Genomic DNA, 72,089 nt, shown 5'->3' on the forward strand with positions numbered 1-72,089 from the left:
GTTGGTAGGTTTGATCATCACGAATGTGTTACGGAAATGCTTCAGGAATTCGAGTGGGAGTCTCTCGAGGAAAGGAGACGTTCTTTTCGTGAATCGCTACTGAGGAAATTTAGCGAAGCAGCATTTGAGGCTGACTGCAGTACAATTTTACTGCCGATAACTTTTATTTCGCTTAAACACCACAAAGCTAAGAGATATTAGGGCTCGTACAGAGGGATGTAGGCAATCATTTTTCCCTTGTTCTGTTTGGGAGTGGAATAGGAAGAGAAGATGCTAGTTGTGGTACGAGGTACCCTCCGACACGCACCGTATGGTGGATTGCGGAGTATGTATGTAGATGTAGATGTAGGCAGGGAACCTGGCAACGGAGAAGACAGCTTAAGGAGTATGGAAGTAAACTTGTCTACCGCTTTGTCTAGCATTACTGTGTTCCAACTTATTACACTAACGTTCGTACAAGTTTATACGTACTATGCTGTCTATTTACATATACATTCTTTATTTCCTACAAGAAAACAACGACGACGATCCTGATTTCTAGGAAGTCATGATGAAGGTTTTGTTTACTTTACTTGGTCATAAGATGGCTCTATTGTATCTTATTTACGTTGTGACATGCCAGAACCTGAGTTGTTGGAGAACATGGCAATGGCCGTTCGTGAGAGGATGTGGATACAAGACGACGGTGCACCGCTTCACTTCAGTGTGGATGTCCGCAACCATCTCACTGCTATATTTCCTGGTCGCTGGATTGAAAGGGGAGGTCCTATGCCATGGTCTGTGAGATCACCTGACCTGAATACGCCTGATTATTTCCCATAGGGTTATCTAAAGTCACTTGCGTATGAGACCCGAGTGGATAAGGCGATGAAGTTAGTTTTCAGAATTATAGCTGCCTGTGATGTGATTCGAAACATACCAGGTATATACAACAAGGTGCGTCAAAATCTTGTTCGCAGATGTCATCCTTGCACTCAGTTTGATGACCGTCAGTTTCAGCACATTTTGTAAGCTACCGTACAAATGGTACGTTTATTGTGTCAATGGTGGTATTTGCTGTTAACTGTAACTAGCGTCACAGTAATGTAACTGAATTCCTATTATCTCCTTAAGATGGATTCTCCGACCACAGGTTCCCTACATCAAATTATTCACTGGTGAATCCTTTATGTTCTGTTAAATTTTAGCACACTCTTACTGACACATCCTGTGTAGAATTATTGTTATTATCGTCTTGGAGATGTGGTCCGTCTACGAGATTAAGAAAAAGCTTTTTGTTTTATCCCTTAAGCCTTGTGCTTCCATTTAGCAACGAAGCAACCTCAAGGGCCTGTAACATGTGTTTCTTGTATACGTATATTAAATATATTGTATAATGTTTTCAGATATATTACTAAATTGCGATTCTTTCTTTATTCCCTTACTGGTAAGTAAGAAGCAAATTTCTGAAGTGCCAGTTTTGTAAGGTGATGATTGCTGATGGATACTCTGTTCAAGGGAGAGAATTCGAGTAGAGACAAAGAACAACAGTTGTGAGACGATTGAGTAAGTTGTTATTTAATCCGGTTACGTTCTACATCTCAGTTCATTATTGTTTCAGAGACCTAGTGGTTAGCATTGCTGAATCTAGATTCTGAAATCCTGGCTTCGATTCCCAGGCAAGCCCGAAATTTTCTTTGCTCAAGGACAGAGAGTTTGTATTGTCCTCATCATCATGAGATAATCGTCCACGCACAAGTGGCCGAAGTGTCGAGAAATAAGGCTTGCACTAGGTGACCGATCGTTTCATTTCATTTTATTTAGTAGTTAACTTTCTTGTTCATTGAAAGGCTCTTTGTATGTGAAAGTTTCCTGTAATTCATGTGGATAATATAGTTTTGGGTAACCAATTACTGTTTTTGAAGTGTGGTATCACGTATCGACACAACCCGTTGGGCTTCGCGACGTTAGCTGCGGCATTACAAGTTTCCGGTATCTGGCGGATTCAATGGTGCATGCCCGCTGAGCCAAACATCCAGCGTCTCGGTGCCGCCAGCGCCTTCCGCTGCCCTAATTTAGGACGGTTGGCGGCAGCCACACGGCCCACTTGCGCTTGGAGTCCTTCGCTACGACACCATCATTCGTACTTAGTGCAGAGAGCCTCCTCTTTGTTGACAGTTATAGCTCGTCTCAGTTCTTTATTGTACACTGCTGCCCATTAAAATTTCTACACCAAGAAGAAATGCAGATGATAAACGGGTATTCATTGGACAAATATACTATACTAGAACTGACATGTGATTACATTTTCACACAATTTGGATGCATACGTACCCAGAACAACCACCTCTGGCCGTAATAACCGCCTTCATACGCCTGGGCATTGAGTCAAACAGAGCTCGGATGGCGTGTACAGGTACAGCTGCCCACGCAGTTTCAACACGATACCACAGTTCATCAAGAGTAGTGACTGGCGTATTGTGACGAGCCAGTTGCTCGGCCGCCTTGGCCAGACGTTTTCAATTGGTGAGAGATCTGGGGAATGTGCTGGCCAGGGCAGCAGTCGAACATTTTCTGTATCCAGAAAGGCCCGTACAGGACCTGCAACATATGGTCGTGCATTATCCTGCTGCAATGTAGGCTTTTCAGGGATCAAATGAAGGGTGGAGCCACGGGTCGTAACACATCTCAAATGTAACGTCCACTGTTCAAAGTGCCGTCAGTGCGAACAAGAGGTGACCGAGACGTGTAGCCAATGGCACCCCATACCATCACGCCGGGTGATACGCCAGTATGACGATGAGTAATACACGCATCCAATGTGCGTTCACCACGATGTCGCCCAACACGGATGCGACCATCATGATGCTGTAAACAGAACCTGTATTCATCCGAAAACATGAAGTTTTGCCATTCGTGCACCCAGGTTCGTCATTGAGTACACCATCGCAGGCGCTGCTGTCTGTGATGCAGCGTCAAGGGTAACCGTAGCCATGGTCTCCGAGCTGATACTTCATGCTGCTGCAGATGGTTATTGTCTTGCAAACGTCCCCATCTGTAAACTCAGGGATCGAGACGTGGCTGCACGTTCCGTTACAGCCTTGCGGATAAGATGGCTCTCATCTCGACTGATAGTGATACAAGGCCGTTGCGATCCAGCACGGCGTTCCGTACTACCCTCCTGAACCCACCGATTCCATAGTCTGCAAACAGTCATTGTATCTCGACCAACAAGAGCAGTAATGTCGTGATACGATAAACCGCAATCGTTATAGGCTACAATCCGACCTTTATCAAAGTCGGAATCGTAATGGTACGCATTTCTCCTCCTTACACGAGGCGTCACAACAACGTTTCACCAGGCAACGCCGGTGAACTGCTGTTTGTGTATGAGAAATCGGCGGGAAACTTTCCTCATGTCAGTACGTTGTAGGTGTCGCCACCGGCGCCAGCCTTGTGTGAATGCTGTGAAAAGCTAATAACTAGCATATCACAGCATCTTTTTTCTGTCGGTTAAATTTCGCATCTGTAGCACGTCATCTTCGTGGTGTAGCAATTTTAATGGCCAGTAGTGTATTATTTGCACCTAGTTCTTGTACACTTGGAGAAATACAAGTAAAGTAAATCTATTACTGTGCTAACTTGTTCACTAATCATTTCTGACCATGTCCAGCATTCCTAGGACGACAGTTGCTACACAACTCTGTAGCCTACCTCTTCTGACCATAGTGTAGCAAGTCATACATAACACTAAGTGCACTGTGCTTTAGAGCCCCTGTGTACTCCACGTACAGGCCTTATCTATGAACATATCTTTGAACTTCTATTGAACATGATCTTTCATTTCCATCGCCTTTTCGAAATATTATTTATTTATTTATTTATTTATGCATTTATTTTACCTGGCAAGATTAGGGCCTTCAGGCCCTCTCTTACACCTAACCAGGCATACTCAGGTTGAACGAGTTACAGTTTCTACTTAACATTAAGGACATATAGCCTATTATGCTGTATTGATGTTAAAGAAAAAAATAGATATTATAACAGTAGTATAATGATAATTATAAGAATAAAAAATAATTATAACAATCAATAATAATAATAATAATAATAGTAACAATAATAATAATAATAATAATAATAATAATAATAATGACTATGTATATGAAAGTAAACATACTTTTCTTTTCTGAATGTCAGTCCCATTGTTAGTTGGGAATTTTCTCGTTATGTTCTTGCAGCTTGTGAGTTATTCTCATCGAGCAGAGACATAAGACGATAGAATGGGGTGAAAGAGATATATAAGAGGTAGATAGGTTAGAGGAAGAGAAATAGAACGGTAAAATTTAGTTCAACGAAAACTGTGTCCTGCCAACTTTTAATGTCTCTGCTGGATTTTCACTTTTTTTATTCTCATTTCACATTTCTTGATTATTCATGTGTCCCTAGACTTTGTGATATTCGCTATTTTTGACTTCATTAAAACTTCAAATAGTTATACTTTCAGCCAGAAGGTAAATACTTGTCTATAAAGAATGATTAAAGAACAATAAGGCGTCGCATAGCGACAGTGGAATTTTCTAAATAATGTAATTCGTCGTCTTTCGGCGGCAATGTAAACAAAAAAATACTGATATATATGCGATCCTTCACTATTTTGTTCGCTGGAGAACAAATGAAGCCTTGAGCGCTAGAGACTTATACTGTTTTTCCTAAGTAAGGCGGACGCAGATTTAAGGCGGTCTGATCTAATTTTTAACTAAATAAATAAAAACGCGTTCCGTCGAAATTTGGGTGAAGTGTAAGAAGAACAGTTATAACTTATCGTGACGACGCACGAGCGACTCAAAGAGGACAATGGCTATATAAAAGAGCACTCAATGGACATGAAACGGACATAAAATCTACCATCATTGTAGTACTAAGCTTAATGTACGATATATGTTTTAGTTATAATAAATATTTGTTCTGGGAAAACTGAATCATTTAGCAGTGCTCATTCCTATCATCCCCTCAGTATTATTTTCATTTTAATTACGCATTTTGCTAAGATTACAGAGACCAAGATCAGCAGTCCAATGTGCGTGTTACAATGATAAAAAGAAAACTGTTTTATCGTCTTCTTGCATCAGTTTTAATATTGAATTTCCCTTTTGTGTGATGTTACAGTTGTTTTTGCGCCCTTAAGAACTTTCTGGTCCGTTAGGAAATTGTTTTGTCATAACAATAACTTCACAATCGGGTATGATCGTACCTACGATCATGAAGTAATTAGAAAGACGATAATACAATTTCATAATCAATCGCACGCTAGCTGTGACTGCTTCCAGCCACGCGAAACTGCAAGAAAACTATTCACATTTCATAATGCAATATTTTATGACAATGCTCAGTCCATGATTCTTACGCCAATAGTGATTTATAAAACAGGAAGTGAAATCTGAAATTCCAAATTTTCCATTGAATATCATCACTTTTATTTTGTAACATCACAACTTCTTAAACATCCTAATTGCAGCCGTTGAACCAGACATATTAGTTGCTCCCTGGGGCTCCATGTTTCACTAAATCACTGCTAGCGACATGTACTGCCGGTAAGAAATTCAGAAATGCATGCTGCCTAAGTTAATCTGCACGACGTAATTGTTGAGCGCGAGTTGTACCCGAGTTCATTTTACTTGTTATTAATTGGACGGCGAGTTATAAGAGAAGCGACGGGATTGCGTGGGTGCAGCCGGCGGACACGGAGCGTTATTATCATAGGGAGAGTGCAGGGTGGAGGGTACTGTAGCCAGGCGGCCGGCTCCTGGCACCGTGCCGTTTGTCAGCGTGTAATTAACTGCACTCAGCACACAGCGCGGCCCGCGACTGCTCGCTCTGTACGGACGTGCATGATTGCCAATTAAGCAGCTGCTGCCTGCCGGCGCGCCCGCGGGCCCAGGGGGGGGGAACCGGAGCAGGCTGCAGCGCCACTTGCTCCACGGCTACTTGCTCGTGACCCGCCGTGTAATTTCTGCTCTGCGTACCTAACGCCGCCTTGCCACACGGCACCTCTCATTATTTTACACTTCAATTTTTTATGCGTTCTTCATTTCCAGTTGCAATTTTCTACCGACTAAATACTAATAAATACCTCGTAGCCCCCATTCCGTTATTTTGAGAGGCTCGGCAAACTGCACGTGCGTAACGGGTTCAAACTGTGGAAACAGGCACGCAAGGCCCGAAACAAGCACTAAAGTCGTCTCTTGGCTTACACAGGGTGAGCCGAAATCCACCGACAAAATTGCGGAGGTTGTTGAGGAATCTCTTTCTGCGATTTTGGTACATGTTTGATCGAAAGTGTCCGGACGCCTTATGTAACCCGGAACTGGCCATTAAATGCACTAAATGCAGTGGAGAATCATTATCGGCAGAACGGGTGGGTCACGCGAGCTCAAAAGTGGGCTAGTTATTGGATAACCTACGAGCATAGTGGAGACTGACTGTAAAAAACTGCATAAAATCAGCGGAAGGAATCACTAGCAGTCCAGATAGTCCGAGTGGAGAGTAAAAAAGAGTTCGATATATTAGTGTAGTTCATTTATTTATTATTTTTATTTACACGTCCATTTTCGTAGGACGAAACCGAGGAGCAAATCTCCAAGGTCATGGAACGTGTCAGTACGTAAAATTGCAACATAAAATAAATAAGAAACATAATGAAATGTTTATGAACCCCAAAAAAAGTCAAGCCATAAGTTTAAGTAAACGCAATCAACAATACAAGAACAATCAGCATAAACTGTATAGGAACTCTGAAAGGGTCGTTAGACACCTTTCATTAGTCCAGTAGCAACATAAAAGTAATAAGAAACATAATGAAATGTTTATGAACCCCAAAAAAAGTCAAGCCATAAGTTTAAGTAAACGCAATCAACAGTACAAGAACAATCAGCATAAACTGTAAAGGAACTCTGAAAGGGTCGTTAGACACCTTTCATTAGTCCAGTAGCCCACTTTCACTACCATTACTCTTTGTTTTCCTTGTTTCTCTTTTTTCATAACGCTCATTGTGGTGTGATTGAATAAATGTGGTTATGTCACGTTGCTAGATGGTGCAGTAGTGTGCTGCAGAAAGTCTGCGATAGTCATACAGATTCAGCAGCAGTTATACATAACAGCCAACACTCGTAGTGGTCAAGTAAGCAAAGAGGTTTGCTCTACTTGTGAGAAATCCACCTGCGAAAGGTTGGTGGCGCATATGGCATCTTTGGGTTTTCCGGGCCACGCGGAGCGTGGAAGAGGCTCGAGATGAAAAAGGGAGGCAGTCTGCCGCCGGTACGGAAAACGTCCACAGCTGTGCTCCAGTTGAAGAAGGCTGGGGTAGACTGACCGCGTGGCGCGTTGTTACTTGGCGAGAGGAGAGCTGTTAGCTTTTGGTCTCGCTTTTCAACTCTGAAAGATTCCCTTCCCTTGTCGCAACAATGAATGCAAAACTTTGGGAGATTTGTCTTTTAGTAAATTTCTATAGCAGACTTGGATCCGCCGGAAGAGCGCCACACAAAGTTGTCGATAAGAAGTGAGCACTCACTTCCGTATGAATGTCTGTTTCCCTGTAACTGTGACTGTAGAAGCTTCTATGTTTCTAAATGTTAATAGCTTTGCCTAGTCGTAAATTTTCCTTGCTTTATGTATCTTTCGTCCGTGGGGAGCCAACCACGTGGTTGAACCTTAGAGTTTGTTGGGCTAGCGTCATCACTATCTGTCCGATCTCATGTTTGTTTTAAGGAATGTTGACTGTTCATGATTGTGTGATATGATATTGCTGCAATTTGGGCACAATACCTACAAATTGCGTCTCCACAAACCACGTGGGCATCCAGGTGTACTGCGAAACGTGTACCATCTCACGAGTTATTGCGATCAGTTATCAGGCAGCAGCAGTGGTATGAATGATTCACACCAATGATGTTAGGTGTAGATTATAACGGAGAATGTACCTATGGTTTTCTTTAATGTTTTAGAAATCAATGTTATCAGGAATTGTGTGCATGCCTCACATCCATATATTAGGAACAAATGATTTTATCCATTATTTTCTCTTGTACTCCGAGGTTACGTTTTTGCACGTAAGCCTCTCACCTCATAGCTTTCCCGTGAGCACATTCAACGCGTTTCCTTACCCACAGGTTCAGTGATTAGTTTCCCCTTTTATTTTAAAACAAATGCTTTAGGTTAAGTCTTACTTTCAGGTGTTTTGCTGGAAGCTGATATTATGTACAGTGTTGATATATTTTCTATTTTATTTTAAATGTTTGATTCTCGTGAACAGTTCACGGGCAATACTATTAATTACATCGCACCCACTATGAGCGATATCTCGACGTATGCATTTTTATGGGTTTTTGGACTGTGATCAAAGTAATTTATTTTCCGACTCCGCCAAACCTTTGATTAATTGTATGGTTAGAGTCGGTGGCGACCCTAATCTTAACGTAATGACCCGTAGAAACAGGTTAGTTACAACTCCTCGACAGAATAGAAGGTGTGACCTATGTGGTAGCTTATTGAAAATGCACACCTTTCTGCACAAGAGTTAAGGAAGTCTGTCCAAATGCAGACTGGATTTCTGCCGAGTATTAACTGAGTGAAAGCTCCTAATTCTTGGGAATAAGCCTATATTGTTAACAAGAAACGACAGTGAAGAATATATATACTGACAGGCCAATGTCAAAATACTCAGACTAGTGAATAGGGGTCGCCAAGAGGTTCAGGAACTTATACCACTTATTGCCTGAACTGCCCGTTTCTGAGCCAAAAATACAATACCATACGACATCCGCGAGTGAAAATAAGCAAAGCAGACTAATTCTCTTGTCGAACGACGACTTACTTCAGATACTGTTGGAATAGTAAAAATGGCAGCATTCAGTCTTTGAACAAGACCTTGAATGTGGACTTCCCGCAACAGTTTACAATCCATCTGAGCACCTCTTCATTGTCACTGATCGTATGCACATTCTGTGAAATTAAACTTTCGGGTTTTGTTGAAGTGTGTGTTAGAAACTGTAAAAACTGAGTGTTACTGTGATTTAGCGTTAGTTTATTTTCTACAAGCCATGCACCTATGTCATGAACTGCACTATTTGAAACCGAGCCAGTGTCGCACACAACATCCTTTACTACGAAGCTAGTGTCGTCAGCAGACAGAAATATTTTAGAATAACCCGTAATACTAGAGGGAATATCATTTATATAAATAAGGAACAGGAATGGCCCCAACACTGATCCCTGAGGTACCCTCCATTTGACCATACCCCACTCACACCCGACATACATTTCTCTAGTGAATGATAGCGATGCTTGATCAGCGCCAGTGAACAGTGAATTTGGAGCGACAAATTATATAATAGCCTGTGGCAGTCCAATGGAAGGGCCAGGGGTCGTCAAACTATCGCCAGCGGGCAGGATCCTGCCTGCGACGTGAATTGATCCGACCCGCCGACGGTACTTGAATGTGCTTGATAAAACTTGTAGAACGCGAGACACGGACATAGAATTTGAATTTAAGCATTATGTTTAGAATACTAGGAGATCTTCACACACGCAAAGACGTGCTGACTGCTACGTGCCTTAGATTTACTATGTTAAATGATTAGGACACATTTGGAAGATTTGCGAATCCGGGCAATCTGTTCATACACTGCATCACAAATTATGAAACACTTTGTGGAAAAGACTTAGTTATTTCGTGTGTATTGAAACCAGTCTATAACTGCTGGCAACTTCATTACGGGACATGCACTCAGTCACCGTCATTCCATTCTTTTCTTGAAGAATTTGATTTTGAATTCTATGACTTACCTTATCACACAGCAGTGAGGTGGCTCAATTGCAGTAAAATTCTGTTTAGTTTTTACGAGCCCCAAAACTACGAAACTGATGTTTTGCTCACTGAAAACGATGGATATGATCCATAGCTGTCAGATTCTATCTGAATGTCAACGTTGTTTGTCGATATCACACCCCACATGAATGATCTGAACTTGAAACTTCAGCGAAATTAAAACGTCGTTTATGATCACTACAGAATCATCAATGGAGCTCGAAGACAGCGGACATTATTTGTAGCACAACTGCAAGAAGAAAAATTTTCTCATTTCTCCAGTTTCAAAGAGTTTTGTGCTACAGTCATCGAATTACCTGTACCGAAAGAGAATATTCGTGACTTGACAAGACACGTTTTGGAGAGTTTTCATATCTTGACAGAAATGAGACGTTCTTCTGTTCCAGAAACTTGATGATGTGCCAGCTGATCTATAGTTGCAGCTAACTGATTTGCAAGCAAATGACTTGTTGTAAGAAAAGAACATAGAAGGAAAACTTGTATTATACTGCAGATTAACCGATGTCGAGCTTCAGAAACTGAAAAAATTTGCCACTCGTATGTCAATTACTGTTTATAATAATATATACATGTGAGCAAACATTTTCACAAATGTAGTGTGGTAAGACAGCACATCGAACGAGACTGACTTATGAACACTTAAAAGGAGTTCTCTTGATCGGATGCAGCAATACCAAACCTAACACTCATGATGTCTTGACACCTAAGCGTCAATTTCACAAATCTCACAGACGTTTTTTGCTGCTTCGTTTGTGAAATTCAGATAAGTCCACACTACGTATGTCGGACAGAACTTTTTCTTTTATAAAGTCACCTAATTGACGACTTTTTTCTTAGAAAATAAATGTGTTGCTCGGAGTTGTCTTTTATGCATTGAATACCACTCAACTGTGATTAACAAAGAATGCTGGACTTAGTATTTTGTTGATTTGCCGTTTTTGGTCTTTTCCCCAAAAGCTTTTGTTCTGACTAGCAAGTGTTGCATAGAATGATGAGTTGGCCCTCGTTCGTTGGTCACCTCTGGGTTCGGCGAATGCTTGGAGAATATCTGCCTTCGTGTGTACTGTGAACGCTGTACCACAGAGACAGTGGTGTTACGGTATGAGAGTGGTTTTTGCAGATGTGGTTAACGTATTAAGCTTGAGAAATGTGCAAGGATATGGACAGGTTTTATAGCATTCTGTACTTTGTAGGGTGGAAGAACCTTTCTTTTGATGAAAAATTGTATCGGCATGACAATGTACTCTGTCGTAAGCAGCATGTGTGAAAAAATGGGTTGTGGGAAGATAACATTCCTCAACTGGATTGACCTGCCCATAGCCAACACCTGGACGCAGCGGAATGCCTTGGGGATGCGTGAGAGCGTCCATTTCACTCCAGCGCTATCGTCCAACACCACTACCTTCTCTGGTTCAGACTCTCGACAAAGAATGGGCTGATATCTCTGCAAAGACATTCAGACACCTCGGCTCAGATCGTCCCCAGCAGAATTTCAGACATCATGACGGCGGGTGGGACAGACCTCATATTAATATCCTCTAACACGTGTCGAGAGGCTTTTGACCAGATACAATCTGGTGGCTAGTTACAAAACAATTGCACTTCATTTGATTGCTTTACCACATTTATGTTTTTATTGCAGTAAAAATATCGGCACATTAGTGCAAATATTTAGGCTTTGCGAATCTTCTTAGGAAACAATGCTGGCACATTCACTCAGGGTAACTGCTGTCAAATCAACAGTAACGCACACTTTCCTCGTCGCCTTCAAGGTTAGGACTCTTTACTGCTCTGTTCAGTCTCGGATTGTTGCTCCCAGCAGTGGTAGTTGTACGTTAACACTGATACACAGAAATACGAATAGGGTTACTTCTGAAGAGCTGGCATGTGTGCAGAACGCCAAAACTAATTTACACTAAGTCTACATTGTTCCTTCAGTGACAAAAAGCACGTGACAACCTCTGTATCTGCCTGCTGGTTGTTTCAGTACGTTAACGTGTCTCCACTGTGATGAAATTTCACAGAAGCAAAGGTATCAGGAGCAAAACATCGAATGAATCATAATTGTATTTGACGCTGTAACATACAAATTCTAACCACGGTTCCTTTATACCAAAATGACAAGAAAATTTTCCTGAACAAACTCCGAAATTTACTCAGTTGAGCTTTGTTTCAGACTGTGAATGTAATAAAACAGAAACAACTGCAATACTTTATAGTAAACCAGAAATATTTTATAAGCTAATAAATCCAGTAAAATAAAGAATATAATTTTGTTCTGCGACCAAATTGAGTAATTAAGCGAATCGTCAAAGATACTTCCTGTGGCTGCTCACTGCAGACATCGTAGCGCCTATTGCATCGGCATTCCACTTCACGTCCAATCAACACTGGATGCTTGCATCAGAAGGCGTATATTCACCAGGAAAACCTAAGTCATCTGTGTTGTCAACACAAACATTTACCAGTGACCACAACGCAACATAACACCAGGTCTCCATCAACGGCCGCCAGAGACCGCTACCCGTCCGCGGAGCCTGCAGAACAGCTTCACCAGATCTCGCAGCTAGCCCAGGAACTACGTGACCTCAAACAGTTACGGTAGATAGAACCACCAAAGGGGCTCAATAGGGCGGTGCAGTGCCAGAGTATCGCAGCACGCCACCGGACCTCCACATCAGACAGCCAGGCAGAACAAGTACGCCGACTCCAATTAATCACCACCGCATGGCCAGCCTCCGCCCCAGACCACTCTGTTTATATTGCGAGGCACAACAACCTTAGCGATAGTCACCTGCAGGTCAGGCAGAACGAACTTCACGTTCCGTGCAATATCCAATCACCCTCCCGCTTTTCGCCGGCCACCGCAAACACACGTCAGCGACGTAATAGCAAATGACCACCGGAGCGCCACCCGCACCAGAACGGCGAACTATAATCGATTATAGCGCGCACCGTATCAGATGGGCTTAATACACTCCTAGAAATTGAAATAAGAACACCGTGAATTCATTGTCCCAGGAAGGGGAAACTTTATTGACACATTCCTGGGGTCACATACATCACATGATCACACTGACAGAACCACAGGCACATAGACACAGGCAACAGAGCATGCACAATGTCGGCACTAGTACAGTGTATATCCACCTTTCGCAGCAATGCAGGCTGCTATTCTCCCATGGAGACGATCGTAGAGATGCCGGATGTAGTCCTGTGGAACGGCTTGCCATGCCATTTCCACCTGGCGCCTCAGTTGGACCAGCGTTCTGCTGGACGTGCAGACCGCGTGAGACGACGCTTCATCCAGTCCCAAACATGCTCAATGGGGGACAGATCCGGAGATCTTGCTGGCCAGGGTAGTTGACTTACACCTTCTAGAGTACGTTGGGTGAAACGGAATACATGCGGACGTGAATTGTCCTGTTGGAACAGCAAGTTCCCTTGCCGGTCTAGGAAGGGAAGAACGATGGGTTCGATGAAGGTTTGGATGTACCGTCTACTATTCAGTGTCCCCTCGACGATCACCAGAGGTGTACGGCCAGTGTAGGAGATCGCTCCCCACACCATGATGCCGGGTGTTGGCCCTGTGTGCCTCGGTCGTATGCAGTCCTGATTGTGGCGCTCACCTGCACGGCGCCAAACACGCATACGACCATCATTGGCACCAAGGCAGAAGCGACTCTCATCGCTGAAGACGACACGTCTCCATTCGTCCCTCCATTCACGCCTGTCGCGACACCACTGGAGGCGGGCTGCACGATGTTGGGGCGTGAGTGGAAGACGGCCTAACGGTGTGCGGGACCGTAGACCAGCTTCATGGAGACGGTTTCGAATGGTCCTCGCCGATACCCCAGGAGCAACAGTGTCCCTAATTTGCTGGGAAGTAGCGGTGCGGTCCCCTACGGCACTATGTAGGATCCTACGGGCCTGGCGGGCATCCCGTGCGTCGCTGCGGTCCGGTCGCAGGCCGACGGGCACGTGCACCTTCCGCCGACCACTGGCGACGAAATCGATGTACTGTGGAGACCTCACGCCCCACGTGTTGAGCAATTCGGCGGTACGTCCACCCGGCCTCCCGCATGCCCACTATACGCCCTCGCTCAAAGTCCGTCAACTGCACATACGGTTCACGTCCACGCTGTCGCGGCATGCTACCAGTGTTAAAGACTGCGATGGAGCTCCGTATGCCACGGCAAACTGGCTGACACTGACGGCTGCGGTGCACAAATGCTGCGCAGCTAGCGCCATTCGACGGCCAACACCGCGGTTCCTGGTGTGTCCGCTGTGCCGTGCGTGTGATCATTGCTTGTACAGCCCTCTCGCACTGTCCGGAGCAAGTATGATGGATCTGACACACCGGTGTCAATGTGTTCTTTTTTCCATTTCCAGGAGTGTATAATCGACGAACATCTTGGCATTGTAGAATTGTTTGATTGTGATCTCTCCCCGTGAGGAGCCGAGTCTTTTGTGCTATTATTTGTTATTGTTATTGGTGAGGATTCGCAGCTGAGATCGAGTCTATCATTTTTTTGGAAATTGTATTATTGTTTCGTTTTGGTGAGTCCAATAAATTGTTTTCGGACTGGTGTTTCCCGCATTTCTATTCTGCTAGCGCAGATACTTCAGAACTAGTGCCTGTTGATGTGAAATTTCTTTGGTAACAGCACAAATTAATTATAAGGCACGTTCAGAAAGGAGAAATTCCACTCTGCCGCATTCAGACAATGGCTGGGATTCGTGCCCAGGTCTCGTGCGTCAGAGTCAGGCGCGTTAACTATCTAAGGCACCTTGGCACAGTGATTGGACACAACTTCACGGTCTGCCCAAGAACACCTGACCCACCCCGCCACCCCAAGCAAAATTCCCATTTGCCGCACAGAACCAAAATAGCGCTCTCTAGACCTCCTTCCTCTCTTCGTTCGTCGCATCACGCGAACCCCACAGGAGGTCGGACGAAGAGTGTTGCGCATTGAATGATCGTGTTAACCTTCAAGGCGCGTAGATGCCTATATGAGGGGTGTCCGAAAGAACAGATATCACTCATATAAACGCAATGATATGACTGTTTGGATGGGGAAGAGAGAGAGTTCATGTAGGAAAAAGTAACTGCAGTAAGAGTTTAGAGTGATTAGTATCTTGGACTACTTTTTTTAAAAAAAAGAACACATCGAAATGTTAATCTATCGCTCGAGAACCAACTACCACAACAAAATCTTATACAACAGGAATGCAGTGTTATCCTGTATCAAAGTTTTCAGCTGTTCATTAATGAAACTTTAAGAGTTTGTAAATTAGTTCCCCTTATGGTTCAGTACCTAACTCGAATGAAATATGATTGAAATAATAAAATACGTTCCATAATTGTCTCTCTCAATAACATACATATCTACAGCTGTGTCGTACGTGGTACTTTCGGAGTTTCTAGACAGTTACACATGCAGGCAGTGGCGAGGACTTTAATTTTATTTCATTTTGACCAAGACGATATCGATAATTACCTTACAATTTTAGTCAGAGTAAACGGTTTTCCACCCAATAACATCAGACAAACATATACTCACAAGCTGAAACGGGCCCTCTAGATAGAGAAAGTTCTACAAAAAAGAGCCCTCCGGTTAAATGCCATTGAAAAATGTGAATGATTTGTCCAAAAAACTCATTACAACAGTATTGGGGCTATCTTTTTGGCTTATAAACTGCATTAATACCTGGTATAAGCAACCATTTGTGATCTTAATAAAATAACAGTAATCGTTCCCACCGCTAAAAATGGTAATTATGTCTCAGGCCAATACGTTTTGGTTGTCTGCCTTCATTGTTCAGTAAATAAAGATCGTAAAATTTCAGACAAATTCTTACACTAAAAAACGTAGGAATTTAGATAACCTTCGGTATTGACAAAGATTCTTTATCTTTTAAATGAACGATTAGCGAAAGAGCGCCAATCGTTTGATCGTTGAGCAATCCAGCACCAACTTTCTGAAGACACCCACTGAAACCATTGAAAATATAGATAATCCAAAAAAATGTTATTCCAGGTAATGTGTGTCATCTAACGCTACTAAATTAAACACAGTTAAATAACTGATTTTTAGCTAATTATTCCGTAAGCAAATAGTACATGAGACTTACCTGTTGCTTCTGTCATGATTGTGCAGAGAAAGACAAGTACAGAAAAGAAAACTGATGCTGAAACATCAGTTTGACAAACACAAGATAAAGTAGATGGGTAACCTCTCAGGATCGTCTTATCAGCAATACATATTGGTATTTACAGAACGTTGACTCAGAGTGTTTTATACTTTTGACCTTAAATATCACGTATGCAGAAAGACAACTCTGTCACATAATTTCATTTGCGATTAACAGGTGATGTCGTATAGCTCCCTTGAATGATAGAAGTTATGGGTGTCAAAACATTCACTCAGAGTATCCAATTACATAGATAGGTTTATTTAACGCTAGGGTGCCATATACAGTTTATATGGCAGATACATCGAAATATTATAACGTGTGATAGGAGTGGTACATCACACTTTAAAAAATACTCCTTTAATACGTACAATGATCAGTAACCAAGCAAATCACTCACAGATAAACGACTTCACGTAAGTGGTTAGACGGAAGGTACAAAAATGTTTCTTTAACATTTTGCCACAGTAACCAGTGAGAATGGAAAGTGGCTAGCAATTGTGTGAAGTAAATCCTTAACGATTCCTATATAGGGCGTCAGGTGTATAAGCACAAATATTTCTATTGGTGACTGAGATGGTATACTTAATAACTTTACACCATTATTTATGTTATTTGCAGTTTAATAATTAGAACACATTACAAGTTGTATATTTTTAGATTGGTTAGTACCCTGAAGTTCTTGTGGCATTATTGCTGATTTTCCCCCGTTCAGCAAGTCCGTTATTTAAGTGCCAATGCATGGATGCAAAACGGTTAGCCTATACTGATAAGCATAGTCCACTTAGTGGTGCAGTACAACCGAGGCAGAAAATATCAGGTTGTAAAATATGTGATGTGTCAGTGGCAAGACTGTTCGATGCAGAGGAGAAAACAACCGACACACTGATATGTGTGTATATTAAGGTACCACTTATAAAAATATATGCTATTATATCCATCACACCCTGTATATATTTTTTTATGGAAACAAAAGCTGTGAGCACATGCAAAAGGTAATATAAGTAATGTAATCAGCACTAAAATTACCAAAATATGAAACTTAATATCTAACACAGTAAAATAACTTGCCACTTTGAATTTCTTCAACTGTTCAATTAAAGGGGCACAAACAATGAAGCACAAACAAGGAACAACGGTAAAAGAATGACAAGACAAGCATGCAATAATCAAATCTTGAGCCACAATGCAATGATCCAAAATGTACTCCACCAAAAGTTGACATGCTTACAAATACTACAGAATGAATAACACGAGAACAGAATGTAACTTAAGAACAGAACATATCAACCTAGGTTACCAGCTGCCGACCTCAGCCACAATAAATAAAAAACAGCAAATAATTGAATGCCAACACTAAGGTGAAACTGAGAAATTCACTCAACATAACAAACAATACAATACAATCTACGAATGGATGGTTTCCCGGCGATATATACTGATAAACCTCTCTTTAGTAGCCAGCCGCGTCAAGTGGTGTGAAATGTATGAGTTTTCAGGCGAGTACTCCGTGGCGATCGTCAAGTGGAGTCTGTCTTTTGATTCTTGCTACCGCCCTTTCACAGCCGCGCTGCCTTCTTTGACATCAGTGGTTCTCGCACCCACAGCGCTCGCTTCAACCTTTTGGTGGCCTGGTCCCAAACAGTGCTTAATCCTAACTGCAGGCAGCTGTCTTTATTGAGAGTGTTGTGACAAATCTTTATCTCCACCACTTCTCTTATGACGCTATAACATAAACTATTAGTCTATGTAATAACAGATGTCTCGTTGAATGCAATACAATATCTGTTTTCTAGGATAGGCTCCGCTACTGTTGATTTCTCAGGGTACAGAAGGCGAAAACATCACTCGTTGTCTACACAGCGCTGTTCAGAGCCTATCAAACATAAAACTGTCCACACCCACAGAGTACATATTCCTGGCGTCTGAGGCCTGCATCATTTTCACAGGCCCAATAAGTTGTCGGATTTTTACTGGAGTCTTGAAGACCGAACCGATATTAGGCCTCTATAGTAGGCGGATAATCTTTCCTGTTAATGAGCCACAGAACAGCAGACACTAGGGTTCTTCATGTCCTCCTCGGGGTAATAGTCCTTACGTGTTTTTGGAAAGATGGCTTGCGAAATCTGACGGTTGGTGTAGCCATTATCCTTAAATGCTTTCCCTAAGTGGCTGAGTTCCTTCGTCAAGTTTCCAACATCTGAGACGGCTTCCGCTCGGTGCACCAACAACCTCAGGACAGAGCATATATTCGATGGGTTGTGATAGATGCTGCGTGGGTGGTTTTCGGTGAACACTGTGGCTAAGACACCCATTTGCTTTACTGCGCACGAGGACTTCAGCAAACGGCAACCTCGATCTGTGTCTGCCTCCGTCGTGAACTTGATGTTGTGATGGATACTGTTGTGTGGTTCAAGAAGTCTTCCAGCTTTTCACGTCCACGTGACCAGGCAACGAATGTGTCGTGAGTGTAACGGTAAGAGCAACCTGGCTTTTCAGGGGCACAGTCCAGGGCGATGGTCTCAAAGTACTCCATGAAAAAGTTGGCTAAAGCTGCAGCTAATGGGTTTCCCATCGCGACACCGTCCGTATGATTAAAAAAATCGATATCAGACTGTGCTTAAATAAATCCACAAGAGTGTCGTCAAATAACTGAGAGAGCAGATCTGTAGCATCTTTGAATTATAAAATCTCGTCAAATCTGACCATAACATCTTGTTCCCTCCTTCTCCAGGTACTTAATTTGGTCGTATTCTTGTGGTGCACACAGTGATCAACGCTCGGAGTACGGAGGCCAGCCAAATATTTCGCGAGTCTGTAAGCCGGTGATCCAGTGGTGCTTACGATGGGACGTAGACGTGTGTTGTTCTTGTGAACCTTTGGAAGGCAATACAATGTAGGTTGGCGAGGTTCGGGTTCGGGAGATTTCTGATGACATGCCCTTCCAACAAAGACGTCTTGGTAAGCTCCCTCATCTTCCTCGTTATTCTGGATGTTGAATTCTTTGATAATTTTTGATATGTCTCCTCCTCCAACATCAAGCGAGCCTTCGCTTATTGCCTATGACAGCTGGCAGGACTCCCAGGAGTGGATCTTTGCGGAGTTCGTTCAGCTCTTGTCATGTTCGAGAGTAGCGGCTTGGATTTTGAAAGAATGCGATTCGTTTCTCGACGAATTCCTTCTGTAGATTCATAGGGCATACAACGAAATGTTTGTTCCACATCACATATTGCGACACTGAAAGGGACACTCCGCGGCGATGATGCAAAATTAATTCCCTTCTTAAGAGCCGACATGGCACCCGCGTCGATGTTTCTCGTTTTCATATTGATAACGGTGCGTTCTGTTGTTTCCCTTTTAGGTAATAACGCGACTGGAAGTTCGAGAGACGTTTATGAATACAAAACAAATTCTCAGCTTTAATACACTACTGACTAGGTCCTACAGTTGCGAAGTTGCAAAGCGCTTTCTTGTACAGTTCACACTGACCAAACCGGAGACAGTAGTGTACGTTACTTATTGCAATCGACACAGTCTCCTTGAACTTGCGTAGCCAAGTACACACCACAGCAAACATGACTTCTATCTTGGCGGCACCACGTCCTCTGGACCCATGAAACAAAGGACCGTCCATTTCTCCAGACTGGATCTGATTACCTGTGCTGATAGAAAGCCGCCTCGAGCCCCGACTGCAGAGACCACAAAGCTGCCCGACTCCCTTTCTGCTCGAACCTCCTGCTTTCCCTCATCCAGCGTCCCTCTTAGGAAGTTGCTCGCGCTGTTTGCTTCTTGCTGGCCATCTTCGTACTGTTTCGTCCGTGCTGGCTGGTTCCCCTTACTCCACTTCAGTCACACTATGTTGGCGATTGTTGCGCAAACACTGTCTCCATGTACGCGTGCACCATAGTTCCTCTACCACGCAAACATTTGGGGTACACTCACGTGATATGAGATGTTCCCGTGGGGGTTCACTGACTGCTGAACCGCACAGTAACCATCCTTTCAGTGTGTGGTGGGGGTGGGATGAGTGAACTGCTTTGGCCTGTTGTGGGGTTCCTAGCCACTGAGGACTACGGCGGGATGAAGCCTCTCCGTCGTTTCTAGGTCCAAGGTTCAATACACACAGTACACACAATTATTCTAAACGAATAAGTTTTACCATCATAGTACATCTTTTCAGCAATATGACGACCGTCTATTAATGTAATTCTATCTTCTTATTTTTTTACATGCAGGTGGCGATTTATAGTTAATTGTTTTTGGTCTCTCACTCTCTCCCTCCCTCTCTCTCTCTCTCTCTCTCTCTCTCTCTCTCTCTCTCTCACACACACACACATTCACAATTTCTTCTGCGGAGTAAGATGTCTTTCACCTTCTATTTATTTCTCCAGATTGTGAGTGAAAAATCTATAATAAGCAAAGCATATCTTGGATTTTAGCATTGACTTTCTGTATGGAACGTACCAATTTTTGGTATCGTATTATAATTTTAAATTTTAGTATTGACTTCCTGTATGAAATGTAGCAATTTTTGGTATTTTATTACTATCTCAAGAGATACGTAGAAATACTGTACCTTGTAATGAAAATACGTGGTTGTATATGGGAGGGTGTGCTAGTCGTCACCACCTGGCTTTGTATGTTTAAATTAGATGCTAAGTTATTTTTAAAACAAAGTTGGACATACTTCTTGTAATGTAAAGCTGATAGTTTTCTATGTTATCAGTAAATTACGTTGGGTGCGGCAGCACCATAGGAAGTTAATAGGCAGCCATATGCGCATGCGCATATGTACGAGGGCAACATCTACTAAAAATTGCATTTGTCATTTTGGTTGAGTCTGTCAGGTAAATAGATTGTATTATCACATACGGTATTCATTGCTCACAGTTTTACATTCTCGTACAAAGATATTCTTGCTTTGTGGTACGATGTTGTATAACTGGTTAGGTTAAGAACAAAATATGTCTATAATCATACAATTACTTGTTATATGAAGATGCATGCTCTACGTAAATATTTTTGCACTACATGTACTTTGTACTTTTTCGATTTGCACTTACAGTATGGGCGAGTGAGCACAAAACCGGTAACCCCTACGGTTAATAAATTGTATATCCATGCAACTGAGTTGAAAAAAAAATTATCAGGTATTCCTCAGTAGCTAATGCTGTTGTCCTCTAAATTCCTTGCATTACTGAGGATGAGTCCCTCTAGTGCGAGGTCGCCAAAGGCCAATGACGTTACGGTATTCGACATCCCACATACCGTCTAAAACAATTACAATTTTGGCTGCTGATGGTAACAGCGGGCGGTACTAGAGGTATCCAGTGGTGAGCACAGCATGAGGCTACGAAGCGTAGTTGAAATGCTCAGCTGTATGAAATATTAGCGTTTTGTAAGATGAGTGAGTGGAATTTGTGGCGTCGTATACATGTGCCTGTGCACACAATGTACGAGTACAGTGATGACGGTACTTGCTTAAGCAGTGAAAGTGATACTGAAACATGTGTCGAGTCATGTACTTCTTCATCCTTGTCGGACATGGAGTCATTAGTCCCGTCTCCAGTGAAACACAGTACAGAATAGTCGTTGTCTGAGGTGAGGGTGCTAAACATAACTGCGTACATGGAAGATCATAAGCAGTGTAGTAGAAAAGCATTTACGAATATATTTAGAATAAGATTGCAGCAAGAAGGACGTGTAGTGCACAAAAATACTATGGGTATTCAAGGGGAACAAGGCGGACTTGTTACAAAAACTGGTGTTTGTGATTTTCAAGGATGCTCTTGACGGGGTGCGTGTGATAGTCACATACTACGTTATGTAGATCAGACTGTGCGCGACACAGATTATAGTGATTTCAAAGGACGCAGTGCGTGGTTGCATACCTTCAAACAGTGCTACAGAACTGGAAAACGTAAGATAGCGAAATTTCAAACAAAGCTTCAACTTGACGATGTACAGCAAACTAAGGAAACGTTCACTAAATTTGTAAATGAGATAAACCCTTGTACCATCGTTCGGTATGGAAATGGTTTTCAGCACCGACCATTCGGGATTTGAAGAGTGAATGCATATGAAAGGAATTCTGAAAACTGGAGGTACCAAGAAAGTTGTATCAAGACCAGCCTACATCAATGCCTTAACTCATTCGTAGACAATTATATCGACTGTTCATCTGTACGGTAAATTAGCTGGAAATTTATTTATTGTACCGCGAGAAATTGGAGGTGCTTTGCCCCCGGCGATTCTTTCTCGTGTGCGTGATCCTGCAATTTCAGTACCGAATATATAAATCACAGCAAGCAAGAGTGGGAAAATGGGCTTAAGAGAAATACAACTATAGAATGAGCACTGCTTTTGGCCAGTAGCTGGACGAAATAAACTGCTTTTGCTTGAACCCTGATCAGTGCATAAAAATCATACTCCTTCAGAGCACACTATCCTCCTGAAAAGTATGTGACATTGCATTTCATACCACCTGGAACCATTGGACAAATTCATCCTCTGGATGTTTGTTTCTTCCGTGCCTATAAAACATATTAACTCATTACCTGCACGTACGCCTTAAAGGTTAGGGTGTTCCACGATAAGCTTCACGACAGACTGCTTCTCATTCTGTTGCATGCCATCACATTCCAGCAGTTCTCATCACACAGTTCCACCAATATGATTCTATATACATTCTTTAAGAGCGGATACCTAGGTGAACTCCTGCGAGGTTTGTAACACTCAAGGAGTTCGCCTTCAGTCTTAATGGTGTGAACCTTTGTGATCACAGTGGCACGCTGTTTTCCATTCGATGTTATAGGGTGCAAGTTAATGGTTTTTTCCAAACATTTCTTGAATGTCGACGATGCCCATTTCGTGAACTGTGGTCCATACATCCCGTACAAGGTTGACCTCTGCAGTTGATACTTTTCCCGTCATAATCTTTAACATGACGCTTTCAAATGAGGCTTACTAAAGATTGTACTTACGACCACGTACTTCATGGGTGTCAGAAGGTGTTCAAAGGTGTTTAAGGCTGAATACCTCACTCGTTTCTGCGACACGCTATGACAGAGTTATGGACAGCATAAATCATTTCTTCTCTTTGTGGTACATTTGTGTTACTCTCGTTTTGAAACGTTGCGTGAGCAGAGTGTGGCGTGTGACTCTCGGACCATCCTCCTGGACTTAAAACTCGCTTTGCAACAGGATCTATCTAGCCTCGTTCTAGTAGGTTATCAGTTGGCCGCACAAGGCTAAATTTGCCCAGTTCCTGTCCTCCCTGTAGAAAAAGAACGTCAGCAGTTCTGTGAATCCAGCATGGGCCCTACGCCTGGCTGAGCTCTCAGGTAGGTAAGTGTTCAATGTGCTAACTGAATTTAAATCCAAATGCAGGTGAACCAACAGACACGGGGAAAACAAATGCGTGGTACAGGATAGGGAGATATTATTGTAATACCAGCAGATACAGAAATAAGCTTCAAATTTTGTGTTGCAGTGAATGAAAATGAAAGCGTCAGCATTCACGCAGACATATAGATAATATTAAACTGGACATCAACGAATTTATGTGATCAAAAACTGTATAATATATAAATATTCTAAAATGAATGTCGTCAACGTCGATGAAATCCATGACGATGCTTCGACATTGCACAATAGCAGTGAAAAAGGCTAAGAAATACTGAACCAGTAGCGTGATGAATCTGTCGTGGTAAACGAAAATTTGTACCATTTTTATTCATTTCATCTTTATTGGTTCTATTAATTCTATTTTACGTGAATTTCATTCAGCTGATGGTTATATTACACTGCTTGGGAACTGCTAAGGAGCAGCTGACACTTCTTAAAGGTCAGCTGTCAATTGCTGCGGAACAACAGATAACTTCTACTGAACACCCGACCAACGATAGTAAACAGAAATGTAGAGAGCAGGACTTTTTTAAGTGCAGCTCGATCGCTCTATATCTGTTCGACTTTTCATGCATTACGGTGTTTGACGAAGTCTTTTGTGGAACCGATTAGTACGATATGTCTTCAAGACATTTCAGTGCTTACGATCATGAACGAGCAATCAAACAACTTCCAGAAATTCAGCCAGGTAACACTTTCAGCGGCCGCCGATATTTCGGCGGGAGAACAACCCGCCATTTTCCGGGCTAACGGCAAGGGACATGCGACGTACATGCAAATTTAAAACCTCCATTCTCCGACTGATGCAGGAAAGATAACACACACACTGAACACCAGTGCCACTAAAGATGACCAGAGTCACAGCTATCGATAGTGAGACTACTAACTCGCTAGTGAGGTAGCAATGACTCTGGTCGCTCTCTTTTCTGATAAGGGAGAGAGCCGGATTCATAACAGAGTTTAAACAAAAACCTCCATCCCTGTTAACGAGTTTGTTCGCTAATTTAATCTCAACTGCCTACTTATCAACACTGTCCCAATTGCTGGACGTGCATGCCATCTCAGTGTTATTATATAAAATGGTGTGACCACCATCCAAGCAATGTTCGGCAACAGTAGATCTACTTGTCTGCTGTAATCGTGTGTGCCGTTTATGATCAGTACATCGGTCCTCGACGGTCCTGATAGTTTGACCAACATATGCTACAAGGAATGCAATATACACCCGCCTTAAGCAGACCAAGATCATCCTTAACATAACTCAAAAGCGCTCTGATTTTAGGTGGTGGTCGGAAAACACATTTCACATAGTATTTCCGTAAAATACGACCGATCTTGTTGGAAGTGTTTCCTACGTAAGGCAAAAAGGCAGTAGACTTAGGTTTCGACTCAGAATTATCATCAATGATGTACAGTGGGTCTAGAGCGCAACGCACGTTCAATCTGCCCATCGCTATAACCATTTTGACAAAACGTTTAAAGAGAGGGATAGAGTCATTGCCACTGCACGTGCGAGTTTGTAGTCTTACTATCGATAGCTATAACTCTGGTCATCTTTCGTGGCACTTGTGTTCAGTGTGTGTGTGTGTGTGTGTGTGTGTGTGTGTGTGTGTGTGTGTGTGTGTGTGTGTGTGTTATCTTTCCTGTATCATTCCGAGGTCCGAAGGTCCGAGAACCGGGGTTTTAAATTTGCATGTACGTCGCCTGTCCGAAATATCGGAGGTCGTTGAAAGTGTTACCTGGCTGAATTCTCGGAAGTTATTTGAAAGTTGTATACGCCAGGGGAAACTCAGGTGTGACATGAACGAGCAAATGGACGGCTCGAAACCGATTAGAGTGGCTGTGATCACAGTACTGGGTGTTCGCAAAAGGGCAGTATCGAGAATTAAAAAGGTTGCAGAAGGTGTTAATGTCGGTGGTCGTAGATGGACCACCACAACGCAAGAGGATCGATGCATAGCCCTAGTGAAAAAAAGGATGTCATCTCACTGCAAGGCAGATCGCTGCAGGCTTTGGAACTGCTACACGCTTATCTGCGAGGATTAAACCAGACTGATTTGTATGCTCGGAAGCTTGTTAAATGCACCCCACTCCAACTACACCATCGTCGACAGAAGAGTTTGATGGTGTACGGAGCATGTTGCTTAGATTCAGCAACAGTGGTCCAGCTTGGTATTCTCTGACGAATCTCGCTTCACCGTGGCAAGCATTATGACCGCCACTTAGAATGGAGAGAGAGAATACGTTAACCATCGCAGTGCCCGCGAACGAGATAATTATGGCCTTGGAGCCCTAGTGCGTTCAGACAATATGCACAATGTCCAAACATCGCTAAATAGATTTGCTCGCAGTACCGTTACAGCAGAACGGTATTGCGAGAAGATTATTCTGGATCGTGTCCGTCTGTTTATAAGTGCGGTACATACTGATTTTCTGTTTATGAACAACAATACCCGCCCATACAGGACTGATGAGGTGTCGGACATACTAGAATGTGAAGACGTTGTAAGTATGGAATCCTTTGTGAGCTATTCGGATCTAAACCCTATAGAGCACGTCTGGGATGCTCTTGGCAGACGTATTTCCCAACGAACACCCACTTCCCGAACGGTGCGAGAACTAAAAACCACTTTGAGAGAGGAGTGGGAAACTATCCGCTATATGCACTCCTCGAAAATTTGGTAGCCATGAAGAACAATGTGTGCCAAATGCGCATTAGTGCCTGAGGAAGAAATATTCGTTACTCAGAGTCCGATAACGACCTCTATGTTGGGAGTCTGACCTGTGTCAAACATGAACGTTATTCATGTCAATTATCCTGCTGTCCTACTGGTAAAATCTCTACGTTTCTCTTTGCAAATATACCACTCCTTCTCTATTGCATATGTTCCTGTCCAACAATGTCCTCGTTCTTTACAAATTGTCAATCACTGTACAGTATTCTTGTGAAGAATACTGTTTCCTCGTTAGCTATAGACTCTGATATGCTCAAATCCTTCTCCTCAGTTGATTTCGTACTCGCTCTTTAATTTCCTGTCCCACGAGAATGTGATTCATCAGCTGTGCGTCCAGTCTGGTTCTAACTACTAGTTAAGCTCTGTCGCGACCAAACGACAATGACTGTTCTTACTTTGGTTTGCTTTTTCCGGGTTTACATATACAACTGAACCACGTCAAATGGATATAAAAATTAACAAAATTACTCCCGTACTATTGTTGTACAAAACAAACATAAAGAGAACTAGTTGCTCTGATGACACCTTATGTACGTATCAAACAAATGCATACTTCAAATTCTGACTGCAATTGGGATAGACGACTTCGGTGGCTGGGGTGTTAGTTAATTGTTGATCTGTAACCCAAAATGATAGAATTTTGCTTCAGCTCTTAAAAATTCATCCTACTGCTGTTCATAACCGTTAGGAACCATTTTTAATCGATTTCGCTGTCAATGAAATAGGGACTCAAATACTTGTTGTAATGACTGGGACTGAATTCTCCGCATAACCGACTTCGTCTAGGTGCTACCCGAGACGCCCAGTTAAGAATATAGCATTTCATCAGGTTACCCTCCATTCAGAGGCTTTTGCATGCAGTGACTGCCCCATAGTGTTCAGAGCCATTTCACTTGTTCGATTTGTGAAGCTCTCTCATTCTTCTGAGACTGTAATCGCGTTTGTCCGTACATTTACCTCACATCTACCCATTTCCGTCCCATTTAGATAATTCATACGTAGAGCGTGTTACTTTCCTTTTTTTTTGTTTCGTTTTCTTACAGTTTAATTATGACCGTTCGCTGTTACAGTTGTCATGATTGATATGTTTTCCATTGACATATAGACCGCAGGGCACAATGACGCATTGTGTCACACGGGCTTAGGATCTTTCAGAAGTTTGTTTCTGATTGTATCTCTGGCCACGTTATATACTGGACAGCTGCAGCCAAGGAGGCTGCGGCCCCTTTTCTTTGTTCCCCAGGCGACGGCAGCGGCCCCTGCTCTCGTGAAGGTGCGGCGCGGCTCGGCGTGGCGGTGTGTCCCTCAGGATCAGTCGCAGAGCAGCCACCAGCCGCTAATTAGCCCGCAGCCCACGCCGTGACCCGCATACGCCAGCTCGCCTGCCTCGGTTTCCGTAGCGCTGCTCTCCTCCATCACCCACTTATCACCATCTCCCTCTTTCTTCTTCTCCTGCCCAACTTCCTCCTTCTACCTTCCCAGCACTTTCTTTCCTGTCTGCAATTGCGAACTACAGCCCAGCCACTACAGTAATTCAGTTCCGTCTCATAATGTGAACCCTTCGTGCCAGAGAAAAAAAGCATCTCGACTTGCAGACCAGAATAATTTTCTTATCCTGGGTGTCCCACATAAAAACGGTAAGCCTCAAACTCGAAATTCAAACATCAATGAACTAACGAAAAATGAATAGATAATAGTAAGGTTTAAAAACCTGTTTATGAGAGTTGCCATGTACATCCAGGCATCGTCGTATTCGTGCAATGAGTTACCAGCAACATACTGTAATTCTGCAGATGTGATGTCAGCATCCCACGACGTTATGTTCGGGGACCTCTACTGAGAAGTCTGTCTTCAGGAGAAGACGTTGGTTGCATGTTTTAGCGGTTGCTCCATCTTGTTTTAATACTCCGTACAGCTTCTCTGCATCTGTTATTTGTTCATAGGAAGAGTCAAAGATCTCTAGATATCTTGCACTGTTTAAAGCGTAACTGAAAAAAATGAGGCCTATAGTGCGCATGTCGAACAAGGCACACCTGCCTTCCCAGAGTCACAATATGTCGCCTGTCCTGCGACTAATATCTACAGTTCTAGGATGTTACATTATCTGAGAAAAGAAATCAGGCGTCATCTGACATGAAGTAAAGCAAGAGGTCCAAGTAACCGTTAGCAATTGATGTTAACAGGCAGTTTTAAGAACGATCACTTTTTTCCTGATTCTCAAATTTACACTCTTTAACCACTTTCATAGTCCTTTAATTTCGTATATTTTAGCACACGATGACACTATGTACGAGGTACACCAACATGTTGCGACAATCTCCTTACTGACTTGCGGGGACTTGTCGTAATATCCGTGCAAATTCTGCCTGTAGTTTCAGCGGCACTTACAGTCAGTCGCCTATTCCTCTACACATTCTGAACGGAGCCTGAGTAGTACTGGTCGTTGAGCGTATTCCAGAATACTTCGCTTGAAACATTCCTTGCTGACGCCTTTCTGTATAGAACACTCCACAACATAAATTGGCTGTTCTAATGCAGACTGCCCCATTTCTGTGACAACACGACAATACGAGCTTCTCACAACAACTAACGCATGAGCGCCCAGCTGCACTCAACTTTGGTGGCCGCGGTGGCCGAGCGGTCATAGGCGCTACAGCGCGGAACCACGCGACTGCTACGGTCGCAGGTTCGAATCCCGCCTCGAGCATGGATGTGTGTGATGTCGTTAGGTCAGTTAGGTTTAAGTAATTGAAAGTTCTAGAGGACTGTTGACCTCAGATATTCCCATAGTGCTCAGAGCCAATGGAACCATTTGAACTACATGAGTCATAAATTTTCCAGCCAATCACCTGAAGCTCGTACTCCTTTCAGAAGATTTTCTGGAAGGTTCTATTTTTGCTCCTACGTCCTTAGCACTCTGAAAATTAAAAACAAGTCTCTGCTTTTCAGGGGGATCATGCCCTGGCTGTTCCTTAGAGATCTCTTGGTGGTCAGCTCGCAACAATCGTTCGCGACACTGCGCACTTCTTCACTCGAAATAGATGTTCTTTAGCCTTCTTTCGCCTCTGGTGCCCTTTCTCTAGGAATATTATTCTGAAGCTTTTTTCATCTCATCAAAGTTCAACGTTCCGCCAGCTCTGTCCACGCTATGGGGATTCTGCCACCTCCAGCACTGTAAACCGCTGCCATCACGCTCTACTGTCTGTCAGGGCTGTAAAAGCCCACTCCTGCACCTCTGGAGAGCATGATAAGAGTCTTCCCAGGCCCCCTTTAGCTGATGGTGGCTTCTGAGGAACGCGGGGCCTACTTTGCCTTTCCTGTCTGTGCTCATCCCCAATTAAATCCCATATATGTAGTAGCACAAAAAATTTTAGTACAGTCTCATAGCCAGTATCAACTATTTAAATGATTAATAGTCCGAATGTGCATCGTAAATAGTGATCTAATATAAATTGAGTTTGCCCATCGAACATTTGTCGGTGTGAGGTGGAACATACACCATTAAGTTAAGTAGTGGTTTTGACTTTGTACATATGTACTGTTTGTGTTTTCCTTCTTCGCTTATAAATATATAGCTATGGTGCTCTTTTAATCATTGACAAAGGTCTTCTTAGGCATTTGTAGGTTTTATGGGTTTTATTGTTCTGAAGAAGGTGTAGTTATCTACGCCGAAACCTAGGTTAACACTAGGTGCTTTTTTTGCAATCGAGGCGGGTTTCTAGTTTTTTAATACATTAATCAACGATTGCTGACGCGCTGCGATGTTGAAGGTTCTTAATTTCTGGTACTTCCTATAAAGTGAATCAAGAACCCTCTCTACCGTGAGCAGAAATGCTCTGATGTCAGAATTAGGGGACCTATAAACAACAACAATTAGGAGTCCCTGCACATTCAAATATCTGTTCAGTACAGTGCGTCTATGAACTCAAATGGAATACTGTTTTTACGTAAATGGCCGCTCCCCTACCCCGCAAGGAACTCCTTGAAAAATAGCCGGAAAATCTGAATACTGGTAAAGGAAGCCTCTGAATTGTGAAATTATTTAAGTGGTGCTCCCACATACCAATAATTTCAGAGTCAACATCTATAAGCAGTTCACTAACTTTATCTCTAATAATACTAATATTTTGATAATATATATTAATTCCTTCTGTGCTTGGAAACACGTCGTCCTCTGTAGGTGAGCCCTTAGTTAGAGGGACTTCCTTTAAGCAGGTATATCTGTCAGCTGACTTCAATCTGAAAAAGCTGCAGCTCTAAGACCAAATACTAAAAGAATTTTTGTACGAGTGATCCCACCACCACCAATTACACTGTCACCTATAAGCTTCGACAGCCTCCCCTTCCCATACCTATTGAGGTGCAGGCCATGCCTAGCGAAACCTGTTCTTTTGATAGACTTAACCAGCACCACTGCAATGTGACCCATGCCCTCTGCCATCAGTGTCTTCTCCAGACCCATGTTAACGCGTGTGACAGCCGCATTAAAATGAGGTCGATCATGACCCAGAAACAGTGGCATGAAGTGCACATCAGTGCCACCAGTTTGAGTAGTCACCTTCACCGGGTCACCACCTACATGATATTCCCCGCCCCTATCAAGACTATTCCCTGCTCCACCCACTACCACTACCTGATTCTCCTTCGTAAAATTCCTACGTAAATCCCCTAAGCTGTCAGTCACTTGAGCTGCCCCTACACTAGGCTTCACAATGCTGCTGACCTCGTACTTACTACCCAGCACTTCCTGCAACAGCTGGCCCACACCTCTGCTTTACGAACCTCCTAGCAGCATATCTTCTTTCTGTTAGAATTTGCAACTGACATAGGCCTAACTGCTGAGGACTGTTGCATATTCCCTACACCTACAAGAGGATCCTCTCCTCTCAACTCTGACAGCTGATCAAATCTATTGCATATATGCGAAGTATAACTGTCTGAATACCTCCTAGCTGCCATCTTGCCAACTGCCAGTTCTCTTTCCCCAGATCCCTTCGGCCTCCTCAACCTCTCTAGTTCCTCCTTTGCTGGTTGTAACTGTACATGAAGGGCACAGATCTTACGCTCCTGCTCCTCTATCAACGTATTTCTACTACAGATTCTGCATTTTCAGGACAGGATCTCGCTAGAATGCCCATTGGCTTCCGCACTGCATTCCTCCCCCCCCCCCCCCACTCCACCCCTATGAAAAAAATTCGAAAAAGTCCCACACCGTAATCCACTACTCACAAATCTACGACATAGCCCGCACTTCTCACTCACGGCAAAATTTTACAGTTACTGACAAAAACTGTGCGTCTACGTTACCTTAGTTCAGTTACACAAGTAGAACTATTAATGGGACTAACAATAGCGGTCTCGAAATTCTCTCTCTACTAAGAAGGCAACTATTTTTATTAATATTACTAAATCACAACTAATACCAATACCAACGAAACTTCACAAAATTATTAACCAAAACCATAAATTCAAGCGGCCACTGGAATACTCAACGATGTTAAAACAGAGAATGAAAATTTTACTGAAATATTGCATTAGAAACAATAAGAAACGTCAACTGAAAACTAAAGCATGAAATTTACTAAACGATTAGAATGCACAGAAAACTCTAAGAAACAGCGAGCGAACGTTTCCAAAAGTTTATTAAATCGTTATTTATCCACAAACAGCACGGAACACCGCTGAAAAGTATGAAATTTAATAAAGTGTTTCAAATGGCTCTGACAAGGGGAGGCCGCCAATTCTGAAATTCAGATTCGATTCATACTGCGCATAATAAAAGCTCATGGCCAGAGGTGTAATGTGGCAAAGCGCCAAGATGCACTTCTCAGCCGTTGTCGTGAAAATCGACAGTTAAAAGAAACCGTTGCGGTGATATACTCGTTACGATTAATAATTTTCTACAGCGTCGTGACGCAGCGGTAAGCCCTATATGTATATATATATATATATATATATATATATATATATATATATATATATTCCCGGCAATCAGTTGCAACAATTATGCATATAATATGTTGTTGAAAGTCGTTTGTCGTGGAAAAATAATACTTGAAATAAAACACAATGTCACAAATAATATTCAAGTGGATACGATTTATTGAAAAGTTCGGTACACACTCGCACATAATTAACACTTAGTGACCAGAAGTAGCTGGAGTATGGCACGAACCAGAGTGATAGTTATCATAGAAACATGGAAAGCAGAAAACAGCACGACATCGAGCACATCTGATAAACGATGCGTTTTTACAAGAACGATTGTTTTTTAAATTATTTGATTGACATTCTGAAAAATTGTTCTATCATGCGTCAGGTTTGATGCATACCACGCGTATCGTATCATATCGGCAAAAATCGGAGACGGTGGATTCGATCTTTATACAATCGTCTCAGGAGTTGATGTCACGGTTTCGCTCGATAAAAAAGCTCAATTTTGAAGGCGCTTGATCCAATTTTTTACCTGCCGGTAAAAATACACGTCACACGGTTGGCCGAGAGGAGTGCACTTTGGAGGAATGACTTGTATGGAGCACGTTGGTAACTTCTTATCGTCCTGGAACATCTCATCGTATAACGCCGGGTTCTTTTGCCCACCCCAAGAGTCGATCATAAGGAGAAATTCTTTCCTTTGTACGTATGGTTGCAAAGCATTACGCAAAAAGTCCATGAACAAACCCGTTGTTAGTTTACCGGATTTGGAGGATGTAATAACAACGTTGATATACTTCTTCGCCAACTCGTCGACTGTCTTCTGTACTCTGGGTCCAAACGTACCTGTGGACTGTTGGAGGCATACGAAAACAAGAGGCAACACTCGTCCAGACATCGTGATTGAATATTGTGCCGTATACGAGTGCGTCACCTTGTTCACGTCGTGTCGCGTTACCAGGACAGCCTTTGACCCTTTTTCGGCGAGAGTTCTGTTGAACGAGGACTGGTACTGGCACCCTGAGAAACAAAATATAAAAATATCGTTTATATCAGAAACAGACAAAATCTGTGTCGTCTATCATATATCAGATTATCATATTCTATGTCATATGACATTTGTTAACAGCTCTTTACGTACCTGTTTGATCAGTATTAGTTATGAAATCTTTGTCGAAGTTAGTTATCAACGTTCGCGTCTGGATCCGAAATGTGTCCGCTGCGGTCAAAATTTCGTCTTGGGTAGCCCTCCCTTCCGGGAAACAAGTTTAGTGATTTTCCGTCGCCGAATCCCATGCTTATTTTTAAATTCGGTGACCCATGTTTTTGAAGCTTCGAAGTTGAAATCTGGGAACTGACTTCCAGCGCCCAAGGCCCACTGCTGTAGGTTTCTGGTAGTAACTTGCTGGAAGTTTTGTCGAGCTTCTACGAAGCGATCATGCACCCATGAATCGATGGTACAATATTTATCAAATTTGCTACCGCCACGTTTGATTTGCTATTCCCACCTGGATAAATAGCCCATATTTGTCAAACGAGAGCACCCCTTTTTTTGTAGAGTTTTGAGACTCCAGCCTGGATGTTCTTTGGCCAGATTGACAGCTCTAATTTTGTAATCAAGAGAAATATAGTCGTACCCTTTTTTTTCTTCTGGTCCGGCTTGTATTCGTCTGATGATTCGTTGGCAATTGGACTCGTTTCAACGTCTTCGTAGGCATTATTATCGTCGATTTCATTAATGTCGGTCAGTTCCTCATCATGAACGAGGGTTGTTTCGGCGAGCATTTGCAGCGTATTCTGGAACATTTCTTCCCCAAATACCATGGCTTCTTCGTTGATTGATGATGACGGTTCTGCTGCGATGCGATTACTGTTACGAACGAGGCTTTCAAAATACTCCAACGCATCTTTCAATTATTATTTCGCCACTTCACTGTGTTTAGAATCTTCTTCAATCACATCACTTTCATGCGAAGCGCCCGAATGGCTCTCCAGTTATACCGCCTCCATTTTTCCGTTTCTTTAACAGGGTGTACAAAAACTCTCACGTACGCACACGTTTCCGACGATGTTATAAGTTGTGCTAGGGACCGCTTCTACCTTCTTTCGAAGTTAGCAGGCAACTACGCTGTTATGCGGCGGCTCGTTTCGGCAGATTCAACATCTGTCCTTCAAGTGTAACGAGCGAGTAACGGAGTTTATATTTCATTCCTGCCACAGCAAATTTGTAATCGTGGGGGTCTTTATTCTAACTCGAACATTTGACTTACACTATAAGTATTCGTTTCGGAATATCATTTCTACGTCTTCCGTTAACTATACCTGGTAAACATTATGAAGACAATTCGTAACATCTGTGAAACACAACTTTGTATGCGGAAAACATAATAATGTTCGAAGTCGCCAATTCTTCCACGACAAACGACTTTCAACAACTTATTATATGCATAATTGTTGTAACTGATTGTCGGGAATTTTATATATATATATATATATATATATATATATATATATATATATATATATATATATATTTGAATTAAAATAAAACAAATACTAAAAAAGGTTGCATGGCATGAGATTCGATCAGGCGACCTTCGGATTACGAACCCGAGCGCTTACCGCTGCGCCACGACGCTGTAGAAAATCAATAATCGTAGAGAGTATTTCACCACAACGGTTTCTTTTAACTGTCGATTTTCTCGACAACGGCTGAGAAGTGCATCTTGGTGCTTTGCCACATTACACCTCTGACCATGAGCTTTTATTACGCGCAGTATGAATCGAATCTGAATTTCACAATAGGCGGCCTCCCCTTGTGAGCACTATGGGACTTAACATCTGTGGTCATCAGTCCCCTAGAACTACTTAAACCTAAGTAACCTATGGACATCACACACATCGATGCCCGAGGCAGGATTCGAACCTGCGACCGTAGCGGTCGCGCGGTTCCAGACTGAAGCGCCTAGAACCGCTCGGCCACATCGGCCGGCTGAAATTTAATAACTGTTTAACAGTGCACAAAGAAATTTATCATTACTTGGCTTTATAACCCCTACAGCTGCAACGTCACATCATAAAATATAAACAGGCTACCGAGGCGCGAGGCTTGGGCGAACGACGTAAGCACACTCACGAATCAATAACACAGAAGGAAAGACTGAGATTAATGAAATTTCACCAATGAGCTAGCTTTACAGCAAATATTAAACAAAAAAACTATAAAATAAGTAAGTCAAGACTAAAACTTTATAAAATATTGAGGATCAATTTGAGTAGCCGTCCAGCACAACTGACGTAACACCAAAGACATCCCCAACAAACTAGACGCTGTTGTCACGACGATTAAATTATGTGCATGTTACGACACTGGCAGCTCGTCGATGCTTATCCACAAGGCTCAGGACAAAGATAAATGCTGTTCTGCCACCCTTTGTGGTTTTAAATATAGTCCTTTACCAATAACGATGACTTCAATTTTCGTATTATTTCAAAAATAAAGGGGTTGGAAGCTGAGCTTGTGTACTGTTGGTCAAGCAGGGGCACTGGTGGTGGGAGGCACAAAGTGGGATTGGACTTCGTATGACAATGATGCGATGGTGTCAGGATTCTTGCTACGGCCTCCGTGCACATGGCCCGATGCAGTGATAAAAAAAGTGCTGACAGGTGTTGAGAGTGCAATTGTCGTATGCCCGCTGAGCCTCTACTCGATGTGAGACCTGCCTCTCTGGTGCCTTTACCTTTCCTGAAGCCGTGCATCGCCAATCGCATAGATTCTACACACCAACGTGAATAGTCGCTTGTCCGCCATTTCCCCCAATGAATTTAGAAATTACGATGGAATGTTATCTATACCTTCTGCCTTACTTAAACTCAAGTCTTCCTGAGCACTTTTGAATTCTGACTCTGATGCTGGATCACCTGTATCTCCCTTATTGAGTCCACATTCTTCTTCTGTCAAGTCACCCGACAATTCCCCTGCCCCCCCTGCCCCCCCCCCCCCCCCCCCCATCATACAGGCCCGCCACGTATCCTCTCCCTCTTATGCCTTTAACAGTGGAATTCCCACTGCTTCATTAACTTTCCCGTACTTGCTTTGTATTTCACCATAGGTTGCTATCACTTTTATATAAGCTGCCAGTCTTTATGACGATCATTTCTTTTTGTGAGCCGGCCACTCTGACCCAGCGGTTCTCGGCGCCTCAGTCCCGAACCGCGCTGCTGCTACGGTCACAGGTTCGAACTCTGCCTCGGGCATGGATGAGTGTGCTGTTCTTAGGTTAGTTAGGTTTAAGTGGTTCTAAATCTTTTTCTATTTCTTCATATGTTTCCTGCAACCATTTCGCCATGGCTACTCTGCACTTTTTGGTTATTTCATCCCTAAATGATGTATATTGCAATATTTGTATCTTTCCCACGTAGTTAACATCGGCTCTGTTTTTTTTTTTATTATTTAAGAAGAAAGGTTTGAAACTTACAGAAGTGTGGCACCAATGTAGCAGTTTGGGCTAAAGGTGGACCAGCTCCTACTTCTTCGTGAGCATAGCGGACGCGTCGAACCGTAGGCACATTAACGCTTAGCAATTGGATTCCGCAGAAATGTTGGAACACGTGAGGCAATACTGACCCTACGACTTATCTTAGAAAATAGATTAAGGAAAGGCAAACTTACATTTCTAGCATTTGTAGACTTAAAGAAAGCTATTGACAATGTTGACTGGAATACTCTCTTTCAAATTCTAAAAGTGGCAGGGGTAAAATACAGGGAGCAAACGGCTATTTACATTTTGTACAGAAACCAGATGGCAGTTATAAGAGTCGAGGGGCATGAAAGGGAAGCAGCGGTTGGGAAGGGAGCGAGACAGGGGTGTAGCTTCTCCCCGATGTTATTCAATCTGTATACTGAGCAAGCAGTAAAGGAATCAAAAGAAAAATTCGGTGTAGGTATTAAAGTCCATGGAGAAGAAATAAAAACTTTGAGGTTCGCCGATGACATTGTAATTCTTTCAGAGACAGCAAAGGACTTGGAAGAGCAGTTGAACGGACTGGACAGTGTCTTGAAAGGATGATATAAGATGAACATCAACAAAAGCAAAACGAGGATCATGGAATGAAGTCGGGTGATGCTGAGGGAATTAGATTAGGAAATGAGACATTTAAAGTAGTAAAGGAGTTTTGCTATTTGGGGAGCAAAATAACTGATGATGGTCGAAGGAGAGAGGATTTAAAATGAAGACTGGCAATGGCAAGGAAAGCGTTTCTGACGAAGAGAAATTTGTTAACATCGAGTATAAATTTAAGTATCAGGAAGTCGTTTCTGAAAGTTTTTGTATGGAGTGTAGCCATGTCTGGAAGTGAAACATGGACGACAAATAGCTTGGACAAGAAGAGAATAGAAGCTATAGAAATGTTGTGCTATAGAAGAATGCTCAAGATTAGAAGGGTAGATCACATAACTAATGAGGAGGTATTGAACAACATTGGGTAGAAGAGGAGTTTGTGGTACAACTTGACAAGAAGAAAGGACCCGTAGGTAGGACATGTTCTGAGGCATCAAGGGATCACAAATTTAGCATTGGAGGGCAGCGTGGAGGGTAAAAATCGTAGAGGGAGACCAAGAGATGAATACCCTAAGCAGATTCAGAAGAATGTAGGAAGCAGTAAGTACTGGGAGATGAAGAAGCTTGCACAGGACAAAGTACCATGGAGAGCTGCATCAAACCAGTCTTAGGACTGAAGATAACAAAAACAACAACAACACATATACAGCTGCCTTGCTCAGCCAAGAGCGTTCACTTAAGTTTCTGACAGCAAGCCACGTCTTTCAAGTGCCACGCCTTCCATCTCCATCTTCCCTTACTGTCCAACATTAGGATGGCACCGTATTGCACGACTGCAGCAGGGTTAAAATCCACGTTTGGTCAGTTGACATTAGGTTTTACATTTTACTGTTTTCCCTCAAGATGGTTTCTTCCGATTTCCTTGTACAATCTTGCCCATTTCGATATTGAATTATGTCTCGAATTGCTGAACTCGGTTATTACCTCATCCTGGTGTCTTTTACAGATTTTGCGGTGAAAATAACGGAGCTTGTCACAGTTTGTGGGTGCGTTAACTGTTAACAGGCCGCAAAATTTTAAATTCATTACGTATATAGTATTCTACTGTGCAAGGTGACAGCAACGTCTCTACTTGAGGTAGTAATGGATTTGTTTGGTAGTGCGAAAGGAGGAAGGGTATCACAACTCTAATAAGAAACGAAAGGAATGACAAAAATTTTCATAAATTCTGAAACTAGAATTAAGCACAATATAATGTTTATCCGAGTACAGCCTTCACTGGCGTTACGAAATGATAGTCAGCAGAACTATGATCAAGCTGGACAGATAGTACTGGACAGGAGGGCAGAGCAAGATGAAAAGGAAGACATTCCATGGAATCTTAGCACATGGGTGCCCACCGAAATGGGCTTCTACCAGTTTTTCCATTCGTCTGTAAAGAATTCGCGTTAGTATTTTGCAGCTGTGACTTATTAAACTAATAGTTCTGTAATTTTCATATCTGTCTACACCTGCTTTCTTTGGGATTGGAATTATTATGTTCTTCTTGAAGTCCGAGGGTATTTCGCCTGTCTCATACATCTTGCTCACCTGATGGTAAAGTTTTGTCAGGACTGGCTCTCCCAAGGCCATCAGTAGTTCCAATGGAATGTTGCCAATTCCCAGGGGCCTTGTTTCGACTCAGGTCTTTCAGTGCTCTGTCAAACTCTTCACGGAGTATTGTATCTCCCATTTCATCTTCATCTACATCCTCTTCCATTTCCATAATATTGTCCTCAAGTACATCGCCCTTGTATAGACCCTCTATATACTCCTTCCACTTTTCTGCTTTCCCTTCTTTGCTTAGAACTGGGTTTCCATTTAAGCTCTTGATATTCATACAAGTAGTTCTCTTTTCTCCAAAGGTCTCTTTAATTTTCCTGTAGGGAGTATCTGTCTTACCCCTAGTGAGATAAGCCTCTACATCCTTACACTTTAGCCATCCCTGCTTAGCCATTTCGCACTTCCTGTCTATCTCATTTTTGAGAAGCTTGTATGCCTTTTTGACTGCTTCATTTACTGCGTTTTTATATTTTCTTCTTTCATCTATTAAATTCAATATTTCTTCTGTTACCCAAGGATTTCTACTAGCCCTCGTCTTTTTACCTACTTGATCCTCTGCTGCCTTCACTACTTCATCCCTCAGAGCTACCCTTTCTTCTTCTACTGTATTTCTTTCCCCCATTCCTGTCAATATTTCCCTTATGCTCTCCCTGAAACTCTGTACAACCTCTGGTTCTTTCAGTTTATCCAGGTCCCATCTCCTTAAATTCCCACCTTTTTGTAGTTTCTTCAGTTTTAATCTACATTTCCTAACCAATAGATTGTGCTCAGGGTCCACATCTGCCCCTGGAAATGTCTTACAATTTAAAACCTGATTCCTAAATCTCTATCTTACCATTATATAATCTGTCTGATACCTTCTAGTATCTCCAGGATTCTTCCATGTATACAACCTTCTTTTATGATTCTTGAACCAAGTGTTAGCTATGATTAAGTAATGCTCTGTGCAAAATTCCACCAGATGGCTTCCTCTTTCATTTCTCTCCCCCAATCCATATTCACCCACTATGTCTTCTACTCTCCCTTTTCCTACTCTCGAATTCCAATCATCCATGACTATTAAATTTTCATCTCCCTTCACTACCTGAATTATTTCTTTTATCTCATCATACATTTCATCAATTTCATCATCATCTGCAGAGCTAGTTGGCATATAACTTGTACTTCTGTAGTAGGCATGGGCTTTGTGTCTATCTTGGACACAATAATGCGTTCACTATGCTGTTGATATTAGCTTACCCGCACTCCTATTTTGTTATTCATTACTTAACTTACTCCTGCATTACCACTATTTGATTTGGTATTTATAACCCTGTATTCACCTGACCAAAAGCCTTGTTCCTCCTGCCACCGCACTCCCACTATATCTAACTTCAACCTATCCATTTCCCTTTTTAAATTTTCTAACCTACCTGCCTGATTAAGGCATCTAACATTCCACGCCTCGATCCGTAGAACGCCAGTTTTCTTTCTTCTGATAATGACGTCCTCCTGAGTATTCCCCGCCCGGAGATCCGAATGGGGGGGCCTGTTTTACCTGCAGAATATTTTACCCAAGCGGACGCCATCATCATTTAACCATACAGTAAAGCTGCATGCTTCCGGGAAAAATTACGGCTGTAGTTACCCCTTGCTTTCAGCCGTTCGCAGTACCAGCACAGCAAGGCCGTTTTGGTTAGTGTTGCAAGGCCAGATAAGTCAATCATCCAGACTGTTGCCCCTGCAACTACTGAAAAGGTTGCTGCCTCTCTTCAGGAACCACTCGTTTGTCTGGGCTCTCAACAAATACCCCTCCATTGTGGTTGCACCTACGGTACGGCCATCTGTATCGCTGAGGCACGCAAGCCTCCCCACCAACGGGAAGGTCCATGGTTCATGGGGGTAGGGCAGTATATGGAGTGAAACTTAATTTGTAGGGCGCCGACTGGCCTACACACGAAGCAGCAGACCTGCCTTGGGTCGCAGCTTGAAGGTCGGAGCTGGCTAGTTAGTAATGGAGGAGAGGCCATCAGGAGCTGATGGGTGCCGGTTGTAATTGCTACTCGTTACATTATTTGTTGACTTTCTTGCACTAAAATTAGAGTCGGTATCGGTGGCCTCAGCGATGACTGGAAATGTCTGTCGTTAATTACACTCATCCTTAGTGTTTATATTTGCATATTCACGGTGTGTTAGTGTGAGGTCGCGTATGTGCTTCATAAGTGTCATCTATCTTATCTCCCTACACCTTCAGGGTTGGACATTAAGATGCAACGAATGAGGTGAAAGTGTAATGTATGTGACAACACTACAGGGTAACAGGATAGTTACACGAAACAATTTTTTTAACCTTTGCACACTGTTTAGTGACAAACTCGTCGGCCGCGGTGGTCTAACGGTTCTAGGCGCTCAGTCTGGAACCGCGCGACTGCTACCGTCACAGGTTCGAATCCTGCCTCGGGCATGGATGTGGGTGATGTCCTTAAGTTAGTTAGGTTTAAGTAGTTCTAAGTTCTAGGGGACTGAAGACCGCAGATGTTAAGTCCCATACTGCTCAGAGCCATTTGAATTTTTAGTAACAAACTCAGTAGTTGAGAGTGCACTTCACAATCCAACGTTGCAGCTGTAGGCCTGACCAGACGAGCCCACGACCAGCGCTTCCTCTGCAGCGAAAGCGACATCATCTGGAAGAAACTGCCTGGTGGATTTCGTATCAACAACTGCGAGATGTGACGGACTTGCCTAACTCCAACGACGACGTCCCCGTGTACAGTAGTTCAAGTACAAGAGGGAGCTGATGCTGGTTTTGTCAACGCAAGGCGAGTGGTGTACTGTGTTATGAAGTGAGGCTTCTTTGCATACGCTGTGCAAGTTTACGTATTGCACTAATCAGTTGCTGCTAAGTGATACCTACATAGGGGAATCAACCGGCCCGAATGGCCGAGCGGTACTAGGCGGTATAGTATGACAGTCTGGAACCGCGCGACCGCTACGGTCGCAGGTTCGAATCCTGCCTTTGGCATGGATGTTTGTGAGTATGATGTTCCTAGGTTAGTTAGGCTTAAGCAGTTCTAAGGTCTAGGGGACTGATGACGTCAGAAGTTAAGTCCCATAGTGCTGCGAGCCATTTGAACCATTTTTTGAAGAAAGTTTCAGATTTTGTTGAGGTTTAACAGGCGGTGAACGAGTGGGACACTACTACCATATCTAAAAAATGGAAAATGGAAAAAAGTTTAAAAGAGACGTTTATTCTTACAATCTTAATGGAACCCAATGTCTATTATCGCATTAGTTACATAAGATACCTGCAGAACGTGATGCGAAAATATAGTAAGTAGATGAGACATCTTCATTTCTTTACGTGAACACAAGTACTGATCAGAAAATTTCTTAGCCTAGACTATATGCTCACACTTTGCATTGAACTCTCTACGTTTTGAACAGTTTTTCTTGAGAATAACTCTCCGGCGGATTGCACTAAGGACAAAAGGAGCGAGCCGGCATGCCTGTGTGTAGTGGCGTAACAATCCGCCGCCGCTGACCTGGTTGCCGGGTTGCAGGCGCGGTTGTTGCGTGACCTCCTGACAAAGGGGGCACCGCCGGGCTGGCTGTCGGTAATAAAGTTGCGCCGCATGCGGCCTGACGTCTGCGCGACGCCACGGCGCCGCCTCGCCGCCCTCTTCCTGTTATTTCCTCCTTTGTTCCAGAGGCGAGCAAAGAAATACGCGATGACGAGAGACTTTTGTTTAGGGACCGGTGTTCTGCGCCACTGCGCTGTGGGGTATGAATGGAGTCAGAAATGGAACAGAAGAAGCCCTGTGTCAATCCAGGAGAAAGTAACTGAAAGACGGGAAAGGGAAAAGTATTGCGACGTTTCCACAAAGTCGGTCATGGAAAAACTTGTGGACTCTCTTGAACACGAAATCATTCACGCAGAAGAAGCTTTCAGTAGTGACGAATTGTTGTCACTCTCAGTAGTTGTGTTACTGTGTATCGAATTGTGGAAAATACGTTTTGTATGTGCGACATAATTGGTGAGTTTTCTTCAGATTTGTCTGTGCTTGTGTACGGCGCCATTTGTAGATATTTAGTAAACTCTTATACATCAACATGGTCATCCTGAAATTCACATGTAAGTCTAAGCATAAAGTGTCAGGTATACGCCGAGACATGGAGATTTTGCATAGGGCCCCCAAATGAAAAAAGCTTGACATTCTATAAAACGTTCACATTTATAGAAACAAAAAAAGATACCCTAACTTAATGCTTAATGATCAACTTGAATCTACAGACCATAATTTATTTAGTATTTTTGATAAGGTCCTATGGAGCCCTTTTATGAATGTAGGGAGGATGTCCTATTTTAGTGCGATAGGCAGCCCCCCATCCCCCCACCAAGTTTTACGTTTTCTTTGTTCTGGTCCAGCGATCGCTGCATACAACAGAGAACAGCGTCTTTAACGACCACATAAGTATATAGTCGACATAAGCTGGCATAACTTTTAGATATTGGTTTTGTTAGGTAACTGTGATTCATTTACATGAGACTGTCACATAGCTGTACTTCTTATATTAAGTGGGGCTGTTAAGACCAAAACCCATCGGCTCATACGTAATGTGTATCTTATCGATATGTTTATTAATATAAGACCAGACGGATATGCATTTATGTAACCCTGCGGTGTTCTCAAATTTGTATATGATGTTCGGTAGGTTCCTGTGTACTTGTGTAACTCAGCAATCCCAGAAAATTTGTATTTCTTTTCGGTGTGTTTTATATGTAACCAGGCAGATGTGCATTTGATATGACCGCAAAAATCTGCGCTCATATGCGAGGTGTGTTTCATTGTTATTTTTTTTATATATAACCAGACTGGTATGGACTGTGTGACCGTGTAATGTTCTTAAAATTTGTATATACTCTCAGTAGATTTTATGTATCACCAGACTGATGTGCTATGTATAACCCTGCATATCCCACTATATATGTAGGACCGTATCTTATTACTTACAGAACCAGACAGATGTATATTTTTGTAATTTCGCAGTTCTCATGAAATTTTTGTTTCATTTTCGATATGTCGTATATATGACCAAGCAGATGTGCAGTAGTGAAGGTCTGCAGCTTTCATAAGTTTTGTATATATTTACATGATACAGTAATCTCTAGAATCATGTACAAGCCCTAATAACGTAGTGTTACCACATACGCTGAGCCTGTTACGACGCGAGCTGACATTCATTGGTGCCTCTTCTGCTAGTACCTTCTCGCGACGCGGCTGTAGTGTAAGAACAGAGTCGGAGTTGCGGTAGTACCTGGTTTGCACTTGTATGTGATAGAGACACTTAATATTTATAATGTCATCTCTCTTGGACGCCTATGTGCTTCTTACGACAATTTTGTAGGCAACTGTTAATATCACCATTGTTTGCCTTGATGTTGTAATCTGTATGTGTCCTAAGATCCGATGACGGCGGCTTTAGTTTCGCCGAAACTGGTAATCATGGAATAAAAAGAATTCCTGCTATCTTGGCTACCCCGCCCCCTTCTACATCTTCACTGTTGTGCTCCCCCCCCCCTCACTACCCTCCATCCCTACACCCATTATCTCCTTTCCCAAGGTGGCTTCCATCAGCTCCCCCTCCCAGATGATGCCCTCTCTCCCTCCATTATCCCTCCTATCAACTCTGATCCTCACTCCCCCTCCTCTCCTCTGTCCTTTTCCTGGGCTCCCTCTCCCCCCTTCCATCCTCTTTTTTCCCCACCTCCCCTCTCTCTGCCCCCTTCTCTCCCCCGAGTCCTTTTGCATTTCCCTCCTCTGCCTCCTCTCATTCCCTCTCGTGTCTGCCCTGCCCCTTTTCCCCCTTATGAGTCCTCTCCCTCCTTGGTTCCCCCACTTTTCCTTTTTTTCCTCTCCTCCCTCCTTGTTTTTCCCCCTCCTCCAGGTCCCTCCCCCCATCTGCCCTTGGCTTGGGAGTGTCATCTTTGTGCCGCCATTTTCGTGCAGTGTTTTACAGTAAGTGTTCCGTGTTGTGTGTCTATTGGGAAGCGTTGCGAACGGCCTTCATACTGTTGCTGGGTGTGATTTTGTATCTCCTGCGAACAGAAACCAAACTGTCGCCATGTTTTTTTTAATAGTGTGTGTACTATGTTACTTGTCTGATTCCTGTGTATTTTATTAACATTGCCAACCCCTTTGCTTTCTGTTTCAACTTTCCACATTTTTCCGCCATTTTACACTTTAAGTCACCGTTTTATGGCCTGTTTTTCTTGTTTCTTTTCTTCTTCCGTTTTTTAAAAAAGTCTGTAGGCTGTAGAGCAGCGTACTAAGCTGCTGCCAGCCCGCCCCAAACGGGGGAATTGCAAAACAATAGAGGAAAATAAAATGTTGGCTACCAGTTTGTTGTTTTACAATCACACTTAAGTGCGTGGCAGAGAGTTCATCGAGCGATTTTCATACTACTTCTCTACCGTTGCACTATCGAATGGCACGTGGGAAAAAGGAACACCTAAATCTTTCAGTTCGAGCTCTGATTACTCTTATTTTATTATGATGATCATTTCTCCTTACGTAGGTGGGTGTCAACTGCATTCGGAAGAGTAAGTTGGTGATTGAAATTTCTTGAATAGATCTCGCCGCAAAGAAAACCGCCTTGTTTCAGTGACCACCACCCCAGCTCGCTTATCATATCAGTGACTCTGTCACCCCTATTACGCGATAACACAAAACGAGCTGCCCTTCTTTGCACTTTTTCGATGTCCTCCGTAAATCCTACCTCATAAGGATTCCCCACCGTGCAGTCATATTCCAGCAGAGGACGGAGAAGTCTAATGTAGGCTGTCTCTTTAGTGGGTCTGTCGCATCTTCTAAGTTTTCTGCCAACAAAGTGCAGTCTTTGTTTCGCTTTTCGCAAAATATTATCTATGTGGTCTTTGTAATTCAAGTTCCTCGTAACTGTGATTCCTAGGTATTTAGTCGAGAGTATTTATTATTTAGTGGAGAGTAACGCAACTGTTCATGTATCAGATGCAACAGTGATTCATTTTATACATAGTTTTCCAAACTCACTTTAGCCTAACACAACAATAGTGACATTGCCATTTTAAGTATCACCATCACTATCAATGTAAGTTATTACTTCTCTCTCAGATGATCTTGATGTGTGCACGGCTCTACATACACTGCAAGAGAAAACATTATTACACACTTTTAGAGGTTCCTAATTAACCCAAGATATATTGTTGCAACAGTGCATGTAAGGTACACGAAGTGATTACATTTACACACTGTTAACACAAGGGGCACCGACACATCCTGAAACACCCATTTTGGTAAGTGGTGTAGCCTCCATGGGCGCTCATGCTGTCCTGATTCTTGCATCCAGTCGATCGTACAGGAGGGGAATACTATCCTGAGATACGTTGTCCCACGCCAGTTACACCTGTTCATGCAGTTCTGTAAGAGGTATTGATTGACGAGTCGTATGAGTCACTTATCGCCCCATCATATCCCATGCATGCTGGAGTGGAGACAAGTCTGGATAGTGTGCTGGTCAGGGAAATCGCCACACTGCTTGCACAGCTCGTCGAGTTTCGCAGGCAGTTTGTGGGCGATCATTATCCTCTTGGAAAAACACATCCCCTCTGTTTTTCCAAAAACGGCAAAAGGTCTAACAAATTCCTGAACATACCGAGTTCTGGTCAGCATCCCCTCCAGAAAAGAGGGGCCAGTCTGTCTTGGACGAATGCGCTCCACAGTTCTTACCGAGCCTGCGACGTGCGCGCAAACGACCATCACCTACGAGCAGGCAGAATCTGCTATCATTTCTGAAAACACTGACTCGCCATTTCTAGTGATCCCCCGACAGCATCAGTCGAACCAGGCTCGTCAATGCTGTGGCGTGCTTGCCTGTAGTCCAACTGCTAATAACTGATTCACAAAAATTCGTGTTGACACGTCTGGGCTTATAAGCCATCTTATCTGTGCTGTGGTACCTGTATGATCCTCCAATGTTGTTCTTACAATACGACTATCCTGGCGAGCGTCAATGCTGTTTCCATGTCCAGAACCTCGTATATGGGTGTGAGAATGATCACTTTTAAGTGCATCGTTCCACAATTGACACAGGATGTTCAACTTGTGTAGTAATTCTCTGAAAGGCCATCAGACCAATCGGAAGGCCGCAGTTTGACCCCTTTCAAGCTCACTTATCTGGCTGTAGGATGCGTGAGTGCTTCTCCATTGCATGGCTCTCTTCTTGTTTCACACATTTGCAGCACACTTAGCCTTCTGGCTGCGAGCATTCCCAATTAAAGGGTAGGCTACTCACGGAATACTTTGAAAACATTATAAGTACGTCTACTATCTCCAAGGTGGCAAGTACCGTCATCGGATCACACTCGACTTCGTCTTTCCAGGTGTACAATTTTTTTTCTGGCGATATACTAACTGCAAGAACGTAATAAAATACTTATGTGGCTTCCATACAGGAAAAAGTTTTCGCTATAATTTGATCTCATTTACGTAAGAAGATAAAATGTTTTTGTAGGGGATACCACGTTTACTTACTGTTACTCGAAAACTGGGATGTATGATATTCGTTAAAAAATTTTACCTATCTGCAGGCTTTGACTCACAAGTAGCAAAGAAAAATCGAACATAGTAATTTGTTATGTTATGTATTTACCTGATTATCTGCAATGTATGCAGGTATTGTCAGTGCTCAAGTATTCATGCTGAGATTTTAATTCCCTCATGCATACGTAGTGGAATAAAAACTACTGGGACGCTTAACTACCAACAATTTAAAACTTAATTGTTATAATACAAAAATTTATTAAATGGTGTAACTAGCAATAATAAATATAATTTTCAGTGTTTACTATTTTATTGTGTTTAGCCTCAGTCCTGAGATCAGCTAATCCTTCCACTAGGCAATGTTCTCTACTTTTGTCAAATTAATGTGACAACCCTAGCATTAAGTCGTGCTTCGGTAGGTCAGTTGGTAGTACAGTGGCCGGCGAAAGACAAAGATCCAACATTTGAAACCCATTCTTACCCACATTTTTTGTCAGGGAGTTTAATACACACACACACTCCACTGCAGAGTGATAATTCATCCTGTAAACAACTGTCCACGCTGTGGCTAAGTCACGTCCTCACAATTTCCTTTTATTTACAGAAGTGCTACTCCTCCCAGTGGCGAAAGAGAACTGTGAAGCTTGAAAGTTAGCAGACGAGGTACTGGCGGAAGGTAAAAATGTGAGCAGAAGTCGTGAGTCGTAGTGGGGTAGCTAAGTTGACAGAGCACTTGCTCGCGAAAGGTGAAGATTCGAGAGTGTAAAACCTTAGGGAAGAGATGATAATATGAGACGCAGAGCAAAATAACTCTAGGAAAGGGGTTAAAGGTGCATAGCACTGACAGTTGACAATGGCCACACAAGGAAATAACAATCGGAACGGTTTTCAGATGTGATGCCACAGAAAGTAATAAAATTACGACTGACAGAGTAGGAGGGATTTATAGAATCGTGGGGGAAATAAATATATGGGAATCTCTTGTTTGTTAAAACTTTCAGAACTAGGTAATTTTGTACTCGCTTGCAAATGAGTCTTTAAATGGAAACCTGTGCGCAAAAGTAAAACGGCTCGTTCGTGCCAGAGGGATTATAAAAATATGATTACAGGACGTATGGAAAGATCAAGACATTATCTTGCAGTACAGGTTATTGGAGAACGACGTCGATCAATTCGCTCCACGCGGAGCGGCCACGTGGTTTGAGGCGTCATGTTACGGACTGCACGGCCCCTCCCGCCGGAGGTTCGAGTACTCCCTCGGGCATGGGTGTGTGTGTTGTTCTTAGTATAAGTTTAAGTAGTGTGTAAGTCTAGGGACCGATGACCTAAGCAGTTTGGTCCCTTAGGAATTCACACACATTCGAACATTTGATCACTTAACTGACTAGAGGAACATTCAACTCGTTCCCAACGAGCACTCACACAAAAATTTTCTGATCGATATTTGTATTTTAACATGAAAACAATAAAGAAGTAACCTGCATTATGTAAATAATGACAGGAAATTAGTTCACAGAAAGTACCTCCGAAAACAATCGCCGCTTCTTGGAGAAGCTTTTGTACGTTTTCACTCTCAACGTCCTAGTTAGATGTAATGTGACATTATTGTTGGTTCAAATGGGCCTCAGCACTATGGGACGTAACATCTGAGGTCATCAGTCCCCTAAACTTAGAACTACTTGAACCTAACTAACCTAAGGACATCACACACATCCATGCCCGAGGCAGGATTCGAACCTGCGACCGTAGCAGTCGCGCGGCTCCGGACTGAGCGCCTAGAGACATTATTGTTGCTATCGTAATTTAGTTACTTTTCTAGATGCAATACAAATGGTTCAAATGGCTCTGAGCCCTATGGGACTTAACATCTAAGGTCATCAGTCCCCTAGAACGTAGAACTACTTAAATCTAACTAACCTAAGGACATTACTCACAGCCATGCTCGAGTCAGGATTCGAACCTGCGACAGTTGCGGTCGCTCGGTTCCGGACTGAAGCGCCCAGAACCGCTAGCCTACAACGGCCGGCTATGCAATACAAGAAAGGTAGTTCCTGTGTACCGAAAAAGTAATTCATTCATTCCTCTGTCTTCATGCAGGATGTTTTGATCGAAAGTCATTTCGAATTTTCCTCTTGTATTCTATTCGGTTATGAGACTACTGCCACTAACATTTAAATGGGCATGTTACGTAAGTTTGAATTGTTGGGTAGGACTCGCAGAAGAAGCTTTCAAATAAACGGCAATACTTAATGTCTTCGCTGGTACGAAAGTGATTAAAGGAGCATGCAATTCCTGATTTTTATAGGACTTGTAGACGTACTTCTGCATTTTTACAATAGTATCTTCCATAACTGTGTAGAGTAATGTAACACGTAATTATTACGCACAATAGCTAAAATCAAGATGTATCATCAACTAAGATCCGAATAAAATATATGGAAAACACGTTCAGCAGTTACATCACATCCATTGTAGTCTAAGGAAATAATTCCATTCATATTACGAACAACACGACGTTTCGAAAACATAATTAAGTAATTAATATCTGCTATTAGCGGACTAGAACTGATGGCGATTGAACACGCTATTGGTAAACAATTACCATTTTATTCGTATTACTTATCACAAACACGAAATACGTTCACACTCTTTTATTTTAAACACGAGACTTCCTCAGGGCTCCAGACAGTCTACTTCTCAGTTTTCCGTGCGGGAAGGTTTGATTGTTTCACGTATCGATGCTGATAGGTATTATTTTTATTGTTGTTGCTACAAAGTAAATAAAATTCCATCCACATTTGACATTTAGTGATACGTAGGCGCTCAGATTGTCTTGTGAAGTATGGTATTTGTGTACCTCTAACTGAAATAATGTACAACCAAACACTCCTCCGAGGGCAGTAACGTTCTGATTTGTATCTCTAGTATCGCATGACGTATTTACTATTTGATTCTATTAGTTTTGAGAGTATGCCACCAAAATCTGCTTTCTCACAAAGATATTCTAGTACAAATGACAAGTGTTGTAAACGGTAAAGCGGCGGTAAACTGTGTGGCTGTCACATCCAAAAGAATTTCTTTTAAACAACAAATGGAGTGAGAAGTAAAAATTATGTACTATTTAGAAAGCTATTATGATGATTCTAAGAAAAGCTTCAGCAAATGGAGGCTAATACGTTAAGTAAAACTAGTAAACATTGACTCAGACAATTAATTTCAATATTTCCTGAGACTCCTGACGTGCTTTATAAGGGCCTTCATGTTGTATGCATACCGCTTGATCACTACATCCTCCAGTTCACAAAAAATTTATTATGGTTTGTTTTTTCAAATTCTAATATTTCTACACACATGGTATTTCTACTGCTGAGTTAATTCCGTCCGGATTCGAAAAAAGCTCTTCTACTGATATGCTTGTTTTACTCTCGATGGTCTTCTGTATACTATTTCCTAACATTTTACACGTGATAACTGTTAATTTCGTGTTTTGAGTAACCACTTTATAATCAACATCGCTATTAAATAATATTAAACTAAAGAAATCTGGGTGCAGATTAACTACGAAGGGCTCAAAAGTACCAACCAAATTCTGGAAAATAATAATCATTGAGGAGATAATACCAAAAACAATTCTTTTTAGGCGTTACACTAAATGGTAGTTTCCTCATAAACAACTCTGCTACATGGTGCAAATGAAAACTAGGGAGCAGAACATAATTTCTGAGATATGAAACACACTCACACTGATACCGTCTAGATCACTTCACATTAAAATCTGCCTGAAAACACTGAAGCCTATGAATGCAGTAGTTGAACAACCGAACGAGTACCGGAAGAAGTTACTGTGAGTAACTAGCACGTCCGTGATGACCTATCCTGTGACGCAGGGGTTTTATCGATTTTACAGTGAAGTTCAAAAATTATGGGAATGAAATATAACCAATCAGTTAACTCGGGAAAAAAGTAAACCGGAACCCATTACCTACTTTCACGAAGACTCATTCAGCTGTTACCGGGCCACATGGCACAGCGAACTCAAATCCTTCCCCGGGCATCCAGATGAGGTGGATTCCCTGATTCAGCTAAGAGGAAGACTGAGATGGTTCCTTTGAGAAAGACACATCCGAACTGCTGCCCCTTCGTAGCCCTATCTGATGTGCTGTTTCTAATGGCCTCGTCAACGGTGGGACGTTAAACCCTACTTCTCGTGTTGCTGTAACGAGGATTTACGATCTGACAAAGTCTGCCTTAGAAAACAGATGGTCGAGCAGTAGGCTGACCCCGATTTGAATCCGAAACGCACGTCTTCATTCCCATTAGCTGCCACAGTATTTATCCAACAGCAGACGTACTGACTCTAATCTGTTGCTATCTTACTTTCCTTAGCATGCATCTTGATTCTTATAAGCTACCGACAGCACCGTAATGTTTCCATTCCCATTTTATACTGACTTAGGACTATCTAAAGGCGGTAAGTATGGTTAAAGATGTTTCGCTTGTTGATATTCTCGTAGCACGAGTACAGTACGAGCAAAATTGGATGTTTCAAACATCAGTAATAAAACATTCTCGGGTTTCAATCCGCGTCAAGTGGTTTGCTGCCGACGAGCTTTCGGAAGAGATCTCCTCTGCCATTGTCATGTGGATGACTGTCGCGTGGTTGTCATTGCCGTACTTATATAGCCGCGTGGTCGGTCGTGACGCCGCTCGTGACGTCACTGGTGCTCGGTCCCGCACCATATATGGTAGTGTTTTGACCGCGCGACCGTCGGGGCCGCTTCAACTCCCTCAACAACGGATCCCATGCTGTACTCAGCTGCAATCCACAGTCTCTATTGAAGGTCTTGTCAGAAATTCTAATCTCTATGGCCTCGTTTATCACGTTATCCCAGAAGCCATAATTCCGTTTAATAACAGATAACTCATCGAATGCAATTCGGTTATAGTTTCCCAGAGTATGTTCTCCTACAGCTGACATTTCGGGATAGCGCAGGCGGTAACACCTTTCGCGTCTATGCGGTGGTGTTCAACAGTGCGAACAGTCTGGCCGAGAAAGAACTGCCCACATCCAGAAGGTATCTTGTAAATTCCTGGCGTTCTGAGGCATACATCGTCTTTCACAGATTTCATTAGTTGCCGGATCTTTGCCGGAGGCCTGAAGATTGTGTCTATTTTATGTCTCTTCAGGAGCCGACTAATTTTGCCTGTTGTCGAACCACAAAACGGTAAGAATGCAACCTGCTTGGAGTCTTATTCAGAGGTCTTCGTCCCATGAGGCTTGGCTGACACTGCTTGTGAGACCTGTTTGTTGTTGTAACCGTTTTCCTTAAAATCTTTGCGTAAGTGGCTCAGTTCTCTCAGAAAGTTAAGAAGTTTTCCGATTCCTTTGAATTAAAATAATTTGATAATCCCAATAATTGAGTTTCTCTCCATCATATCCGCCTGAGGGTAAACTGCCGCCTCAGAATCAATGTGTATGATGTCTGGACAGGCGTTATTTGCTTTGCAGTCAAGGACAATGTTTCCTTACATGTCTTTTTTTGTTTTTTGTGTTTTTTTGGGGGGGGGGGGGAGCAAGAGGGTGACCTATGGGAAATAGTAATTTTGCCTACCCCATGAATTTGGCCACTTTCAAGGGTACATCCGTAAATAAATTTCCCGACTCTTTCAGAAAACTGAAATTCGTTTGACATGAGCTGCTCACAGTATTCTTTTCAGGATCGTTGACAAATAAAAACTTTCTCATCTGTGTGTGTGGAAAACGCATCTCGTCAGTGCTTAATGTAATTTTAGTAAGTTATTGAACAGCTTTACAAGTATATGTAATCGAGTGTCATTAATATTTTGCCTTTTTCAAACCAAATTCTGAGTTGTGAGAGCGTCAGTATAACTGTTAGCTAACTCGAGGCGCGTGTGTTGCGAAGGGTGCTCACACAAAATTTCTTCAGCCTTTCTTTTCACAATATTACCAACTCTCTGCTGGTTTAATAAGCCAGAGACGAGCTTTACAAGATTAATGGTCTAATTGCGAACCGAGAATACAATTTAAAAAATTTCATTTCACAAAACACACGTACACTTGTGTCTGTCAACACCATCGACGAGACACTTATGGAAACAAAATTTGTAACCGCCTACCAGCAACCGTTTCATTATTTTTCCACTTGTCATTGTTTCAGCCTCCATCGCTCACATGCAGTGAGTGCTCTGACAAGTTGAAAGCCTGACTGACCTGTCTGCGCTGCGGTGGAATGGGGCAGCCAAGCGCTGCCAGCCGAAAGTTACTCGAACCAACACGGACGTTATTGTTCAGCGAAGTCATCGAAAGTGGGAATCAGGCACTTGAATGTGATTTGCAGAGTATCCATGAAGATGTAGATTCGACCGCTGGGGAGGCAAAACGGCACCACAAGTCTCACTGTTTGTCGAACTCTAAAGGATTCGCAATTCTGTTCGCAATTTAAATTATACATCGGGTGCTACAAAGTGAAGACGACGAATATGAGCATGCTGTGTGACGAAGTGAATGAAATGATGTTCATCGAGAAGAAATGGATCATGTTGGTCGTTACGTAACTCTGTGAAGACGGTCAAGACCATTGGCCAAGTACGGGGTTGAAGCGAGCTATCTGAGAAGTTTGTGGCACGGACTAGTTGCTCCAGAACGCATTTAAGTACACCCTCAAATGTTACTTCGCTTAAATGTGTTGCTCTCAGTTATTCGGAGGTCGTTCTTCTTTTCATTTACTGTAGTTTGATGCGTAGTATCCACACGGCCCCTCACAGAGGTTTCTAGTATTTTGCTGCACCACGTATATTGTGGAAAGAGAAAATCATATGTCGTCAAGCAACGAAAGCTCATTTATAGCTACAAGAGAGTGGGCTCGAGACTTTCCTAAGTTAGTAGATCCGTGGAACCATATATCAGCTTATCGACGTTTATCTAAGAGAAAATTAGCAGGGTTTTCCTCGTTTTCGCTATAATGGATTCACGGATTTTCGTGAGTTGGTTATACGATTAGGCAATTGGGCTGTCCACAGCTCGTATTCATCAAAAGGCTATGCCTGAAAGCACCCTCTAAATATCAAAGTAACAATTTATTCAGAGGCACAAAGAAACAAGTTTTGACTGCATGAGCTTTCAGGCAGAGAACCCTGCCGCTCCCTTTTGACACAGCCGTAGTTACGACCGCTCACAACAGACTCTGAAAGACTACATTGGTGCAAATATGCAACACACCAGATAACTTTAAACAAAGAGTTTTAACAATTTACACAAGCACACAAACTATGCACCCCGTCTAGGAGGGATGGAAATGGTACAAAACACTAACAATTAAAATATTGACCTTACCACTGAAGGTGGAACTTGATTTTAACTTCTAAGAAAAGTCTTACGGTGTAAGGGTGGCAACTTTATATAATAAAATGATCAGTAAAATAAAAACCCATGAAATGCAATCTTATGTAAAATTCTACAAGGTTGGCCAAACAATAGTTAAGATGCTGTACACACACAGATACCACCTCTCAAGAACATAGGCAATAATATCTAAGTTTGCAAAGATCAAAACATATTTCGGGTATTACGCCGTTACACTCCAAGCAATAAATTCGTTAACACACCAAATCCGACAAAAATGACAGAGGCAGCTACTAACGTAGGATAGATTGATAGGGAGATTACTGAACAACCCGAACCGCAGGTTGCTCTAACCCGCTCCCACTCCACAAGGCAAAAACATACCACCAAATTTATGAACAACCGCCTTCCCGCGGGTGGGCGAACGGAAAATAATGGTGGGACGACCCCAAAGCAAAACGGCTGGTGACCTCACCAAGAAAACAAGTAGAATTTAACAAGAGTAAATTAAACGACATGTCACTCATCACTTCTAATAAACTGCGATTTCTCGAGAAGACCCGGCGCAGCACCGCCAAATCGCTCTCTCGATCCGTCCACTGCCAGCCGCTTCAACGGACGCAGGAAGGCGCGCCGATCTCCCGTCTCACGGCGTCGTAGCTCACACAGGCCAAGTTGATGTCGTGGGTTGACTCCTGTTGCCTTTGGGTCGAGTGCGAGGTCATTACCCCTTGCTATACGCCGCGGCCCACTGGACTCACGTGGTGACCTCACATGCGCGGACGCTGAAGACGGACAAGTCATCTTGTGTCTCAGTGCGTGACCGACCAACCGATCGATCCAACCGCCAATGACCATTGCCTAGCAAACTCGAGCAAACTGGCGGCCTAACGCGCAGACTCAGATGCAGGAACTAAGCCCCGACCGGGCGACCACTCGCTGAGTTCTCTTACTGGCGGAATGGAAAGACTCTCATTTTGCCGGCATTAAAGGTTGATCCGAACGACAGACATACTAGCACTCCGAACGACAGACAGGCACTAAATGCTAACAAATGCGGAAGGGAGACTGACCGAGACTGACTCTGGCAAGCGCATAGCGCCCCCTTTCCCACCAGAGGGAGACACCAAAGCTGCGATTGCCACAGCGGCGCCACCGCCAGAAACGGGAGGACGATTGCTTCACACTACGCGCTGCGGCACGCTTTTCTAAACAGCAATTTTTATCACAACTCGACAGTAACCAAATTTGTTTCAATTGGTGCACTGAATATTAAAGATTGCTCCTTACGCTGCTCCTGGTGTCTCACACAGTACCGGGACATCCACTTTGTTTTCTTCTGATATATGCTAAACCTGACGTTAAGGTAGGCACGATAGCTTCATTTACCAACATTTTTACTAAATGTTGACGTGCAGTCGACTTCGAGGTCCTTAAAGGAGGACAAGCTAAGGTTGGCAGGCCTACAATTCGAATGACAGCTCTCTCACATACCAATCAAGTGTTTTTACACCGTGCAGCCCTCGCTCAGTAGCAAGACCGACTCTCCTCGACAAGGTATCCCAGAAAAATGTATCTGAAGTGGGGTATACATGTTTTTACTACAAAAGCAAAATTATAACTACGTGCTTTGGCAATGGCTTTTTCTAAATGGAACATTTATTTTCAGTCTTCCACGTAGAACGACGCTTAGAATTACCTCAGTCGTCATAGTTCGGTGAGCTTCACGGTTCTTGTCTGCCGCCTGCGTTATCTATTACTCTTTACTTCCAATCGTACCGACGAAGAGCCTCTGACGGCACCACTGTCATCAGGTCGACGTAATTAGGTATCACAACTCCCACTCTGAGGCTGTACCGTGTGCTTCTGGAAATATCAATTAATGAAAGACTCTTGGTTTAAATAAATATGAATAACTGTAAATAATATTAAAAATGTAAAATACATACTGCAATTATGTTGTCGAGAAAATGAGACAATGAATCTGTATAAAAATGTGTGTTCTTTGAAGCAAAGGACATTTTTAAACACTTCACAGCACAATGTAATTCGCAGATAATAACTATGATACTCTCTCTTGTAGTCTGGTCTGAATAGCACGCACGGTCGGCCATTGCCTACGTAAGTGTTAACATTTGTAATAACATTACATGTTGTCTAGTATAAAACTGTTTTTACTTAAGTATTTGGTCTGCCCCTCCTCCCAAAGCAAAATACACACATCAAAAAACGTTTTGCATCACCCTGGTTCCCACAACTCCTGAAGACAGACGTTGACTGTGGATACTGTATCACAACACAGTCGCTCTGACTGCTCAGAGATGTCACTAAACCCGCCAGGAGATGTAGATAACCACGCATGTGCACCGCCTATTAGACGGAGGCAGTCTGATAGCCGATCAGATCCAGTCATTCCACCAGGAAAGAGGTACAGGGCTCGTGTTGTCTTTAGTTCAACCATGCTTAGCCGGTCAATACCGCGGTTCGATCGCGTCCACACTGTTACTATGTGTCAGGAAAGGCTCTCGACGAGGGAAGTGTCCAGCCGTCTCGGAGGGAACCAAAGTGATGTTGTTAGGACGTGGAGGAGACACAGAGAGACAGGAACTGTCGATGACTTACGTCACTCAGACTGTCCAAGGGCTACTACTGCAGTGGATGACCGCTACCTACGGATTATGGCTCGGAGGATCTCTGACAGCAACGCCACCACGTTGAATAATGCTTTCCGTGCATCCACAGGACGTCATTTTACGACTCAAACTGTGCGCAAAGGTCTGAATGGTGCGCAACTTCACTCCCGACGTCCATGGCGAGGTCCATCTTTGTAACCACGACACCTTGCACAGCGCGATGCAGATGCGGCAATAGCAACAGGCCGAATGGACCGTTTATGACCGACCGATGAGTGTCACGTATGCCTTCAACCAGACAACCATGGAAGACGTGTACGAAGGCAACGTGCTGAGGCTGAACGCCTTAGACACACTGTCCAGCGAGTGCAGCAAGGTGGAGGTTCCCTGCTGTTTTGGGGTGTCATTGTGTGGGTCTGACGTACGCCGCTGGTGGTCATGAGAAATGTTCTGTAACGGCTGTACCGTACATGAATGCCATCCTTTGTGTAACTATATCGGCAGCATATTGGCGAGGCACATCGTGCACATCTTGTGAATGACTTCCTTCAGGATAATGACATCGCTCGACTAGAGTAGCCGGCATGTTCTCCAAATATGAATCCTATCGACATGCCTGGGATGGTTTGAAAAGCTCTGTTCATGGGCGAAGTGACCCACCAGACATCCTGACGGATCTACGCCGAAGCACCGTTGAGGAGTGGGACAATCTGGACCAACAGTGCCTTGATGAACTTGTGGATAGTATGCCACGACGAATACAGACATTTATCAGTGCAAGAGGACGTGCTACTGGATATTAGACGTACCGGTGTGTACAGTAATCTGGACCACCACCTCTGAATGTCTCGCTGTATGGTGGTACAACATGCAATGTGTGCTTTTCATGAGCAATGAAATGAGCGGAGGTGACGTTTATGCTGATTTGTTTTCCAGTTTTCTGTAGCGATTCCGAAACTCTTGGAGCCGATGTGATGCAAAACATTTTTGATGTTTGTATTTTAATAAGTTTTCAGGAAGCTGAGCTGAGTCAAGCGCTGCGAGACCGTCAGCATTGTTAACAGTCATTTAGCTCAATTGTTAAAAAAAATCCTTTAGCGCTTCCTGTACAAGATACGGCTGCGAGTACTACATATACTTACTCTGCAAATAAATTTCAAATATAGCAATAACAATTGCTTTAAAACAGTAAGATACTCAACCAGGACTGCAGTTCAGCGATTTCTTTGAGCCGCTACTCGGCCGATGTTTTATTAATAGCTTTTGAAGAATTAAAGAGAAAGAACACTAAGCCAAGAAATTATTAACAGTAGCATGCAATATTCATAACGCGACTCCACGATAATAAAATTCTCATGCTTTTCATCTTGATAAATTGCTGAGATAAAAACTCTATTTGTAATATTCTTACTTACGTAGTTACGCGGCATGCATTTAGGCGCTTAACCCTGAATCATAAATATGTTGTTGTTGTGGTCTTCTGTCCAGAGACTGGTTTGATGCAACTCTCCATGCTACTCTATCCTGTGCAAGCTTCTTCATCTCCCAGTACCTGCTGCAACCTCCATCCTTCTGAATCTGTTTAGTGTATTCATCTCTTGGTCTCCCTCTACGATTTTTACCCTCCACGTGTCCTCCAATACTAAATTAGTGATCCCTTGATGCCCCAGAACATGTTCTACCAACCGATCCCTTCTTCAAGGCAAGTTGTGCCACAAATTTCTCGTCTCCCCAATTCCATTCAGTACCTCCTCATTAGTTTTGCGATCTACACATCTAAGATTCAGCATTCTTCTGTAGCACCATACTTCGAAAGCTTCTATTCTCTTCTTGTCTAAACTGTTTATCGTCCACGTTTCGCTTCCATACATGGCGACACTCCATACACATACTTTCAGAAACGACTTCCTCACACATAAATCTCTACTCGATGTTAACAAATTCCTCTTCTTCAGAAACGCTTTCCTTGCCATTGCCAGTCTACATTTTATATTCTCTCTGCTTCGACCATCATAAGTTATTTTGGTCCCCAAATAGCAAAACTCCTTTACTACTTTAAGTGTCTCCTTTCCTAATCTAATTCCGTCAGGTACACAGGACTTAATTTGACTACATTGCATTATCCTCATTTTGCTTTTGTCGTTGTTCTTTTTTTTTTTTTTTTTTTTGTCGTCAGTCTACTGACTGGTTTGATGCAGCCCCCCCACGAATTCCTTTCCTGTGCTAACCTCTTCATCTCAGAGTAGCACATGCAACCTACGTCCTCAATTATTTGCTTGACGTATTCCAATCTCTGTCTGCCTCTACAGTTTTTGCCCTCTACAGCTCCCTCTAGTACCATGGAAGTCATTCCCTCATGTCTTAGCAGGTGTCCTATCATCCTGTCCCTTCTCCTTATCAGTGTTTTCCACATATTCCTTTCCTCTCCGATTCTGGGTAGAACCTCCTCATTCCTTACCTTATCAGTCCACCTAATTTTCAACATTCGTCTATAGCACCACATCCCAAATGCTTCGATTCTCTTCTGTTACGGTTTTCCCACAGTCCATGTTTCACTACCATTCAATGCTGTACTCCAGACGTACATCCTCAGAAATTTCTTCCTCAAATTAAGGCCGGTATTTGATATTAGTAGACTTCTCTTGGCCAGAAATGCCTTTTTTGCCATAGCGAGTCTGCTTTTGATGTCTTCCTTGCTCCGTCCGTCATTGGTTATTTTACTGCCTAGGTAGCAGAATTCCTTAACTTCATTGACTGACTTCGTAACCATCAATTCCGATGTTAAGTTTCTGGCTGTTCTCATTTCTACTACTTCTCGTTACCTTCGTCTTTCTCCAATTTACTCTCAAACCATACTGTGTACTCATTAGACTGTTCATTCCGTTCAGCAGATCATTTAATTCTTCTTCACTTTCACTCAGGATAGCAATGTCATCAGCGAATCGTATCAATGATATCCTTTCACCTTGTATTTTAATTCCACTCCTGAACCTTTCTTTTATTTCCATCATTGCTTCCTCGATGTACAGATTCTTAATACGAGCACTTCGTTCTTGATTGTCCACTCTTATTATTCCCTCTTGGTTGTTATACATATTGTATATAAACCGTCTCTCCCTATAGCTTACCCCTACTTTTTTCAGAATCTTGAACAGCTTGCACCATTTTATATTGTCGAACGCTTTTCCCAGGTCGACAAATCCTATGAACGTGTCTTGATTTTTCTTTAGCCTTGCTTCCATTATTAGCCGTAACGTCAGAATTGCCTCTCTCGTGCCTTTACTTTTCTTAAAGCCAAACGGATCGTCACCTAGCGAATTCTCAATTTTCTTTTCCATTCTTCTGTATATTATTCTTGTAAGCAACTTCGATGCATGAGCTGTTAAGCTGATTGTGCGATAATTCTCGCACTTGTCAGCTCTTACCGTCTTCGGAATTGTGTGGATGATGCTTTTCCGAAAGTCAGATGGTATGTCGCCAGACTCATAGATTCTACACACCAACGTGAATAGTCGTTTTGTTGCCACTTCTCCTAATGATTTTAGAAATTCTGATGGAATGTTATCTTTCCCTTCTGCCTTATTTGGCAGTACGTCCTCCAAAGCTCTTTTAAATTCCGATTCTAATACTGGATTCCCTATCTATTCTAAATCGACTCCTGTTTCTTCTTCTATCACATCAGACAAATCTTCACCCTCATAGAGGCTTTCAATGTATTCTTTCCATCTATCTGCTCTCTCCTCTGCATTTAACAGTGGAATTCCCGTTGCACTCCTAATGTTACCACCGTTGCTTTTAATGTCACCAAAGGTTGTTTTGACTTTCCTGTATGCTGAGTCTGTCCTTCCGACAATCATATCTTTTTCGATGTCTTCACATTTTTCCTGCAGCCATTTCGTCTTAGCTTCCCTGCACTTCCTATTTATTTCATTCCTCAGCGACTTGTATTTCTGTATTCCTGATTTTCCCGGAACTTGTTTGTACTTCCTCCTTTCATCAATCAACTGAAATATTTCTTCTGTTACCCATGGTTTCTTCGCATCTACCTTCTTTGTACCTATGTTTTCCTTCCCAACTTCTGTGATGGGCCTTTTTAGAGACGTCCATTCCTCTTCAACTGTGATGCCTACTGCGCTATTCCTTTTTGCTGTATCTCTAGCGTTAGAGAACTTCAAAAGTATCTCGTCATTCCTTAGAACTTCCGTATCCCACTTCTTAGCGCGTTGATTCTTCTGACTAATGTCTTGAACTTCAGCCTACTCTTCATCACTACTATATTGTGATCTGAGCCTATATCTGCTCCTGGGTACGCCTTACAATCCAGTATCTGATTTCGGAATCTCTGCCTGACCATGATGTAATCTAATTGAAATCTTCCCGTATCTCCCGGCCTTTTCCAAGTATACCTCCTCCTCTTGTGATTCTTGAACAGGGTATTCGCTATTACTAGCTGCAACTTGTTACAGAACTCAATTAGTCTTTCTCCTCTTTCATTCCTTGCCCCAAGCCCATATTCTCCTGTAACTTTTTCTTCTACTCCTTCCCCTACAACTGCATTCCAGTCACCTATGACTATTAGATTTTCGTCCCCCTTTCAATATCCTCATACACTTTCTCTATCTGTTCATCTTCAGCTTGCGACATCGGCATGTATACCTGAACTATCGTTGTCGGTGTTGATCTGCTGTCGATTCTGATTAGAACAACCCGGTCACTGAACTGTTCACAGTAACACACCCTCTGCCCTACCTTCCTATTCATAACGAATCCTACACCTGTTATACCATTTTCTGCTGCTGTTGATATTACCCGATACTCATTTGACCAGAAGTCCTTGTCTTCCTTCTACTTCACTTCACTGACCGCTACTATATCAAGATTGAGCCTTTGCATTTCCCTTTTCAGATTTTCTAGTTTCCCTATCACGTTCATCTTCATCTTATATCCTCCTCTCAAGACACTGTCCATTTCGATCAACTGCTCTTCTAGGTTCTTTACTGTCTCTGACAGAATTACAATGCCGTCAGCAATCCTCAAAGTTTTTATTTCTTCTCCGAGGATTTTAATTCCTGCTCCGAGTTTTTCTTTTGTTTCCTTTATTGCTTGCTCAATATAAAGATTGAATAACATCATGCATAGGCTACAACCCTGTCTCACTCCCATCTCAACCACTGCTTCCATTTCATGCCTCTTATAACTACCATCCGGTTTCTGTAAAAATTGTAAATAGCCTTTAGCTCCCTGTGTTTTACCCCTGCCACGAAATAGAGTATTCTAGTCAACATTGTCAAAAGCTTCCTCTGTGATTACAAAAGCTAGAGACGTAGGTTTGCCTTTCGTTAATCTATTTTCTAAGATAAGTCGTAGATATTAAACCGATATTTCGGTCATTTTCACATCTGTCAACACCTGCTTTCTTTGGGATTGAAATTATTATATTCTTCTTGAAGTCTGAGGGTATTTCGCCTGTCTGGTACATATTGATCACCAGATGGTAGAGTTTTGTCAGGACTGGCTCTCCCAAGGGCATCAGTAGTTCTAATGGAATATTGTCTACTCCCGACTCCTTGTTTCGACTGAGCTCTTTAAATGCTCTGTCAAACTCTTCACGCAGTACCATATCCCCCATTTGATCTTCACCTACATCCTCTTCCATGTCCATAATATTGTCCTCACGTACATCGCCCTTGTATTGACCCTCTACATTCTCTATCCACCTTTCTTCTTTCCCTTATTTACTTAGAACTGAGTTTCCATCTGAGCTCTTGACATTCATACGAGTGGTTCCCTTTTCTCCACAGGTCACTTTAATTTTCCTGTAGGCAGTATCTATCTTACGCTAGTGAGATAAGCCTCTTCATCCTTACATTTGTAATCTAGCCATCCCTGCTTAGTCACTTTGCTCTTCCTGTCGATCTTATATTTGGGACGTTTTTATTCCCTTTTTCATTTACTGCATTTTGGTATTTTATCGTTTCATCAATTAAATTCAATATATCTTCTGTTACCCAATGATTTATACTAGCACTTGCCTTTTTATTTACTTATGCTCTCTTGGCTTTAAAATTTCATCGCTCGAAGCTATGCTATCTTCTTTTACTGTATTTGTTTCCTCCATTTCTGTCAATCGTTCTCTAATGATCTCCCTGAAACTCTCTATAATCTCTGATACTTTAAGTTTATCCGGTTTCCATCTCCTTAAATTCCCACCTTTTCGCAGTTTTTTCAGTTTTAATTTACAGTTAATAACTAATAGATTGTGGCCAGAGTCCACATCAGCCCTGGTAATATCTTACAATTTAAAACCTGGTTCCAAAATATCTATCTAACCATTATATAATCTATCTGAAACCATCCAGTATCTCCAGGTCTCTTCCATATATGCAAACTTCTTTCATGATACTTGAACCAAGTGATATCTATGGTTAAATTATGCTGTGTACAAAATTCTACTAGACGGCCTCCTCTTTCAATGCTTTGCCCCATTCCATATTCATGTACTACGTTTCCTTCTCTTCCTTTTCGCAGTATCGAAATTTAGTCAGCCATGACTATTAAACAATCGTCTCCATTCACTATCTGAATAATTTCTTTTATCTTATCATACATTTCATCAGTCTCTTCGTCATCTGCGGAGCTAGTTGGCATATAAACTTGTACTACTGTGAAAGGCGTGGGCTCTGTGTATATCCTGGGCACAATAACGCGTTCATTGTGCCGTTTGTTGTAGCTTACCCGCATCCCCACAATTTTTATTCATTATTAAACCTACTCCTGCATTACCCCATGAGCCGTGGTAAAAAAAGCTGTTTTGAAAAGAGCGCCGCAGCGCGTAGTGTGAAGCAGTCGCCCTCAGTTTCTGGCAGTGGCGCCGCTGTGTCAATTGCAGCTTTGGTGTCTCCCTCTGATGGGAAAGAGGAAAGGTTACCTGATTACGTGCATGTAAGGGGCTCGCCAGTCGGTCAGTATGTATCAGTCTCTCATCCCTAGCTTGCCAGTCTGTTTCTCGTCCGCATTTGTTAGGCAGTTAGTGTCTGTCTGTCGTTCGGAGTGCTACTATGTCTGTCGTTCGGATCAACCTTTAAAGCCGGCAAAATGAGAGACTTTCCATTCCGCCAGTAAAGGAACTCAGCGAGTGGTGGCCCGATCTGGGCTTAGTTCCTGCATCTGAGTCTGCGCGTTAGGCCGCCAGTCTGCTCGAGTTTGCTCAGGCAATGGTCATTGGCGTTAGATCGATCGGTTGGGCGGTCGTGCACCGAGACACAAGATGACTTGTCCGTCTTGAGCGTCGGCGGAGGTGAGGTCGCCACGTGAGTCCAGTGGGCCGCGGCGTATAGCGAGTGGTAGTGGCTTCGCGGTCGATACGAGAGCAACAGGAGTCAACCCACGACATCAGTCTGGCCGGTGCCCCTCCCACTTCCACTGCCTGCTGGCTTCCTGCTGTTGCCAAGGTGTTAGATCCTGAGATCATAGTGGGGAAAATCCCAAATCCGAAAAGACTTTAGGCTGGTATTACATTCCCCATTCACATCTTTTCTAGAGACCCCTCAACCATAGATCACCTCCTTCAGAATGGAGCCTACGTTTATCACTTCAAACACGAAGCTGAGCCATCCAGATCCCAAGCCCGGGCCTATTACAAATGCCTCATCTATGATGATCATTTCACTTATGACTGCAAAAATCGTCCTTCCTGCCGCCACTGCAAAGCTAGCCACCTGTACCAACGCTCTCCCAACCTCCACTCCCCACACACCTGCAACACTTGTAACCAGTCCCATTTCATTTATTCCTCCCACCAAATGTGAATTGACTATCTCAGTCCGCCATATTGACACACCACTCCACTCACACAACTCTATGCATCCTACTCCTACTGTTGAAGACATTGTCTGTCTCATCTCCACTGTCATTCAAAACATCCAACTGTTCGAGCGTTCATATATCCTGTATCAGGTCACCCTAGCAGCCCATTCTGTATGTTACGTGAATGTCACTACCACATATTCCCAAAGCCAGTCCCTCTTTCTCTTTCCCTGTGAGGACACCCTTATTTAAGGCATCCCATCCCATCCTTGAGGAGTCCTCCCAACTCCTCAGCAGCCCAGATCCCTACCACCAAAATCACTTTTCCAACCATACCAACAACCTGTCTCCATCTCCACAACTTCAATGCCACCTCTCTAACATCGTCTTTTATTTGGCTTTCCACCATGCTATCACAGTCTCTTCAATTTATCCCTTACTGGAGCTGTACATCAAACAGACATCACATCAGCATCATCTCTTATAACTCGTCGCTTCCGAGTAGTTCGCCACGAAACGCCAACCACTACATCAGCGTTATCCAGAAATTTTCAATACTCATATTTTGTTCATCTTCTTATGTTTTAGAACATTAAATTATTATGTTCAAAACTGTAGACTGAAGAGCGGCTACATCTCTGCTGCCAGCCCACCCCCACATGGAGGAATGAAATGATAGAAAAAAAAAGAAAACGCCACCACTGATTTTACGTTACAATTTACGATCGTCATATCTGATGAAATACACTCTAAATTAGCTTGGGCCTAACACTTCATCGCCGACTAACATAGAAGTCACATCCACTAAATATTCAACACAAAGCTCAGAATAGACTGACAGTACAAAACTGTTAAATGGCCAGACAATAGGATTACACACTTCTATGACACTCCCCACCTATAACTCCTTGATCCAACGCATCTTGTGCTATGCACATGTGGCATGGACTTCTTCCGCTCCTCCCTTCTTTTATCAAGCCCAACAGATCCTCAAATGCCATGCACTCCACCTAGCCTTTCAGATCTGCTCACCGTCCCCTGCTCACATCCTCTACCAACTTATAAAATTCCCTACCTAACTCTTACAACTTGAACACCTCTGTGTGTCCTATGTTACCCATAAACTCGGATCTATCCAGGTCACAGTTTCCCCACTACTCACTGATCCTGTTACTCTGCAGCCCCTCTATTACCAAATTGCCCCAACAACTACCTCCACGTTCTCCACTTCCTCTCCCAACGAAACTTTGATCCCCTTCCCTTACCTGACTATGAAATCGAGCCTGATATATATCCCTCCTGCCAGATGGAGATTGCTACAATCCTTCCCTTGTCAGGGCTCCTTTCCTCTCCACTTCTCTCCTCTCCACCCACTTCCCATGTCTTGCTTCGGAACTGCATCCCTCTTTCACCTTCCCAAATCCCTACCGAGCGAGGTGGCGCAGTGGTTAGCACACTGGACTCGCATTCGGGAGGACGACGGTTCAATCCCGTCTCCGGCCATTCTGATTTAGGTTTTCCGTGATTTCCCTAAATCGTTTCAGGCCAATGCCGGGATGGTTCCTTTGAAAGGGCACTGCCGATTTCCTTCCCAATCCTTCCCTAACCCGAGCTTCCGCTCCGTCTCTAATGACCTCGTTGTCGACGGGACGTTAAACACTAACCACCACCACCACCACCACCACCCAAATCCCTCTTCCAAAGATGCTACACACATTCCCTGAAAGTTACATTCTTAAGATACCATTATCATCACTTCACTCAACTATGTTTCCATCTTAATCGGTCAACATATTGCCCTTTTACCTTTTAGCTTACGCAGCTATCCATTTTTATATATTGGTGTGCAACACTCGTACTGCATTCATCTGTGTCTGTATTTTAATTAATCATCAAATCAGCCTCTTATATTTTAACTTTGCCACTGACAGTCTGTCTTGTCATTATGCGAAACATTTGGTTTTGTCAGTCGCTAAGTCCAAATTTTATAGTATGATTTAGAATTTTGATCGTCATGTGACTGTAGAGCAGCGAATTGCATCCGACCGTATGGTGCGAGGGTGATAAAATAACAATAAAAAAGCCACCAACGGTTGTTCGAAATTCTTGTATTTATGCTGATGCCGATGTTCAGTGAAGAGACTGGCAACAAGTTGTAGAAACTGATCCACACAACTTTTAGCCATACTCAGAAGGAATATTGCACTGAACGAAAAAAGAATCGCATCACCAAGGAGGAGTTGTGTGACCTGAACTAAAGTTGGTAACCGTGTCACTACATCTGAAAGATCATGTCTATTCAAATTTTCGCACCTGTCGCAAAAGGGTGGCGCTAGTAGCACCTCCAGGAGTATGCAAATCAGCTTTACTGTAAGTACACGCTCTAACGATCGTTATCGTTATTTACCTTTGGGATTGGACATGGTCAACTGATGTTAGTCAACAATGCCTTTAAAGCTACGAAGACGCCATTATCAAGACGTTACTGAGCTTGAACAAGCTCATTTAATAGGGGCGGCCGGTGTGGCGGTGCGGCTCTAGGCGCTACAGTCTGGAACTGCGAGACCGCCACGGTCGCAGGTTCGAATCCTGCCTCGGGCATGGATGTGTGTGATGTCCTTAGGTTAGTTAGGTTTAAGTAGTTCTAAATTCTAGGGTCTGATGACCTGAGCAGTTAAGTCCCATAGTGCTCAGATCTTGATTTGAACCGTTTAGTGAAGGGTGCGAACGCTACACCATTGGTATTCACTCACAGAAAGTTGGGAAAGTCGGTGCCGTCGGTCTGCGAAGCGATTTCGCACGACAGCAGGAGCACGCTAGTGGTTACAATACGCACCCAAAGTGCAAATATTTACGTCAGTCTGGTGACTCGACCTGTTGCACTGCCATTCATAAACAGCACTCCATGTAGTGTTTTCCACCAGGATAACGCTCGCTCCCTAACAGTTGTTGTACCCCGACATTTCCTAAACAGTGTCGACATTTTGCCTGTGCCCGCTTGACGACGAAATCTATGTCCAGACGAGCACATATGGGACGTTATCGGACAACTCCAGTTGGTGTGCCTGGGAACGAAGTTGCTCATGCTGCGGCCAAGGCGGCTGTCCTCCTACTTCGGACCGCTTCTGATGTTATCGGGGTTCTTTGTCGGCGCGTTTCATCACTGTGGCATGAGGCTTGGTCCTCTCTCCGTGAAAACAAGCTTATGGCCATCGAACCGATCCCGACGGCTTGGACGACCTTCTCACGCCCTAACCCGGCGAGTGGAGGTCATTTTGGCCAGGTTGCGGATTGGGCATTGCCGATTTAGCCACCGCTTCCTGTTGTCTGGTGACCCCTCTCTGCAGTGCCCCTGTGCTCATCCATTGACGGTGCGCCATGTTCTATTGTCCTATCCCCGTTTCATTCACTCTCGTGTTGTCCTATGTCTGCCGTCTACCTTACAGGAACTTTTAGCTGATGATCCTCGAGCAGCTGCTCGAGTCCTTCGTCTTACTACACTGACGGACTTGTCCAAAAAGTTCTAACACTTTTATTTTGTTCTCTGCGTCTTTGTAATCTTTGTAAGTACTTTCAGATGTTGCCCCCTTCCGTTCTTCTACGCTATTAATGCATTAAAGTTTGTCACTGGGCACTTGGGCACTAATGACCTTAGTAGTTGAGCGCCCTAAACACAAAAAAAAACCTCCAGTGTAATCTACGTCCAGACAAGCACAAATGGGACAACATTGGACAACTCCAGTGTAATCGAGAGCGTTATCTGTCCCTGCATTGAAGGATCAAGTGCAACAAGCATGGAACTCCGTCCCACAAACTGACAACTGGCACCTGTAGAACACAGTCCGTGCACTTTCAAGTGGTTCAAATGGCTCTGAGCACTATGGGTCTTAACTTCTGAGGTCATCAGTTCCCTAGAACTTAGAACTACTTAAACCTAACAAACCTAAGGACATTAAGGACATCACACACATCCATACTCGAGAGAGGATTCGAACCAACCGGAGCAGTCACGCGGTTCCGGAATGAAGCGCCTAGAACCTCTCGCTCACCACGGCCGGCCGTGCACTTTTCGATGCTTGCATTCAACATTCTGACAGTTACACCGGTTATTAATGTACCAGCGTTTCACATTTGTAATGGCTTATCTTGTGCTTTCATTGACCTGCGTTCTTGCAATGTTAGACACTTAAGTATGTTACCTAGAGAAACGTACTCCCGAAATTTCGTTACTGTACACTTATTATTTTTTGTTGATGCGTCGTTTTTGTCGGTCAGTGTTTCTTCGAAGAGCCGCGGCCAGTGATGCGCCCACGCTGTTGCAACGCAGCTGTTGTGTGGGTGGAACGAAAACAGAACTAAAATGGGGGTAAGAATGTAAGAGGGAAGCGAGGAGCAGCCCTCGTGGGAGAGAGGAGGGCTCGTTACGGCCCTCTCGACCGGGCAGAGCCGTACAAATTGCGCGGGCCGCAGCTGCCGCGGACGGCCGGAGAGCAGAGCGGTGCGGGGCGATACATCCGCCGAGCGGCCGGCGCTGATTGCACCCGGCTGTGAGGAAGCGGGCCATTGCGTCCCCGGGGCGGGCCGCGCCGCGCCTGAAAGCGGAATCGTGTCGCGTCCGCGGCGGCGGCTGCAGGCGGGGTCTGCCTGCTGGCTACTCGCGCAGGCGCGGCGCCGTGCGGACGAAAGCCCGTGTGTCTGGCTGGCTGGCTCCGACGGCAGGCGCCACTCGTTCCATACACTACTCGACATTAAAATTGCTACACCACGAAGAAATGCAAATGATAGACGGGTATTCATTGGACAAATATATTATACTAGAACTCACATGTGATTTACATTTTCACGCAATTTGGCTGCATAAATCCTGAGAAATCAGTACCCAGAACAACCACCTCTGGCCGGAATAACGGTCTTGATAAGCCTGGGCATTGAGTCAAACAGAGCTTGCATGGCGTGTACTGGTACAGCTGCCCATGCAGCTTCAAGACGATACTACAGTTCATCAAGAGTAGTGACTGGCGTATTGTGACGAGCCAGTTGCTCGGTTACCATTGTCCAGACGTTTTCAGTTGGTCAGAGATCTGCAGAATGTCCTGGCCAGGACCTGCAACATTCGGTCGTGTGTTATCTTGCTGAAATGTAGGGTTTCGCAGAGATCGAATGAAGGGTAGGGCCACGGGTCGTAACTCATCTGAAATGTAACGCACATTGTTCAAAGTGCCATCAATGCGAACAAGAAGTCACCAAGGGGCGCAAGCAATGGCCACCCATACCATCACACCGGGTGGTACGCCAGTATGGCGATGACGAATACACGCTTCCAATGTCCGTTCGCCGCGATGTCGCCAAACACGGACGTGACCATCATGATACTGTAAACAGAACCTGGATTTATCTGAAAAAATGACGTTTTGCCATTCGTGCACCCAGGTACGCCGTTGAGTACACCATAGCAGGCGCACCTGTCTGTGATACAGCGTCAAGGGCAACCGCAGCCGTGGTCTCCGAGCTGATAGTCCATGCTGCTGAAACGTTGTCGAACTGTTCGTGCAGATGGCTGTTGTCTTGCAAACGTCCCCGTCTGTTGACTCAGGGATCGAGAAGTGGCTGCACGATCCGTTACAGCCATGCGGATAGGATGCCTATCACTTCGACTGCTAGTGATACGAGGCCGTTGGGATCCAGCACGGCGTTCCGTAGTACCCTCCTGAACCCACCGATTCCATATTCTGCTAACAGTCATTGGATCTCGACCAACGCGAGAAGCAATGTCGCGATACGATAAATCACAATCGAGATTGTCTACAATCCGACCTTTTTTAAAGTCGGAAACGTGATGGTACGCATTTCTCCTCCTTACATGAGGCATAACAACAAGACAACAATATTCTGCTCTTCAGCCAAATAGATGGAAAATGTGATATGAGAAAGAAAATTTGTGGCTACTTTCCTGTTTTAAATTAAAATCAAAGACAGACAGCTAAGAAACGAAAATGTTACCTTAAAAGCACATAACAGAAACTTGAAGTTGTGATAAAAACAATGAAGTACTGCTCTTTGACTTACAGTCTGATGGATCTGCACCGTGTGAAAAGTATTGTTCGAGGAGAGAATATGGTCCATAGGCACGAGACGTGTGGGTAAGAAGGTAGGGGCTGTTACATGGGGAAACTATGCAGAGGATACCTAGAAGTTGAGGTGGACAGGGGGGCGTACAGGCAGTGGGAAACACTCAGAGTGATAGACTGCGGCTGCTCCCGGCGGAGGTTCTAGTTCTCCCTGGGGCATAGGTGTGTGTGTTTGTCCTTAGGATAATTTAGGTTAAGTAGTGTGTAAGCTTACGGACTGATGACCATAGCAGTTAAGTCCCACAAGATTTAACACACATTTGATCATTTGAACGCAGAGTGAGGAGTAGCGTGGTGTGCGAGTTGTTTTGTGTCACCTCGTTGCCACTGTATGCTTGTACTGTGGGAAGCAAGGAGAGGATGATGTTTGGTGGCCGGTATCATCCTCTATAACACAAACTGCACACATGTATTAAAAAGGTTCTTTACTCACAAGAACAAGATGTTATGTATTAACAGGGTTCTTTATTCATAAGAACAAGAATTACTTAACTCAAGGTAGTCCATGTGTTGTCGTACAAGCTCTTCCTTAATAGTTCACGTTAGCCTCACTGCTGCTGAGGTACAAGTCCCGCTATGCCCACTATTCTGGTCACTATGTGCTGACTGACTCTGAGCTAGAGGCTGAGCGACATCCACTGGGCTATGACTGATGATTTGTTGACTCACTGGATGACTTGGCCCTATGGTCTGCAGTGGGGATCTAAATCCTGGCGGCCGAGGGAGCGTTGGTTGCTCGTTTCTGGCGAATCTGTCTTTGACCTCTACCAATCTTCCCGAAGTCTCTTTGGCGCCCGGTGTGC

This window comes from Schistocerca gregaria, chromosome 4 (genome assembly GCF_023897955.1).
Source record: "Schistocerca gregaria isolate iqSchGreg1 chromosome 4, iqSchGreg1.2, whole genome shotgun sequence".
NCBI classification, from domain to species: Eukaryota; Metazoa; Arthropoda; class Insecta; order Orthoptera; family Acrididae; genus Schistocerca; species Schistocerca gregaria.